The sequence below is a fragment of the Triticum urartu genome, chromosome 3A, assembly GCF_056163025.1.
Source record: "Triticum urartu cultivar PI428250 chromosome 3A, HENAU_Tu73, whole genome shotgun sequence".
In the NCBI taxonomy this organism is placed as follows: domain Eukaryota; kingdom Viridiplantae; phylum Streptophyta; class Magnoliopsida; order Poales; family Poaceae; genus Triticum; species Triticum urartu.
The window spans coordinates 695,187,194-695,258,981 of NC_141875.1; the positions used below are offsets into that span (position 1 = coordinate 695,187,194).

Sequence of the window (71,788 nt, forward strand, 5' to 3'; positions counted from 1 at the left end):
ACTGCCCGGGGCTCAACTAAACTGCGAGGAGATAAGTCATTATGTTTCATGGCTTGAGGATCTTAATACTATCAAGACAAATTTTTTTCCTAAACTTAGAAATGTTAGTACTCAAAACGTGCGACCAATGGTGATCGTATTGAACTACGGTCACATCTATAATCAAAAGATGGTAAGATTTTAAATATTTGTCCTTAATTAGTGCATCTTTTGCATACATTATTTTTGAAGCTAAACTTTCATTGCTTAGTATATTAATTACTATACGATGTTGTTCAACAGGGACTTCCGATGACAGTTGTGCCTCAGTGGATCGAGACAAAAGGTCGCATGTCAATGGTTAGCTTACGACCAAGATTTCCTACATTGCACATGAGTGCATTCAGGATTTCTAAAAGTGAAGAATGCTTAATAGTGAAAGATTGGAGCAAAATTGTTAACGATCGCAGAGAAGTACTAGGGGGCAGTAAGGAGAAGCGCAACCCAAGATTAGGAGACAGATTCATCTGCATGCTCCAGTATGATGAATCAGGAGAGCTATACATGTTCTATGCTATTCTACCTGAGAGGGAGCAGCAGGATCAGTAGCTACTACTTCATGCTCTTAATTAGTACTTGTCTCATGGATCCGTGTCCTGAACTTCGATGTTGGTGATGATTATGTTGAACTTGATGATATCTCTTTGCTTCTGTTACAAAGTGAATGTTTCCTCTTTAAGCTAGCCAACGTTGATGATGATTATATAGCTAGCGGTAATGACTATGATGATTAAATAGTGGTAATTAGACGACTACGATGATTTTTAGCTAGCTAGAGTTTATTTATTTATTAATATGCGATGATGATGATGATGATGATGACGACTACAACTCATTATAACGTAAAACAATCCTAAATTAAATTGATAACACAAATTTAATTGAAAAATACAAAATAAAACAAAAATCCACAACCATTTAGTACCGGTTGGTTTTACCAACCGGTACTAAAGGGCTCCCGGCCCCCGGAGCTGGCTCGTGCCACGTGGTACCCCTTTAGCACCGGTTCGTGCTGAACCGGTACTAAAGGGGGGGGGGGCTTTAGTGCCGAAATAATAGTGCCAGTTCCTAAACCGGCACTAAAGGGCCTTACGAACCGGTGCTATTGCCCGGTTCTGCACTAGTGTCGATTCTTGAGTATGTTCCTGTAGTTTGTAAGATTTAGGATCCTTGTGTTGCATCACCATGTTTTAGGAGGTGGTTGAGTTCACATATGCGCTCATTGCTACCTACACTACAGTTAGGCATGACTAGACACATTAAATAAAATGTTGTAAATATGCATAAGATTCAATCACTCACTAGCGGCCTTTTATTATATCGGCTCACGTTGTTGTTGTGGCCTTCATTTACTTCCAGTTAAACTTTTCCTTTATATAGGCACCGGATCCCTTCTGAAGAGGCATCGAATGTAAATGGGTTGTAAACCCGAGGCACCACTGCAGATCCCTATGAATTCGAGGCTAGTTTCCTCTAAATTCTATGTGTTTGTTGTTCTTAAGTTGGTGAGAGCCTATCAATTGGTATTAGTAGGCAACTGTCCTTGGTGGCGTGTTGGATTGTGGCAAGGTGCAATTCGGATCCCTTCCGGAGAGGCATCGAATGTAAATGGGTTGTAAACCTGAGCCACCACTGCAGACCCCTCTGAATTCGAGGCTAGTTTCCTCTGAATTCTATGTGTTTGTTGTTCTTAAGTTGGTGAGAGCCTATCAATTGGTATTAGTAGCCAACCGTCCTCGGTGGCGTGTTGGATTGTGGCAAGGTGCAATTCGGCTAGCTGGTACAATCCTTGCACCTTGACCCACGATTTCGGGGCGGTGATACAATTGGTGGCGCGTGCGGCGGTGGAATGTTTGAGTGTTAAACCAACAAAGCTCAACATACCTCAATTTGCTGGAGAAGATACTCAACACTGGATACAAACATTTGAACAATACTTTGACACTGCCAAAACACCTCTTGAGCAAAGAAGTGAATTTGATGCCTCTTATCTGAAAGGAACTATAGTCCAGTGGTGCAGAGGCACAACCTTTAATGCTCAAACCCTTCCTTGGCACAGATTCTACAGATATCTACGAGATAGATTTGCAGAAAGTTCTATTTGTAACAGTGTGAAGAATTTTCATGCCATGCAAATTGGAACAGTGAGCGAGTAGATTGGAAATTTGAAAGAGCTCTGAAACTAATGAGAAGGGACAACCCCAACTTACTGGATCATTATTATAAGAACTACCACATTCTGTACTAAAATGTGGTGCCAAGTGCATAGCAAAGAGCATGCCACCAGAGTCCAATCCAAAGACCAGACCTTTGAGGGGCACCGTCTTCTTGATTGTTCCATCTCAAGGACTGGGCATCAACCATGAGTGATTACCAACACACGTAAAGTTGTGCGTCAATTTGTGATGTGGGTGGGGTGATACTATAGGAGCTGTGAGGGCACCAAAGGAAACCTATATGTATTGTTGCATGGTATTCGTGTAGGTCACAGGAGAGTTGGACAATTTGATCCACTCATATGCCATTTGTGTGGTGAAATCTAGGGCAATGTCGTCTTGGCTGAATCGCATGGAGTTGAAAACATAGAGCCTTAATGGTCCACTCATCAAGAGTAGCTCTTTGTTCAGTGGTCGCTAGTTTCATTGCTCTAATCTTCTTTATGTTCCTATGAATTGAATTTCTAATACATCCCATTCCCCCACTAGATTACGCTCTGTGAAAGTTAGTGTCAATCACCCTACTCGAACTTGGTGCTCACTTCATGCACCTCGCTATCCTATTTCAGCTCCTCAACCAACTAAACACTACAGGAATCAGACACTTTGTCATCTGTCATGCGTAATAAGCTAGTTATTTATAGGGGGTCAGCTTACTGTGACCAACGATGCATGTGGCCATCACATCATCATTGCTTCACCAAACATCACATGCCAACGTTGTGATCATTTAATTCTACTGAGTGTGGTGTAGTTGTTGAAATTTAGCATCATTACTTCACCCAACCCAAACTGTTGTGGTCGTTTAGTTCTACTGTGAGTGGTGTAGTTGTCCACATTTGTAACACTCAAGGCATATCCAAATATGAGCAACCCTAAGCGGATTGTTGTTAATAAAATTATTGCATAAGGAATAATTAAGGACCCCTTAAGTTCAATTATATGTTGTTAGATGTTATCTAAACTATTCGATCACTTGTATTTACGGATGCTTGCATTGAGGGTATAATCACAAGGATCACATCACTTATCAAAAGCAACGAAACTTAATGTCAATGGAACTAGGTGAACACAACTAGGCGAAATTCTTGCTATCTGCGAAAACGATTTGATCCACATAAGTAATTTCACCGGTTTGTTCTTATAGTTGTGGCCTTCTTTTACTTTCAGTTAAACTTTCCTTTTATATAGGCCACAAATCCTTTTTTTTTAGGGGTCTCACCAAGTTTTATTGCTCAAACTCCATCTGGAGTGGGATTACAAAAGGATCATGGGGTTGGATCAACCACACATGTCTCCCCTGCTCAAGAGAATTGGAAAACTTGGCTAACCTATCGGCATCTCTATTGGCCGCTCTACCTTCAAACGTTATGTTACAATTAAAAATAGCAGCCCTGTTTCTAAAAAGATCCTTCTGGAGAGCATCGAATGTAAACGTGTTGTAAACCCTACGAGAGTATTCTTGCTGTTGGGCCGTGGCTCTAAAAAGAACTACTTTGGGTCATTGGGAGTTGGACTGTCATCTCATTTTTTTTCCTTGTCTCAAAAAAAAATCACATTTTTTTCCTTTCTCGAAATAAAATCAGTGTTTCGCCTCCATGTTCGTTCCCCTTCTTCCTCTTTTCGCCTCCCTGCATTGTCCCCTAAACCCTACCAGATCAGTAACACTTCCGGAGACGGCAGAGGAGAGTCGCAGCTCCCCCATCCCTCGGAGCAGGTCTACCATGTCGGCCGCCGCCGGCAAGCCGTCCCGGTCTGCCTCCGCCATCATTGCCTCCACAACGAGCGGGTGCCACCTCCTCAAGATCGATGGCTACTCCCGCACCAAGGGCGTCCCCACCGGAGAAAGGATAAAGTCCCGCTCTTTCACCCTTGGAGGACATCGATGGTACATCGCTTACCATCCCAACGGCTCCGGACAACAGTACGCAGACTGCATATCCCTCTTCCTCGTCCTCGATGAAAATGTCACCACGGCAGTGAAGGCACAACACAAATTCAGTGTCGCGGATGAGTTGACGGACCAAGCTCCTTCATTGGCATCACAAGCAGTACACAACCACAATTCTCAGCAGCGCTGGGGGAATGCGATGTTCATGAAAAGGGCAGACTTGGAGAAGTCGGCACATCTCAAGGACGATTCTTTCACCATCAGGTGTGATATCCTTGTCATCATGGATTACCGTGCAGAGGACTTGCCCGAAGACACCCCTCCAACATTTGTCTCTGTGGCCCCATCTGACCTGCACCAGCACCTCGGCGATCTCCTCAAGACCGAGAAGGGCGCCGATGTGGTCTTCCAGGTCGGTGGTCATACGTTTGCAGCACACAGGTGTGTGCTTGCTGCCCGATCGCCAGTCTTTAGTGCGGAGCTCTTTGGTGGCATGAAGGAGGGTGACACCGCAGGTGTGGTGCGCATAGATGAAAGGAGGCAGAGGTGTTTGAGGCATTGCTCTGTTTTGCGTATACCGACTCCTTACCGTTGACAGAAGAGGAAGAGGAAGATGCCATGTGCCAACATCTGCTTGTTGCGGCGGACAGGTATGACATGGAGAGGCTGAAGAGTATTTGTGAGGAAAGGCTATGCAAATACATCAACGCAGGCACAATAACGACCATCCTGACGTTAGCGGAGCAGCACCACTGTGAGGGCCTAAAGAAGGCATGCTTAAATTTTCTTCGCTTCCCGGCAAATCTTAGGGCTTTGTTGGACAGCGACGGCTTCGATCATCTGAGCAGGAGCTGCCCTTCAGTTATTAAGAATCTGATTGTCATGTCGGCCCTCGTTTAGTGGTTATTGTTTCTTTAGCAACTATATAGTTCCAGGGATTGAAATGGTTTTCTTGTACTAGCAATGGTGCTTAGCTCCCTGGTTTGGTTTGAAGACTTGTTAGGCCTCTCCCAATGCTCCACCTTATACGGGTGCTAAGCATGCCATGTAGACGAAAAATCTGATGTGGCAAGGCAATTAAGAGGACAGAGATGGGTTTGGTGACCCCAGGAAAAACCAATGTCAAGTGCGTGAACCTAGGTAAAACATTTAAATAAAGCAAACTCACCAATGCATGAGAGAGTTTAATAGCTATATCATTAAATGAAGGCAGCTTAGCTACAAGAAGCTAAGCAACTATGCATTGGGGATTTTGGTTGTTAAGCTATTTAATATGCTTAGCACTCCATCTAAGCACCGGTCCATTGGGAGCAGCCTTATCCGCAGTTATCTTAGATTCCTAGTACTATCAGACTACCTATCCTATCAGACTTTTGAAGAAGAGGAAAAGTAGTACTACCGCACTATCACTTTGTTTTTGTTTTGGTGTTTCCTTGCATGTCTGCATCCCTATCAGTGTATCAGGAAGTACTTGGCTATCAGGAAAGCATCTTTCCAAAGAACATGGAGCAGTGCATCTCTTATTATTAGGAGTTGGCCTCGATGGGCTTATATAGGAGGAGTACAGGGAGAGAGGGAGAGAGGGTACAACGGCACCCCTGTCATGCAAGGCGTGCGGGCGCATGAAGAGCGTGGGCAGTTTGGCCTAGCGAGAGACCTGGCGAGGTCCCCCCCCCCCCCCCCCCCGCCCCCCACACGCGCCGATGTTGAGGCTGGATTGAAAGTCGTTGAAGACGCGTGTTGGCAGCCCCTTGATGAAGATGTCCGCAAACTAACTGGGAGCTCGTAGGGACGTGAAGCACGCGCAGCTCGCCCAACATGACGCGTTCACGAACAAAATGGAGATCGGTCTCAATGTGCTTCGTTCATTGGTGTTGCACTGGGTTGCTGGACATGTAGACGGCGCTGACGTTGTCACAGTAGACCACCGTAGCTCGCGTGGGAGGCTGATGAAGTTCGCCGAGTAGTTGACGTAGCCACACAGCCTCGGCGCCCGCGGTCTTCTGTTCCGCCCGTCGCGACTCCACTTCGCCTCGCCGGGAGTGTTCCAGTCCCGCGCCTCGACAACGCCATGCTCCATCACCTCGCCCCGCCGAACGTCGGCTCGTCCTCCTCCGTCGGCCTCCCCTCATCCATCGCGCATCTCTTTCAATCCCGGCTGGAGTTGGAATCTGGTAACTACACCAAGTGGCGCCAACTCTTTTACCGCATCTGTCGTCGCTATAACATGCAGACCCACCTCGACAAGCCCACAACGTCGCTTCACAGAGCGCGGTTTGGCGCAATGACAACCTCACGGTCGTTCTGTGGTTCCATGGGATCGTCGCCGACGAGCTCATGGAGGTTGTCGCCTCCCCGAAGAGCACCGCGTTCGACATCTGGTCCGAGCTGCACCTGCTATTCCGTGACAACCAAGCGGGGCGCGCCGTCATCCTCGGCGTGGAGTTTCGCAACCTGGTCCAGGGGGACCTGTCCATCGCCGAGTATTGTCGGCGACTCAAGTCCCTCGCCAACGAGCTCGGGGACGTCGGCAACCACATCACCGATCGGGCCCTGACTCTCCAGCTCATCCGCGAGCTCTCCCGCAAATTTCAGATCATGGCGACGCTTCTTCCAGTGCAGACGCCGTTTTCTTCATTTGTGCAGGCGCGCTCGCGGCTCTTCATGGAGGAAATCGCGGCTAACGAGCGCGCTCGCCTCGACGGCCGCCCCGAGGTCACTTCCACCGCCCTCACCATTGCCGGCGGCGCGAACTCCTCCATCGACCGGGCTCCCTCGGGCTCCTCTATAGACCGGGGCTCATCTGCAGACAAGGGCAAAGGGGGCGCTGCCTCCCCGACCAGCGACCCAGGCTCCCACGGCCGTGGGCATGGCCGTGGGCGCGGCTCGTCCTCCTCTGCTGGTTCCTCGACCGGGCGCGGCGCCTCTACCCCAACCCCAGGCCCGCCAAGCAGAGATGAAGAAGAGGGATCGAAGGTGTCTGATTTCAAGTTGAGTTGTATATCTCTCACACACAGTTTACATTGGCCTTGATGGGCTTATATAGGAGGAGTACAGGGAGAGAGTGTACAACGGCACCTCTGCCATGTAGGGCGTGCGGACGTAGGCGCATGAAGAGCGTGGGCAGTTTGGCCTAGCGAGAGACCTGGCGAGGTGGGTTAGCCACCTGGGAGCTGCTGTACGTAGACGTGCAATCGAACAGTCCCACTATCATGAGGGATTGTTTGCCACCCCTATATTATTGCCATGTTTGCAATTATTTTGAATTCACGGTGCTCATTCTGCTAGTAATGGTATTTTACATCTTTTTCATTTTCTTATTAGGAATTTTGTCTTGGCATACTACTAAATTTATCCTAATGGCATGCAGAACTATACTTTTTTTTTGGTCTCTGTTATGTTAGTTCATTGACATGTGCTTATTTCCCTATTATCTAGTGATGATAGCTTTATTGTGGGTGATGCACTCTTCTTGATGACGTCATCGTGGTTCTTCTCTCCGTGTCAGGGCTCCGGGTGAATAACTTTCTCCGTTGTTGACTCAGGCCATGTTTTTGGATGTTGTCGAGTTCCGATATGCAATGTTGCTTCCTGCACTATAGTTAGGCACGACTCAACACCTTAAAATATTGTAAATGTGCAAAAGAAATCAGTCCTTTCTTGATGTTTCAGCTCCAAGTTCAGTTTGAATTCGAACCGATGCGCATCGGATGCCTGTTGAACTGCTTTTAAAATGCACTATATGCTCAGAGTCCGTAGGCATTTCCTGTTCACATGGTTTGTTAGTTCATAACAACTTACCATGTAGTTATGCTGACTGAACTGGAGGTCCAATTGTTCTCTGGTCATCCTCATTTCCTGGCGCGCCGCTGCTAACCAACTTGTACCCCTACTTTGTGTATTGCGGCATTCCGGCCGGGCAACACGGTGAGGGACGCTGTCAACAGGCTGGTGTACACGTGCCTCTTCGACGCCATTGTCATGGTCAGGCGATAACTGACGGAAGGAGCAGGTGTTCAGTAGCTTGGAGGTTCAGACATACACGGAAAGGAACTTGGGGCTGTACTCCTACGGTTCTACCCTCACATTCTCCCAATTTAACAACCCCCAAGTGCCAAGGCTGGACGAAGGTCAATGCAGATGCAGCCAGTGCACCCGGTAGGTCTTCAGTCTTCTTTTGTTTTCTTATTAATTCATGCGACTTTGGGTAGAAATGTTTTGTTTTCATGCTTTGTCCGTTTGAGTCTAAGATCTCTATCTAAAGCCTCCTTTGATTCACGGGATATGAATATCATTGGAATAAGAAAACCGTAGGGAGTGAGATTAGATGTATCTCATTTCCTACAAGTAAAAAAAATATCATTTGATTCATAAGATAAGAATTTTTTCATTGAGTCCAGACTAATGTTTTTTTCTTTAGAATGTGAATGATCGGTTTCTATCCTGCATATGAATAAAAATCCATTTCTACAAACCGAAGGGCGTCAAAGAAATTTTTCCTACATAATTTCTATCATTTAAAATTCTTACGAAATTTATATAAACCAAAGGAGGCCTAATTTTGAAAAACTTCCAAAAACTTAGGTTCCAAAGAGGGACTATGGTTGGTTTGTCATGTCGGTCATCAATCTTTGCTCATCTTTTCACACCCTATTTGAGATCTGCGTCTACATAATATTTCAAAAGCCACAAATAAGCGTGTGTATGTTTGTCGACTCGTGTTTGAAAATGATGCACTACTTTCTGAGTAAAGATCATGCTACATTGCTACTCCTCCTAGTAGACGAGTGTGACCTGTGACATTTCAAACCTTCAATTCAAGAAAGGTTGTAAGTTTGTTGGGTAGCGAGATCGGCTGAGTCCTCTCAGATTATATCCAACTTGCGCTCAAGATTCTATCGAGGTTTATTGATTGTGCGATGAGCTTAGAATCATCAAATTTCTTTGTCCAAATGCATCAAGTTTGTGTTCCTTTAGAATGATCTCTTCCAAAATGAATTTCCAATAAAAATATCTCCTTGGACCTTTTTTTTAAATTCCCTTGGAGCTTTTCAAATGCGTTTCTTATGTCATGAAAAGAGGGACTCCGCGGCTTCTGCATCAGAACGATGCATACGGCCAACTTTATAAATAAGCAAATAGGTTCAACAAGATCTTAAAGTCTCCAACGAAAGTAAAGAAAAGTTCACAAAGAGCCAAAAGGCTAATAACAAAACTAGCCAAAAAAAAGCCACAACCGGCTGGCATAAAAGAGATAGGTAAACTAATTGCCTCTCCTAATACATGCCCGCCATCCAAACCGGTTGAAAATATTTTGTGCTACCATCTCCCACCGGATAGATCCAGTAACCAAACGCTCCCTGGCCTCCGTCGGAGTGAGTAGCGACCACATACGGATCAACGCAGTGACTCGGAAGATAACCTGCAAAAAATGAATATTTGTTGCTCTGTTAAAAACCAAATCATTTCTACAGTTCCATACTGCCCATAATAAAGCACATGCTCCTACGTGAATGTGTCTTGTTGTTTCGGACTCTATCCCGTTAAGCCACGTTCCACATAACGTGTTGACAGAACTCGGAGGAGTAATATTAAAGGCAATGTGGACCGTCCGCCATAAAACTTTTGCCAACGGGCACTCAAGAAAAAGGTGTTTGATGGTTTCATCCCGATCACAGAAGCTACACCTAGTAGGTCCTGTCCAGTTACGCTTTGCCAAATTGTCCTTGGTTAAGATGACTTGTTTGTGTACAAACCACATAAACACTTTAATTTTCAAAGAAACTTTGACAGCCCAAACATATTTGGAACTAGGAATGGAGCTTGAATTGATAACATCAAGATACATTGATTTAACTGTAAACTCTTCAGACCTAGTAAGCTTCTAGCGTAACTTGTCGGGTTGTTGAGATAGCTGAACCTCCATCAGTCTACTCACTAGATGAAGCCACTCTTCCCAACGATTACCGGCTAGCGTCCTCCTGAACTGAATATTAAGGGGAGTGGATTGAAGTACCGTTGCAACAAAAGCATCACGTCGTTGAACAATACGATATAGAGACGGATATTGAAGTGCCGGGGGAGTCTCTCCGAGCCAAGTATCCTCTCAGAATCGTGTGGTAGCACCATTACCGATAATAAACTTTGTCCTATTAAAAAAGACCAATTTGACTCTCATAAGCCCTTTCTAAAAGGGTGAGTCAGTCGGCCTCGCTGTCACCTGGGACAAAGTTTTGGAGTGAAGATACTTGCTACGAAGGATTTGAGCCCAAGTGGCATCAGTCTCGACAGATAGCTTCGACAGCCACTTGCTGAGAAGACATCTATTCTTGACCTCGAGGTTCTCAATGCCAAGACCCCCTTGGTCTTTCGGTCTACAGATAATATCCCACTTGGCGAGTCTGTACTTTCTTTTTAGTTCATCGCTTTGCCAGAAGAATCGGGATCGATAGAAGTCCAGTCTTTTCCTCACTCCAACTGGGACCTCGAAAAACGACAAGAGAAACATAGGCATACTCGTGATAACCGAATTAATCAGAATTAATCAGCCTTCGTAAGACATGAGCTTGCCCTTCCAGCAACTCAGTTTCTTTTCAAAACGATCCTCGATACACTTCCATTCCTTATTTGTCAGCTTACGATGATGAATTGGTATACCTAAATACGTAAAAGGTAAAATCCCCAATTCGCACCCGAACAATTGCCTATAAGCCTCTTGTTCCTCACTGGCTCTTCCAAAATAGAACAATTCGCTTTTGTGAAAGTTAATCTTTAACCCGGTCAATTGTTCAAATAAGCATAACACCAGCTTCATATTTCTTATTTTTGCCAAGTCATGCTCCATAAAGATGATCGTATCATCGGCGTACTATAGGATAGACACATCTCCATCGACTAGATGAGGCACCAATCCACCCACTTGACTTGCCTCCTTAGCTCTTCCTATCAGAATTGCCAACATATCAACTACAATGTTAAACAAAATAGAAGACATCGGATTCCATTGTCTCAGGCCCTTATGTGCCTGGAAATAGCTTTTCAAATGCGTGATGTGTACGTATTATGTATGTGAATTCGTAACCCATGTGAGAATTCGCTAGCCTGGACAGAACTGGCCCGATATCATCTAACTGGGATCCAATGACTTGCTCTAGCTCACCACGTAACATAGCCGTTGGATCGGAAATGGACATCCTGGTACTATAGCCAAAACTTGCCTCAAGCAAGTCAACACACTTTGAAATGGATAACAATTGAGAGTTAATCCTTAAACGAGGGCTACACACATCTTAGGGCATATCCAACTGTGTACCTTAAATCGGACACACCAAACTCCCGGTCGCGTCGCCCCGACCAACATCAATGCCACGTAGTCACATCCGCTTTGGAGCAACACTGGCGGACATGAATGTGTGGCAACGCTTAGTGCGGAGAGGGTTTTTGAGCGGGAGGGTCTTTGGGTGGGACCAGGGTGTCGGACATGACAGCGATCCAGACTCCTGCAAACCCACCCTGGTTTGCCTTCAGATTGCGTTAAAACAGTCCGGACCGGTCCACGGGTCGATGGAGTATTGCGTGAATGGCAAAATGTGTTTGGACTGCTCGGACCAGACAAATGCAGGAGGTTTGAGGGTCCATGTTGAAGATGCTCTTAGCATACAAAGAGAGACAACATAGCTTCTAATGCATGAACAATATGTTTGTAAAAATGCCCACATAAACAAAAGGAATTCAAAAAAATATACACAAAAGTTGTCACGTTTCTTATGCGATTCTGTTTTTTTTTTGAAACATATCACATTTGATGCTTTTTGGCAATGGAGGATTACCCCGGTCTTTACATCAACATGATGCACACAACCATTTTCATTAATTATTCATCAAAGTCTGACAAAATGAATATAAGGATCAACCCGAGGCCCATTTCTAGGCGAACAAACTCGCTACACCTATAAGCACACAGATGTGACATGTCCGCATAACGGACACAATCTAATTCAGTGCCTGAAGACCATCCGGTCTAGGTGCATTGCATGCGCGCGCTTTAGCATTCGTCGTCGTCATCTTCCGCCATCCCGTCTTCAGGAGGAATAATTGCATAGATCTTGCAGTCTCATTTGCCGTCGATGTCATCACGGCATCACACAACGCCACCAGCCTGCGCGTGTCGATCAAACCGCGTCCAACTTTAAGACTCCACTGTTCCACGCCGCTGAGACCCACCATCATCAATGCGGTCAATGAAACAACGCTCCACCTGTTGGCCTCTCCACTAAACCAGTGCTCCAACACTAGTAGAAAAAGGACCTAATGTGAGACACATTAGTGTCGGTTTGATTTTAGCCCGGTACTAATGGTACTATTAGTGCCGGTTCGAACGACTATGCATTAATGCCGGTTCGTGTTGAACCTTTAGTACCGGTTCATGTCACGAACCGGTACTAAAGGGGTGATGGCAGGCTGGCGTCAGGCCGGGGCCCCACGATCACCTTTAGTACCGGTTCGTGTCATAAACCGGTACTAAAGGGCTAACCTTTAATACCAGTTTGTGCCACGAACCGGTACTAAAGGGGTCTGACCTATAGTACCGGTTTGTGGCACAAACCGGCACTATAGGGCAATTTTCAAACTCTACCCCCCCCCCCTCGTGTGTCGCCATTTCAGTTCTGAAAAAATCAAAAGGAAATGATAAAAACTTTAAAAAATAAAATCCTTCAAGAGGTAGTTATATTACTACATCTACTAGTTAGGAAAATTTGAAAACTTAAATTTGGACATGTTTTGCAAAAAGTGTAGGGAAAATATAAAACGGCTATAACTTTTGCATACGATGTCGGAAAAAAATGTATAATATATCAAAAAATTCAGCACGAAAATCCGCATCCGATGGAGACCGCCTACGGCCTGTTTGCAATTCTTTAGAATCCTCAAATTCCAAAACAAAAAAAAGACATGGTCAAATTTTAGTTTTTTTAAAAAAATTGGTTAAATCTGGTCAAACTACTTATTCAAGAAGTATTAATAGGATTTTTTAGAATAATAGTTTCAAACTCAAACGGTGAAACGTGTGACCTAATGTTCAAGCTAAACTGCTAAGGGTTAATAGGATTGACAGCTTACATTTGTTAGGAAAACAACAAATGCAGATTTGGATTTTTTCATAATGTTTAAATTTAAATTTCGGTCACAAGGCACACGGTGACATGCAAACGTGCAATGTCACCTGATCTCTGTCCCTCCCAAACCACAAAGCTCACCCCCAATCCCCACGCCCCCACGCCTCGGCGGAGATGGGGCCGTCGGTGCCGAGGAAGCGCAGGGTGAACCGCCCGGAGAACGAGGAGGTCGCGGCCTGGCTCTTCTTGAAGCACCGCTCCATGGCGGAGCAGCAGCCGGGCGGCCTCCCGGAGCACCAGGCCCGCGCGCTCTCCGCCGCCTACCGCTGCGTCTGCGCCACCAACGTGCCCATCCGGACCTTCGGCGACCTGGCCAGTCTCAGGTGCGCATTTCCCTGCCTCTTTCAAATCAAACTGTTTCCGTTTACGACGCTGTTAGGATGAGGCGAGGTTTTGGTCGGTTTCGGGGCTGGATCTGAGCAATGCACTCGGTCTGCATAACCATTTGGAATCACATGTTTCAGCTCGGCTCCATCGTGTGTCCATTTGCTCTGCTGCAACCGTTGATTTGCTGCAGGTGTATGGTGAAATCAATTCAGGCCATTACTTAGCATTTTTGTCTGGCGAACTGTACTTATATCACCTCTAAGTTGCCATTCAAATTAGGATTTGCCTGCATGTAGATAACCAGAGAACTGCTATTCCACTATACCAGTATGTCATTCGTTTTGACCCATATGTATCTTTTGTTTCTCTTGTGTGTGTGTCAAATTGAGTCATGGAAATCACATACTAGACTAATGTGTGGAATGTATCCAGTACCAAATGTTACTTTCTACCATTGAGTTGCGTCAATTTTTCAGAAACTTTACATTTTTCTGAATCAGTTTGATGAACACTGTTGTTGCTTCTGCGGTTCTATTATTCTTCTCAGGGGCGTTCACCTCCTGAAAGATTCCTTGCCAGGGTCCACCCTTGATTTGCCCCAAGAAAGCCCTCCAACATTTGTCTCTGTGGCCCCATCTAACCTGCACCAGCACCTCGGTGATCTCCTCAAGACCGAGAAGGGCGCCGACCTAGTTTTCGAGGTTGATGGTCACACTTTCGCAGCACACCGCTGTGTGCTCGCTGCCCGATCACCGGTCTTCAGTGCGGAGCTCTTTGGCGGTATGAAGGAGGGCAACACCGCAGGTGCCGTGCGCATAGATGAAATGGAGGCAGAGGTGTTCAAGGCGTTGCTCTGGTTTGTGTATACCGATTCCTTGCCGGTGACAGAAGAGGAAGATGAGGATGTCATATGCCAGCTTCTGCTTGTTGCGGCCGACAGGTATGGCATGGAGAGGCTGAAGAGTATTTGCGAGGAAAAGCTATGCAAGTTCATCAATGCAGCCACAATAGCGACCATCCTGACGCTAGCTGAGCAGCACCACTGTGATGGCCTAAAGAAGGCATGCTCAAGGTTTCTTGGCTTCCCGGCAAATCTTAGGGCTTTGTTGGACAGTGATGGCTTCGATCATCTCAGCAGGAGCTGCCCTTCCGTTGCTCAAAATCTGGTTTATTCGGCCCTTGTTTGGTGGGATTGATGCTTTAGCAATTATAGTTCCTGGCTTTGAAATGGTTTTCTTGTACCAGCAATGGTGCTTAGCTCCTTAGTTTGGTTTCAAGACTTATTATCTGCTGTTTATCGTGGATTCTTATTGTATGACTATCAGACTACCTATCCTAACATTTGAAGAAACTGGAAATTAGTACTGTCACTTTATTTTTGTTTTGTTTTTCCTTGCATGTCTTCATCCTTCTAAATTCATCCTAATGGCATTTGATATCTTTTACATTTTCTTACTGAACTCTTTTACATTTTCTTATTAGGAATTTTGTCCTGGCATATTAGTAAATTTATCCTAATGGCTTGCAGAATTATGCTTATTTTGGTCTCTGTTATGTTAGTTCGTTGACAGGTGCTTCTTTTCCTATTGTCTAGTAATAGCTTTGTTATTAAGTAGCCATGTTGACTGATATTCACCAGGCTTGCAATTTCTCAGGCTACTGTTTTTCTTTTCATTGAATGCTTTGGATGCCTACTGCAAATCAGGAAAAGAGCTGCAGGTTGCATATAAATCTCAGACCTTGACTCAAATGCATCTGGAACTGGGGGTACAGATCTAAACTTTCTTTCTTGCATCCTATAGAGCAGAAATTCATGCATTTGCTGTTGAAATGTAAAAAAGTAGTACAGCCTTCCATTCCTTGCAACGATGATTTGGTATTTTTCTTTTCTTTTTTGCCAGGAATATTAAGTATTCAATATTTTTCTTTTCTCTTTTGACGGGAAGATTGAGTATTCAGTATTTTTCTTATGGTTTAAGTTAATTTATTGAATTTTACCACCATGTTTTAAAACGTGGTTGAGTTCAGATATGCACTATTTGCTACCTACACTTCAGTTAGGCACGACTAGACACCTTAAAATGTTGCAAATATGCAAAAGAAATCAGCTGTTCCTGGCCTCGTGTTTGAGAATGATGCTACTTTCAGAGAAAGGATCAGGCTTTGAATAAAACACTTCATGGTAGGTGAGTGTGACTTGCACCCTCGACATTTCAAACCTTCGATTCAAGAAAGGTTATAAGTTTATTGGGTAGCGAGACCAACTGACTCCTCTCAGATGATGATGAGAGAAGTGCATATTACACCCCTCAACTCTAGCCCTAGTCTAATATACAACCTCCAACTCCAAAACCGTCTAATCTGCAACCTCCAACTCTTAAAAGCGCCAAAATTCAACCCTCCTCTCCCCTTGACCGGTTTTGATCGGGTCTGACCCATTGACTGATGAACAGTAAATTTGAAAACAAATGGAAAATTCAGAAAAATAAAAAAAATTGTAAATTCAAAAAATAGTTGGGAACAAAATTTAAAAATAATTTCGACTTTTCCACCGTGCGAACAGTAATTCAAAAAAAGTTCGAACTTTTGGAACGAAAATTTTCCCTCGGTCACTGTTCACGCAGTGAAAAAATTGATTTCCCTGATTTTTTTACTTTTTTGAATACTGTTCACGCTGTTTACAGTAATTCAAAAAACAAATCCCGGCGAATTTTGTTTCCAATTTATTACCTCCGGGTACATGTAAAAAAACTGAATTTTTAATACTGTTCACCGGTGAAAAGTCGAATTTATTTTTTAAAAATTTTGTTCCCAATTTTTTTTAAATACTGTTCATCCAGAGGCAAAAAATGCTTTCTAAAATTTTATTTTTCTGAATTTTCATCTTTTTCCGAACTTACTGTTCATCAGTCAATGGGTCAAAAACGGTCAAGGGGAGGGGAGGGTTGAATTTTGGCCGGTTTTAAGAGTTGGAGGTTGCAGATTAGACGGTTTTGGAGTTGGGGGTTATATATTAGATTAGGGCTAGAGTTGAGGGGTGTAATATGCACTTCTCTCGATTATGATCTAACATGTGCTCGAGATTCTATCCAGGTTCAGTGTTTGTGTGATGAGCCTAGAGTCGTCAAATTTCTTTGTCCAAAACTTTGTGTTCCTTTAGAATGATCTCTTCCAAAATGAATTACCAATAACATACTCCCTCTGTCCCTTAATCTAAGATGTTTTTGCGGTTGCAAAACCTTCTTATATGAAGGGACAGAGGTAGTATCTCTTTGGAGCTTTTCAAATGTGTCATGTGAGGACGCACCTTGCATGTGAATTCGACGGACAGGGATCAGGTGACTTGCATCCAGATTGTCCCAAGGGAGATTTCATTTCACAGTAGATTGTCCCAAACGCTACAGCTGCTATAGCGACCAATACAGGGCAATTTTAGCAGGAAAACTTGGGATTTTCAGCAAGAAAACAGAATATATATTCAACATCCCTAGTTATAGGTTAGAACTTACAAACAAGCATCACCAGTTCGGCAGTTGAAAAACAAGGGAAATCAAACAAGCACCACCAGTTCGGCAGTTGAAAAACAAGGGAAATCAAACAAGCATCACCAATTACAACAAAACAAGCATTCACCATTCACTTGAATTCAAAGTCTCAAGTTCATAACTTCCCGTGCATCATGAATAATAGAGGTTTGCACCAGGGCCGGTAAGCAAAAAGACCACGTCCATTACATGCATCATGAAATGTTCACAAATCACAGAGTTTTTAAAAGCACAGAGGGTAGAATAAGGAACGACATAAAGAAATCCATAGACAAACTGACAGTCTAACATTTTAGAACCAGAACTCATGTCAGTGTCGTTGCTGCCGTCGTCACTTTCTGAAGCAGAGGAAGCGGAAAGTATATCTTCATGAGTAACAGACTAACAGGAATCATAATCTTCTTCTTTTTTAAGTATTGGATTAAATGCCGAAGTTGATGGTCCAGCTTGCACACTTGCATTTGCAGATGGTAGTTCTTGTTCTTGATCTTTCTGCTTTGGCTTGTTCTTTGTCAACATTTCATAGGGAGTAAGGCCTTACATGTCTCTCCCAAATGCTCCAATCACTGCAAGCATCATTTCAAAGCTTGGAAGTAGGACTGTGTTGAGGGTAATGTCTGTTTCATGGAAGAACTAACAAATATACTCACAGGCACAAATCCTGATCTCTCCCCTTCTTTGAGTGGATAGCTTGGTTTGTAACTTAATAGAAAAGCCTTTCCCCTTCCTTGCAGCTACAATCTTTCTAGTGTTTTGACGCAAAACTTATCCATAGCACTATATGTGGAGCCCTTACTATGGCCTTTCCATGATAATAGAAGAATGCCACCACCACTCGCAAAAAAAGAAGAATACCACCGCCACCGTCACCTTTTGATGCAAAACTTACCCATAGCACCATATGTGGAGCCCTTATTATGGCCTTTCCATGAGAATAGAAGAATACTATCACCACCCGCAAAAAAAAGAGAAGAATACCACCACCCAACATGTCATCTTCATCAGCAATCCCAACATCATTGCCATCCAAAGTTACATCACTTTTATGTATTGTTGTGCCATTGGCCTTCTTTTCCTTTGAATCATCTTTGTTTGAGATCAACTCCCTAATCCTTTACTTTACATCAGTAGGAACATGTCTGCACAAAAAGTCAGTTTCTTTCTTGATGTTTGCAAGGTGGTACTTCATTCAGTAATACCACTAGCGTAAACACCATGGCAGAAGTTGCATTCCACAAGGACTTCTAGTTAATGTCTGGAATAGTGCAATGCATCCATGTCGGGTCATCTGAGTTCACTGGAAGTACATGAGGTGGTTGTACTATCAGGGCTTCTTTGATTTGCATGATTTTCAAAACGCGGGAATAGGAAAAACATAGGAATAGAGTGTCATCTCCTCTTGTATCCTACGTGATTGGGAGAAGTGTTTGATAACACATGAAAAACAAAGAAATTCTACAAAGAGGTTTAAGTGGATGGAAAGTTTCCTCCAAAATGTAGTACAAATGAATCCTATGGAAAAGATCCTAAGGATTCCAATCCTACAAATCAAACGGCCATCATAGGAAAAAATCTTAAGGATCGAAAACCTTCAATAATCCTATGAAATTCCTTTGTATCAAAGGAGCCCTACGTGAAGTGCTTGATCAACCAAGCCTATAAAAATCAAATAGACATAAACAATTCAATTATCTATGTGCTCTGTCAAGAATTTAAGGTCTCCTCTGGTTCATAGGATAGGAATATCATAGGAATAAGAAACTTGTAGGAACTGAGATGACATATATCCCAAATCCTATGAGTAGAAATTGAAAAAGAGATGTCATTTGGTTCACATCATAGAAATTTTTCCATTGAGTCTAGGCTAATTAATGTTGATTTTCCTTTGAAATGTAGAGGACAGAAACCAATCCTACATAGGGATAGGAATCCATTCGTATGAACCAAAGGACTCTAAAGGAAAAATTCTTATAAGAATCATATCCTATAGAATTCATATAAAATTCCTCCAAACCAAAGGAGACCTAAGAATTAATCCATCATCTTCCTACTGTTCTAGTAAACATAAACCAACACAAATATGCAGTTAATCAAACCTATGCAATTAATGAATAAACAAACCAATGTGTGACCAACAAAAATCTACAATTAATCAGTGACACCAATCAAACTATCAAAAAGCTAATGTGCGGCCATAAATTCCATGTTTTGCCAAAAAAAAGCTTTAGCACTAGGCTAGTAGCATAGTCGACAATAAAAGAAATTAAGCCTCAAGAGTTGCGTTGGTGTATCAACAAGCATGGCGTGGTGCAAGATTTGTTGCTGGTGCTACCGAAGATTCACATGGTATGGTGCAAGCATGGCATGGTGAGGAACGAAGATTGATAATGGCAATGTACACTTGATAGTCAAGCAGGTAGAAATAAGGCTTGTCCGTACCAGCCGGCAATGGCAATGCACTGGGAGTTGGAACCATGTGAGACTGAGATGACATTGTGGACTCGTCGTGTAGAGGCGGAGAGGCCCCCCTCTTCGCCGATCGCAGCCTGGCGGCTACTGCTAGGAGGCCTGGTCGTAGCATTGCCTCCTCGTCTGTCACACCCGACAGCTTACAGCAAAGCAACCACTAACCCACCGAGCGCAGCTATGAAGAACCGCTTAGCCGCAACTGCAATCTTTCCAGACGGGAGGGAATGAAGGTAATGGGACAGAACGACTATGTTTCCTTAATGAGTTGCTCTCTATCAGGAAAGTTTTGGGCCTCTCTATTTGGCATCTCTGTGTTCACTCTGCTTAAATGTAATCCGAGCCTATCAGCAACCACAACATCTTTCGGACCATTTCGTGCAACAATTGCGAGTATATATGCCCAGCGTCCTGAACATCGATTCCACCATCATAGCTGCACTTTTGCTGGTGATTTTAACTTTTGTTTGCGCACACCCACCATGGCCTTCATATCCTCCATGCGGTGGACGATGTTCGCAGATATAACGAATCTACTAGAGTTGCTCTTAGCATATAAAGTGAGTTTACATAGCTTTCAAAATGCGTGAACAACATGTTTGTAAAAATCTGCCCACACAAACAAAAGGATTTAGAGAAGTATACATAAAAACTTCAACACCTCCTATGTGATTGTATTTTTTCCAAGCATTTAAAAAAAAGGGTTTTATCATTTATGCTACTGGTTGTGTCCCACTACTCAATTTTGCCATTAGAAATTACAACTGCTCAAAAATGCCATTAGATATCTAAAAAATGCCATCGTTCTGTTAGATGTTTGCTCAAAAATGCCATTAGACATTGTTATTTTTACGTCAAACCCGTTGACCATGTTCTATGACAAAAATAAGCCTAGACCCACATGTCAGTTCTCTTTATCTCACAATGATATGTGTGGCCCCACTTGTCAGGAGTAACCAAGCGAATAATTTTATAGGAAAATAAAAACGCTATTGGGATCAAGTGGGCCCCATACTTTACTGTAGTGAGATAGAGGGAGAGCTGGCATGTTGGTCCATAGGTATTTATGTTATTATAACATGACAAAAGAGATTTGAGATCACAATAATGGTGTTTAGTGGTATTTTTGAGCATGTGTCTAATGAAGCGACGGCATTTTTGAGCGGTTGAAATTTCTAATGGCAAAACTGAATAGTGGGACACAATCGGTGGCATAACTGATAAAAACCCAAAAAAGAGTCACATTTGATGATCGGAAGGAGAAATAAAAGTAAGCACTAAATTTATTTTCCACAAAGGATGCAAAACTCAAAGTTTTTACTGTGTTTACAGAACAAACATATTACTCAGAGATTTAATACTCAGTCCCTGTTTGGTTCAGCTTTTATCGACAGATTCCGCTACCGTGCAGCAGAATCTGAATCAAAGGGCGAACCTAGCAGAATCCGATTTCAGAAATCCGCTGCCAAAATCTGAACCAAAAGCGGAAGCAGCCCAGGACGTGCTTTCTAAAATCTGATTCCGCTGCAGGCCAAAATCTGAAAAAATTGTATTAGCTGGTTTGCCAAATGACCTACATCTTTTTCACATCAGATTTTCCACAACTATTTTTTCATAGCAGATTTTTCATATATTCTTTTAGAAATTCACGGCCAAACCAAACGGGGCCTCAAAACTAGCTCAATACTTTTGGCATTTCGACTTGTCATTTCAAACATGCCTAGTAGGAGTAGGACACGGTCTCTGTGTAGCGTGCACCTCTACGTACGGTCTCGTTCCCATCATGACTGCCGCGGCACTTATTTATCTGTTTTTATTTACCTGTTCAGAGTTAACTCTCGACTGTAAAAAACATTATCGACTGTAAAAACCAGTGAACCACAAAGCCAAAACTTCCGCACCAGTAATGGCGGGCTCCTCCTCCCCACTCCCAAACCCCAAACCCTAACCCCCCCTCCCAACTCCCCACCCCCACAGCCTCAATCCCCTCCCAATCCCACATTCCCACGCCCCCACCCTCGGCGCAGATGGCCCCGTCGGCGCCGAAGAAGAAGCGCAAGGTGAACCTCCGGGAGAACGAGGAGGTCGCGGCCAGGATCTTCGAGAAGCACCGCTCCATGGCGGCGCAGCAGCCGGGCGGCCTCCCGGACCACCAGGCGCGCGCGCTCTCCGCCGCCTACACCGGCGTCTGCGCCGCCAAGGAGCCCGTCCGGACCCCCGGCGACCTGGCCCGTCTCAAGTGCGCATTTCCCCATCCCTCTCAAACTGTTTCATCTTACACTGTTGCGACGAGGCTAGGTTTCGGTCGATTTCGGGGTCGCGCGCTTGGGATTATGTATTGGGTCACATCGCTGCTCTAAGACAAATGGGTCGGTTTATGATTTGGGCGCCTTAGCTCTATTCGGTGGATGTAACGGTTTAGTCCTTAGGGGATTTTAGTTATGCCCATTTGGTCTGAGCATGAATTTTCGGTTTGGATGGCTATTGGTCTGTGGAATCATAAGTTTCAGTTCAGTTCCCCTTATGTTTGCTCATCTGCTGCGGCCGTTGATTTGCTGCAGGTATATGCTGAAATCGATTCAGGCCATTGCCATTTTTATATGGGGAGGTGTATTTATATCCATCCCTTTAGGGTTGTCATTCTACTTGGGATTCGCCTGCAAGTAGATAACCAGAGAAATGGTTCATATAGAACTCTTTCCCTTTGATTTTTCTTTTGTGTGTTCAATTTAGAGGTGGAAATCACACATCAATCGTTGCTTTCTACATTGAGTTGCATCGATTTTTGAAAAAAATTACATTTTCTGAATTAGTTTAATCATTGTTGTTGCTTCCTCGGTTCTATTATTTTTGTCAGGGGAGTTGGAGGTTGGTTTGTTGATGTTATGGAAGACTCCTTTCCAGGGTCCAGCCTTGATTTGTCTCCTCCGACAAGTAATACACCAGGAGAAATGGGTAATAGTTTTCATGACTGCTCACGTGTCCTCTGGAATCTGTTATTCCTTTTTCATCATCAGGATGGCAACAAGTCTTCTTCCCCTTCAGTTTTATCAATACTCAGTTCAATGGAAACAGGACTATTATCATATCTTACAGGGTACTGTCCTTTTAACAGGGAAGAAGAACACACGAAACAAACCTTATGTGCCACGGTTGAAATCAGCTGCTTATGCAATAATGATCACACTCTACAGGTATGATTTTTTTGGGGGTGGGGGTGGGGGGCTATCTTACCTACATTTTTGTTGTTCACGCTGCAAAATTAATGCAACCTTAGTACAAAGGGCAACATTTAATCAGAGGAAAAGGGAAAAGACACTTGAATATGCAACAACGGATATTGACAGTTGTTTCCCCCCCTAGGGAAATGGAAAGAGGGAAGGAATTTATGATGAGGCAAGAGCTTATTGATGCTGCTGAGGCCAGTGGTCTGTCAGAACATGCAATAGGGTACAGTTTCAGTGATTCAGTATATGCCACGGTTGCTGATTTCAGCTGATATTTTAGTGCATCGCTAACTGTCTCTGTTGTATTATGAGCAGCCCAAACAACAGTAGGAATTCTCGGAATGAAGGTTACAGTTATACTGGATGGAATAGCATGAAGACGTTAACAAATAAGGATCTGGTTAAGAAAAAGAGTAATCCTGCAAAGTAATGTACCAGGCTCATCCTCATATTAATGTTATGTTTTTCCGTCATTTATTAAAAAAATAATTGGATCTTTTAGGGGAATAAACCCAATACGTTTTATACTCACGTATTAGAGCACAAGTTTTATTACCTTCACATCACTGGCTATTGCTGTATAATGTACTATTGTCGCTCTGCTAGCTATTGGTTGTGAACTTTTTTACTTTGCCTGATCTTTCTTAAATGATAAATGATATTTTAATGGACTCAAACTCAAGGAGATACCAGAGCTATAAAATACATCACTTGTATGCATGAACTTGACTCTCATTAGAGGGTTCATAGGGTTCTCACGTATTTAAGTATGATTGTGTCTGCACTAGTTTATCTGATTCATGCTCTTGCGACACTCACCGGATAGAAAAGCCTCTCACATGTTTTGGTCTGAGTGTGGATCGGCAGGATCCAAAAATGTGGCTAACATCTGGTGTGCTTTTGCTGTTTGGTAAATGTGTTCTCTAGTAATTTAACTTGTATCAAGAAACAATCCTACTTCAGTTTTTTCTCTTGGTCGGAGAAGTTTGATATAGTGCAGCAGTGAAGTCATATATATGCTAGCAGAGTATCAACATCTGATAGTTTGCTAGTTGATGCTTGTGGGCACCTTAGGTAATATAATGCTCTCTAATCTTTTGAGCTAATTAAGAAAATATATCTTTTAAACATACAGCTCTGCGGTGGCATATCATCAATTTTCTATCGATGGAATAGAAGCAGGCATGTCCAATTCCATAGCTCCTTTGTACTTATCTGGTCCACAATATGAACCTCAAACATGTTTATAAAAATCTTGCACATGTGGCCATTTGGGAATGTTCCAGATATATGCCAGATTGCTACATGAACCAGATCTTGCTCATTATTTTGGTCCTACACTCATCTCCCGTCTTTATTTCCACCCTGAATACAAGCAGAAGCTCACCCTGTTCAGTTTGCAATTCCTTTTCTCTCTCTGGGGCTTTATTTGCCAATCACACACATTCTGTTGAGATACCAAGCATAGACTTGGGACTTACCGTATGAGTTTGCTGTAGGTATTACCTAACAGAAAAAGGCAAAGAGACAGCTCGCGATTGTCTCGCACGATCTGGATTGGATGGTCCTGCAGGACCTTTAACGGCAGCCGGTCATTCTGCAGTTGTGCTCAGCGATTCAGATTCTGATGAACATGACGGCAGCAGTCCCCTGATAGGTATTAATAAAGTTTTCTGCTCATGCACTATGAATTTCCAGATAACCGATTATGGTACCCCAGCAGCACTATAATAAATTCCTTTTACTCAATTGCAGGTTCTGAAAGAAGTGGACTTCCAAACTCAAAAGCAGGCAGTTCCAGTTCCTTTGGTATTAGCATGCTTTCTTTGCATATATATGATGATATATTCCATAAGACTAGTCACAGTGGGGAGTAACTTAGAGTAGTAACATGCATATGTTACTAGTCTATGTTACTACCTTCGCAGTGGGTAGTAACATATGTGTTGTGTCATGCATCACTTCATGTATTACGTTGTAGACTCATCTTTTCTTAATATGTGTGATGTTACAGTAACTAGCTATGTTACCACATGCCTCTCTTTCTTCATTAATTACATGCCACATCATCTATTTTGCCTAGATAAATGTGATGTTACCACCTATATTACTCCCACTGTGGGTAGTCTAAGCAAAATATTACAACCCGCTGATCTTTGTAGTTAATGCCATTTTTTTTCAGACAACGGCCGTGCTACTAATTCTCCTCTTTCATCTCGAGGAATGTTCAGACAGCAATCGTTTAGTGCAATGGTACACTTGACTTTCCCTTTCCGTACCCTTCTTTTTCAAATGGAACATAATGCAACATTTTCTTTTCTAACGTCAGGGTTCTGCTGAGAAGTCTTTACTAGCTATGCCACCTCATCAATATAATGAAAGTTTTCTGAAAGTTTATGACGTGGTGCTGATATTGGATGATCGAGATACTTTCGGGTCTGTATGATCGTATCTTACTCAGGAGTTGTATTTTTTAGTTGTGTCTGATATTTAAGTAGGATCATAATAAGTCTTAGCAAATAAACAATATATTTAGGCCCCCCCCCCCCCCCCCCCTAAAAAACATCTTTTGAGGAGGGTAAAGTAACTGAGGATTGGGAGTATGCGTACCTAGTCTCTTTTTCGCATGACCTGCAAGGGCATTCTATTCTTCATGTTAATATTATTTCTGTTAAAATAAGATAGGCAAGGGATTTCACATATTTATCCACTTAGTGCTGGAATTGTGAATTTTACACTTTGATTCGTTATCTCGTGTTACTTAAACTGTTTAACCTTCTGCTTCTGTATATAAAATTTAGATTCTGCATGTTATTTAATTAAATTATTTTCCAAGGAAACAAATTGATTATTGTTGCATCCATTAGTTTTTTATGTTTTATTTAATCATCCATCTATGTATCAGAATTCAGTTCTCTTATGATTGCTCCCTTTTTGTGCAGGCCCCGTTCCAGAAGAAAAGTTGTTGATAATATACGCTCGCATTTTAATATTCCCGTAGAGGTTAGTTGGATTGAGAGTTATGTGAACTCTTCTTTGTTTAACACTGCTTGCCTTTTCCTTTCTTCTTGTATCTAATTCATCAGTACTCCTCTGGGTGTTATCCTTGTTCATTTCTTCAGACAACCAAAATACACTGCTAAAAGTCATTATATCCATCAACATGGCTCTAAATTAAATGCCCTGTACTGCTGGATTAATTATCTGATATGTTTGGTCGCTGCCCCACCGTGTTGATGATTGCTGACTGCATATTTTTCTTGCTTGTGCGCAAGGAGACAGCATAATAATATTACCAAAGTTGCTTTGCATAGATTGAACTGTTCATATAATGTGCCAAAGAAAATGGTGCTGATCCTTCTGTTTGAACCATGTCATCCAGATTAAACACTTGCCTGTTGGAGACGCTCTTTGGATTGCTCGCCATAAAGAACTTGACACGGAGTATGTTCTTGATTTCATTGTTGAAAGGAAAAATGTGGATGATTTACTTGGGTCGATTAAAGACAACAGATACAAAGATCAAAAACTAAGACTGAAGGTACCATCTGAAAATAGATTTGATTTTTGTCATTAATATTATAAACCTTCCATCTTAACTTTCCCAGTTCTTCATGCTTTCAATTTCTCACTGATAGTAAAAAGGGGCAGCCCACATGCTATCCCCTGTGATTTGTTGTTGCTTGAGTCTAATCTTAGCCGAGGAGATTTTTTTCCTTATTCTTTGTTATCATTAATTGAAAAGCATAGCCCATATTTGGGTATGAGATGATGAAGGACAATGTTATTAGCAGACATAAGCTTGAGCCTGTAGATTGTGCATCTCTTCCCAAAGAAACTGTATTTCTTGTCCATATATATGGGTTTGCTGTGGTTATTTTAGCAACAATACGACGTGATACCTCCATTTGTTGTATCCTTTGCAGAAATGTGGGCTAACGAAGTTAATATATCTAGTTGAAGGGGATGTAAACACTGTAGATGGATCAGAGAGTGTTAAAACAGCGTATGTACTCTTCTCATGAAGCCTGGACGATCATGTTGACCCCTGAATGCCAGTACTTTTTTCTCGTTGTTTAACATTATTAAATATTGTTCCCAATGCTTTGACTGTCAGCCTTATGCCCTATTAACTCTCCTCCACATGCCTTTTATTTCAGCTGCTTCACTACTGAGGTTCTTGAAGGATTTGATGTCCAGAGAACCACTGGGTATGCTGACACTGAAAAGAAATACGGCCACCTCACGGGCTCTATAATTGATTACTACAGCAGAAACTTCTCTGCTGGTGCTGATACCTCTCGACTTTGCCTGACCTACGACGAGTTTGTGAAGAGGTGTTCTGACCTTGAGAAGGTCACTATGGGCGATATATTCGCCCTTCAGCTTATGCAGGTAACTGGGCGAATATGGCCACCTCCACCAAAGTTTGCCGGGTAGTCCATTTCATGCAGTAGTTTTCTCATTTATTGTGCATGCAAATCAGGTGCCACAAGTGACAGAAGAAGCTGCTCTTGCTGTCACGAGTCTCTACCCCACTCTTCTCTCGCTTGCTAAGGCGTACACCTTGCTTGTGAGTCCTCTTTTCCTTTCAACTTATACAATGTTCTTTACATATCGTTAGCTGCTCCTCACGCAATTGATGTACAGAACAATTCAACATGTCTGTAGAACTAAAAGTTTATCCTTGTAACAACTTTGAAGGATGGCGATAGGCGTGCCCAGGAGGAGATGCTGAAGAACAAGAGCGACATGGTCAACACGGGGGCTAGCAAGAACATCTTCAAGCTCATCTGGGCGGAAGGATGAACACCCCGTACTTAGCCGGTCTTTTGGTCACCATCGCGGTGATTTCAGATCTTCTACGCAAGTTCCCAAGGTGAAGACAGGAGGGACCCTTTTTGTGCTGTGCCTGGTGCCTTGGAGAACTGAAAGTCACTGAACTTGTAACCACCACCTAACAGAACGCCTTAGCGTGGCCTCGCTCCCCGTTTAAATTACTACTAGAATTGCATGCTCCAAATTATGGAGTCGTCTTATTAAGGTAGTGCATTAGCGCTTCATGTGTGTATATATACTAATATTAGTTCTCGACTCAGTTGCTTGGATTATGTGATGTCTTGTGTTAACTCGACCTTGCTTGCATGGAAGCAGACAAGGCAGGTATTAGAATTTAGCCTGCTGGCAAAGTGACGTAGACTCGCTAGACCCCATGGTTTTTATCCATGTGCTTGATGGAACCTGAAAGCGTTCTTTGGTCGGCAGGTCCATGTTCTGCAAGAACAACATGTTGAGCAGATTCTATTTTGTGAAGATTGTGGTGTTGAGTTCTGTGAAGATTGTGGTGTTGAGGAGACGATTGAACGTCGTTGCTTCCTTCCGGTCAGGATCCCTTCTCTTCATAGAAATTGTTGATGGCAAGTTTCAGAATCGCATGCTGCTACCACTTTGTGTGGGTGCTGGACGATTTGGACTGAAAGAAACAATAGGAGATATGAAGAACTTCAAATGGGCCATTGATACCATCCACGATCTAGCTGCGCTAGTGGGCTTGAAGACAGCACGAGAACTGAGGGAGAAATCGGTCTGGATACCCCCTGAGATCACTTACAACAAGGTCAATGTTGACCCGAGCTATTACGAGCAAGATGGCTATGGTAGTACGGGAGTTGTTATCTGGGACCATATCGAAGCACTGGTTCAGAGCACAAGCAATTTTGGTATCAATTTTGCACAAAATGCAAGCACTATGGAAGCCTTGGCGCTTGGTGATGGCATTCGTCTTGCTCTTGGACACCTCAAGGTGATCATCGAAAGTGATGCTCAAGATGTACGAATGCTAAATGAGGCAAAATTTTCAAGAGCAGACCTGGTTTCATTGTCCATATCAAACAAAAAAGCAAATGCATATGCGAGATCCAGTTTTCAATCTTGCTCCATTGTCCATATCAACCGAGAAGCAAATGAAGCGGCACACATATGTGCCAAATAGGCTAGTGAGGATTGTAGAAGACGTATCTTGGTGAATTACACCCTTGCTTTTCTTCTAGGATGTATTCACACACACTGTAATCCATCTGAGTAATTCAATATAGCCTGTTGTTGCAAAAAGAAATTGTTCGACCTATTTGTTGTCATTCGGATGGTGGTCTTATGGAGATGTGCCCTTGAAGTGCAGGGCATGAGACATGAAAGAACCATAAAGAAAGAAGAAAACAAAGAATCGTTGGCCATACCGCTTTGTCGCATGGCGCCAATCGGGAGCAGACCGCCGCCCCTTGGGTCCGGTAGGAGCTTCAATAGGGCGCCTTGTTGAGCTTCTTGGCGCCCATGCGCCCCCCTCATGGGCCGGCCCAAGAAGAAAATAGCGGTTGATTGGTTTCCTAATTCCCTTGATCACGTTAGACCGGTCGCGGTCAACCAGTTGACTTTTGAAAGAAATAAGTTTTTTTAATAGTGAACTAAAAAATGCCCATGGTTTTTGAAAGACAAGTTCACAAACTTAAAAAACAATCACGAATTTGAAAAAAAGTTTATTAAATTTGAAAAAAATCACATATTTTAAAAAAAATTAATTGATTTTGAAAGCTCATCGAATTGGAAAAAATCATTGAATTTGAAAAAAGTTCATCAATTTTGAGAAAAACTTCACAAAAATTGAAAAAAGTTCACAGATTTTGAAAATAAGTTTATTGAATTTTAAAAAGGTTTATTAAATTTGAAAAACACTTCACTAAATCTGAAAAAATCATCGAATTTGAAAGAAAGTTCATTGAGCGCCCCGAGCACCCACCTTCGGAATTCGCACAGCCGCCGCAGCCCTGCCATCCGCCCACGCCATCAGCGCGCCCGTCTGACTCGCTGCTGCCGCGCCCCTGGCACGACGCGGCATCCCGCGTTGCGCACACCATCAGGAGGGGAGAAACGCCCTCCCCCCCCCCCCCCCCCCCCCTGCCTACACCAACAGCGGGAGGGGAGGAGAGGCGAGAAAGTGGATGAAAGCAACAGAAGCTAGAGCGGGCGAGACGAGGTTTCGATCAACTCAGATACGTATCCTAAGCTATTATATCCGGGCCAATTTTTTTTACACTTAATAAGTTGGTGCTAGATAAAAAAACGTGGCGTCTTTATTTTTTTTGGCAGTGCTAGGTGTTTCTAACCCATTTGTTTTCACCACGCAACCAATCTGATCCGAAACAAAAAAAAGGAAAGAGGCACGACAACGGTATTCAGGGGCATCGGCTGCCTGGAAAACTCTCGTTCCGCCGCCGCCTCCGCTCCGGATCCAGCCCCGCTCCACTTGCCTTTCGTATCCGCACCCACGCCACACGCACCTCGGCAAGGACAAGCCTCCGCCCGCCGCCACCGCCTCCGCCCCGCCTATAAAGCTCCGCCCTTTGCCCGGCCCGCTCCTCCTCTCCCCGTCCGGGCCGCGCCTCTCGCATCCTTCCTTCGTCCTCGGTCCGCCCTGGCCGCGTGGTGGTCTCCGTTTCGGCCGCCGATTCCAAGTCCGTCCGCCAGCTCGTGCCCTGCTCCCTCTCCTCTCTGCATGCGGGGCCGCGCCGCTCCCCGAGGACGCGGGCGGGGGCTCGGCCAAGTGGCGGGCGACCGGCGGCGGGGGCACCGGCGTCGTGCGCCAGCCGCGCGCGCTCGTCCTCGACTCGTCCCTCTCCTCCTCTCGCGTCCGGTGAGGCGACTCGTCCTCGGTTCTTGCCTCTCCTCGTCTCGCGTCCGGTGAGGCAGTTCGTCCTCGGTTCCTACCTCTCCTCCTCTCGCGTCTGGTTCCATGTTGCTCGTTCTCGCTCGAATTCGTCCGTCGTTTAGAGTAGATAGAAGAATCGCTTCTGATTTGTTCGATTCTGCTCGTCCTCAGTTCCTCTGTTCTGAACCGCGTCTGATTCAGTTGATTTCGCTCGTCCTCGATTCGACCGTTTAGATAGAAATGCGCGTCCGGTTTGACTTGCTCGTCCTCGCCGTCGTCGTCAGTTCAGAGTCGCGTGTGATTTGATTCTTGCCCGTCCTCGCCTTCGCCCTGATGCTCTCGCGTGTTCTTGGGGATGTCTCGTCGGGGGTCCGCGACTCTGGGAGGAAGCGAGCGGTCCGTCGGTCGGTTTGGGTCATCGTCTTGTTTGCGAGCTAACCAGTCTGTTCGAGAAACTTGTTCGTGCGCTGCTGTTATCTGACGATCCTGCGTTTCATTTTCGTGGTCGAGCGATGGTTCCTGCGCTTCTGTTTGAGAACCTTGCGCGTGCGCGTCTGTTACCTGACGACCCTGCGTTTCGTGTTAGCTGTGGAGCGATGCTTCTTGCGTTTCTGTTTGAGAGACTTGTGCGTGCGCTTCTAGTATCTTACGATCCTGCCTGCGTTGTTCGTCGGTTATTTTCATATCTCAAACGCATGCGCCCTTGTGATACTCTGGTTTCCCTCTGTCCATTCTTGTTCTACCGGCAGGCGTGTGTGCTCCCGTCCTAGATGCAGAGAATCTTCTTCTTGTCTCTTACGCTTGTTCTTGCTATCACGCTTTGCTTATGTTCCAATATATGATGATCGATGATGCGTGTTCAACTTGTTTCTTGTTATCATGCTTTGCTTATGTTTCAATATATGATGATTCGTGTTCAGGGGCGCAAACCATGTAGGCCGTGGGTACTGTGATGTGAGGCTTATTTCCTGCTGATAAATTAGGATGATAGGCTGAGAAGAAAAGCCTGACTCTTGTAACAATCACTTGCTTGGTTTCCACTTCTTTGTGTGGCCGATTTGGCATCCAATGCATCATAATCACGTTTTCCCTGCTTGTTTTCATATCCAATGCATCCACTCATCAGAGCACCCTTTTCCCTATTTGTTTTCACTTCTTTTCCTAATAATTAATCATGTTTACCAATACTGCATTTCTACTGCTCTTTGTTCCCTTTTGAAGTTCACCGATTCAAATCTGATGTGACTTCTGTGTTAGTATACTAGCCATGATGTGTTTTATTCAAGTTATTAACCTACAAATTTGGCTTGAGATGCTACATGTTTATATGGCACGATTGATTGTTGTTTGCGTATGGTTATTAAGATTGATTGATTGATTGATTGCTGTTTGTTGATTGATTGATTGGTGTTTGCTGTTTGTTGATTGATTGCTTGATTGCTTGTTGTTTGTTGATTGGTATCAAACTTTGGTATTCGTAGTTCTTGATCTTAGGTAACAGACCTTGCACTATTCTTTTTTCTGAACTTTTTTGTGATTATGCAATGCTTTTCTAAGTATTTAAGGTACAAATATCTTGATCTGGACACATCACATCTGCTCTTTATTGTGTTGCTAAGGACACTGATGGGTTGAGTTGCATATAGTGCAGGTATATTTACATTCTTTACATTTTGTGATGCTGATGCCTCTAGTCCCAAAGTGTTTATTTACCCAAATTTTGCTACTGGAACTTTTGGTTTTAGATATTGGCACCTGATATTTGAATGGATGTTTTCATGATGCCTAATTTGATTCATTATCATTGTTCTGATGGTGTGCTACTGGTGTTTTAACTGAAGCTGTGGATCGCTCATCAACCTGGTATGTGTTTCGATGATAACCCATCTTGAATTTTACTCGTTCCTATATTTTACACAAATGTTTATCTCATGGCTGGTAATGGTAACCTTATGAATGCATAGCCCACATTTTAGCTAGTTATATAGTAATGCCATACTTGCTTGGATGATGTTCTGTATATGCAAGTGTGGTGAGCTCACATATTCTGTCGGCATCTATCTATGCAGCTGAGCTCTTTCTGGATAGGACAGAGGTACAATATTTACATCCATGGCAGAAGGTTCTTAACCCTGAACTCATCAAAGGTCCTTGGACTCAAGAGGTTTGGCACTGCACTCCTGACTTTGCTCGAAAAACAAACCTTTTGCACATTTTATAGTTATATTTATGATTATGATATTTTTTCTACAGGAAGATGATAAAATTATTGATCTTGTAAGAAAGTATGGACCAAGAAAATGGTCTCATTGCAAGGACCTGCAGAAGGACCCTCCGACCTTAGCGCAGGTGATTTCCCCTCTGCCCCTTTTGATTCCGTCTAGATCTTGCCCCGAATTGATGAGCGCGCCGTTGGCGTGGCCTGTTTGTTAACTGTTGTTACTGGTCATGGGGATTAGGTTGTCGATTATTTAGCTGTGCTCTTGCAGTGCTTTTAGGTTTGCTGGATTGATTGGTGGAGAATACTGCTTATGAACTGTACATGGACTACTAATATGATTGACTCATGTCAAGTGTGTGATGTATCTTCTGAGCAGGCCATTTAAAAAAGCCCTTGGATTTTGTTCTGTTAGGTTATAAAGTATGCCAACCTTATTACAATTTATAGTCAGTACCAGTACCACATGGGCAGAACATGCACCACCCTGTAGCACTATATGCTATCTTAACTGCCATAACCAAAAGAAATTAAAATTGCCAAGCACTTCACATTTTATATGGACAGTTAGGCATGACTAGCACTATATAAGAAACATAAACAGTTCCAATCTAATCTGTTAGGCATGGACTAGACTATTTAATAAACTTAAGCAGTACCAACCAAATCAATAGGGAGAATTTTCGAGAGTGAACTATGTTTTAGGAGGTGAGGTGGCAATGGTCACCTGTCTTCCTTAGTCTATTAACGCATACTGGAATAAATATAATTAGTGAAACAACTTCAGCATTCATAATGTGTGTAAACCTGATGTTCTGTGTTTTTGTGGAGAATAAGTGGCTTCAGTGGATGTCCTGGCCTCCTGGGTGACTTGATGTTTTTTAATACAACAGTTGGTTCCACTAACCTCTTGAAATTAAGAATAATGAACTTTGAATTATTCTAATCATTGTACTGGATGGGTATATGATGATTGTTCACACATATAATTTCATGCCTAATTCTGAACTTGTTCACACATAACTAAAGCTGGCCGCTGTTTGATCTCGCAGCAAATATGACTTGTTTCTTACTCATACTTGACTGGCTTCATACGAATGCTTGTCTGACTGTTGTGTAATATGTATTACTTTCCTTTTATTCAGGAAGGTCCTGTAGGTGAGGACATGTTCCACTGGCAGGCCAGTATCATGGGACCCTTGGACAGCCCGTTTACTGGTGGCCTATTTTTGGTGAACATCCATTTCCCACTGGATTATCCCTTCAAGCCCCCAAAGGTAATTTCCGGTGTACCGAGCTAACCTTTGTAAAAAGGAGTTCATATTGATTCTATGATATTGGAATTGCTATTACACAGATGTCTTGGGGTCCTCAAACAATTAGTTTGCTGCTGCTTGCTATCTTAACATTCAGACATGAACATATTTCAGGTCTCTTTCCGCACCAAGGTGTTCCACTTCCACTTTCACCCAAACATTAACAGCAACGGCAACATTTGCCTTGACATTCTCAAGGAACAGTGGAGCCCGACTTTGACCATATCAAAGGTAATGATCTGCATTCCTAGCTTGGTTGTTCCATTTTTGCTTAAAGCTTATTGCTGATATAAGCTTGGTTACTTCAACAACTTAATCTCACAAAAATTCTTCATGTATGTTTCTCTAACATTTACCCGTCTCTGTTAACAGGCCCTCCTGTCAATCTATTTGTTGCTGACGGACCCCAACCCCAATGATCCTCTGGTGCCTGAGATTGCTCACATGTACAAGACTGATTGGGCCAAGTATGAGTCCACGACATGCTCCTCGACACAGAAGTACGCCATGGGTGGATGTATAGGCAAGCAATGTGGAGAGAGGTATTCTTTTGATTGTTCTATTTTTATGGTTTGCTGAAATACATTCCCCCCCGGGTGGGATTGTTTGCTAATTTTGAAACACACTAGTTACTTCCATTTGTGTACTTCTGTTTGTTCTTAGTTCTTCTCAGCTATAGCTAAAGTCAAAGACGACAAACCAGGTGACTTATTGGAGTTGCAGGACTATAAATCATCGGTAAGTTTTTATGCTTTCAAATGGTCAGAGTTTGAATTTTGATCAGTTTGTCTGACTTGTTTTATACTGAATCCTTGATTCCTTGATAACTTAGATATACACACATGAATAATTACTTATGTTATGATCATAAACTGATTTCTAAGTATCTTTGACTCATATGATGCTTTTTACATAACAGGTCATATGAATCTTCATTTGTAAATATGACTGCTGGTGCTGCCGATGATGTAAGCTACTTTTCTTGCTTCAAGAATAATATAAATATCATTTACATCACACTCACATTTTAAGTTGCTCATGTCATTTCAGGCTAGCCATCGGCTTGGAACTAATGAGAGACAACCGCTGTTGCCAACTTGAAACATATACTTTTTAGGTATGAATGGTTTACCTCTCCTCCTCTCGCGTCTGGTGAGGCAATTCATCCTCGGTTCGTGCCTCTCCTCCTCTCGCGTCTGGTGAGGGCAATTCGTCCCCGATTCCCTCTCCTCTCGCCTCTGATTCGTCCATTTAGATTAGAAGAATCGCATATGATTTGTCATTTTGCTCGTTCTCGATTCATCTGCCTTGAAGTGCGTCTAATTCGACTGATTTTGCTCGTCCTAGATTCACTCGTTTATATAGAAAATCACGTTTGGTTTGATTTACTCGTCCTCCTCGTCACTTTAGAGTCGCTTGTGATATGATTTTGCTTGTCCTCGCTGTCGCCCTGATGCTCTCGCGTGTTCTTGGGGCCGTCTCATCTGGGGTCTCTGTCCCTGCGACTCTGGGAGGAAGCGGGCGAGCAAGCGAGCGGTCGGTCGGTCTGGTTTGCGAACTAAAGTCTGTTTGAGAAACTTCTGTTCCTGCGTTTCGTGTTCACGGTGGAGCGATATTTCCTGTGTTTACTTGTGCGTGCGCTTCTGTTATCTAACGATCCTGCGTTTCGTGTTCACGGTGGAGCGATATTTCCTGTGTTTACTTGTGCGTGCGCTTCTGTTATCTGTCGATCCTGTGTTTCGTGTTCGTGTCGGGGCGACGGCTGCAGGAACGATGGGTTCTTGGTTCGGAAATTGGAGCAGTGTCAAATCGTTCCCTCTATATCACCACATGCGTTGTTCGTCGGTTATTTTCATATCTCAAACGCATGCGCTTGATACTCTGGTTGCCCTCTGTCGATCCATGTTCTACCGACAGGCGTGTGTGCTCCCATCCTAGATGTAGAGAATCCTGTTCTTGCCTGTTACAGTTGTTCTGATGCTGTTCTTTTCAATTGTTTATTGTTATCATGGTTTGCTTATGTTCCCATATGGCATGATTGATTGATTGTTGTTTGTTGTTTGATTGATTGGCTTGAGATGGATTGTTGTTTGTTGTTTGATTGATTGGCTTGAGATGGATTGTTGTTTGTTGTTTGATTGATTGGCTTGAGATGGATTGTTGTTTGTTGTTTGATTGATTGGCTTGAGATGGATTGTTGTTTGTTGTTTGATTGATTGCCTTGAGATGGATTGTTGTTTGCTGTTTGATTGATTGCCTTGAGAAGGTACAAACCATGTATGCCGGTTGATTGTTGTTTGTTGCCTTGAGATATTACATGTTTATATGACACGATTGGTTGCTGTTTGTTCATGGTTATTACAATTGATTGATTGTTGTTTGTTGATTGGTATCTAATTTTGGTATTGGTAGTAGGTAACAGACCTGGCGCTATTATTTTTCTGAACTTTTTTGTGATTATTATGCCTTCACATTGCACCGCTCCCAGATTCATATCGACATGCCCACACTGTCTGACGAGGATAAAGATGTAAGGAACTCCTCCCAAGAATCTCTCTTGCTCCTTGTATTAACTTGGCGCTAGACTTTACATGCCATTTTTTTTCATGAAACTGGAGCTCCTTGCTGTAACCCATTATATGACTTTATGAGCATGCGCCACTTTCAGGTTATGAAAAAATGGGATGCTCCAAACAAGATTGACTTCCTATCTTTCTTATACAAGGCATGCAAAAGATGTGTGGCAAGTAAGTAACTCTATGTCGATATTTAGAGTGTACTACTTCACAGTGCCATCTTTCCCAACAGATTGAAATTTTTTATATTGATATTTTGTTGAATATCACATGTTTGTTTGCACTTCATACTTTGGAAAATATTCCTAACGTTGATAGTAATTAACATGTATTTTTCTCTATTGAGTACTACTTTGTCGTTTTTTAAGTGTTCTTATTTCAGAAGTTTGCTCTGCACAAGTGCAACATGGCTGGAAAACCTGCTGCTATTACTTGTGTTGTGGACAGTATGACGGACAACCTAAGGCCTACTCGTGCAGATGCAACTGATGTGGCAAATGCGGTGCTGGATGGTTAGTTTTTGCCTCTTGTAGATATCTTATACTTTGGTGATCCTGTACAGCTGCTCATTACTGCACCCAAACAAACTATAACTACACAAGCTGTAACATGAATCACAATTGTTTTGTTCGTAGTGATGCCATTCTCCTTGGTGCCGAGACTCTCCGTGGGTTGTATCTAGTTGGGACTATTTCAACGGTAGGCAGAATTTGTGCTGAGGTGAACTTTCTTTTGGAGGTATATGTTCTCTTGAGGCCTGTTTGGGAGGGCATTTGTTGATAGGTTCCCTTTTGTAGTTCAAATCAGATTTCAATACTAAAATGTTACAAATAAATACTATTCTTCCCAACAGCCCCTAAATGTGTTCTCAACAAGTATATCTTTGACACTCTAATGGAATCTAATGGAAACTCACTCCTTCCTGCCTTTTCTCTCTTCATATTTGGTGATATATTTTCATGAATTGTTTCACAGGCTGAGAATGTCTTCAACCAGGATTTGTACTTCAAGCGAACCATGAAATGCGTGGGAGAACCCATGACCCACATGGAGTCTATTGCTTCCTCTGAAGTGCGTATTTTGTTTCTTTTCATTCTCCAACCTTTTGTTAGTGTTTACAGGGAACAATTTCTGTCTCCCATTGATTGAATATCAGTCTATGACACTTGGGTTTATAAGTCTGAAATAGTTCACTACCTATTATCTGGGTGCAGGCTGCTATCAAAGTTAAGGCTTCGGTCATCATTTGCTTCACCTCATCTGGACAGGAGAAAAAGAGTATTTCTTCTTATAGGCGCTTCACCTCATCTTTGTAGTTTAATGGAAATTGATTGATATATTATGCCGTATCGAGTATCTGCAGGCTAATTGCCAAGTACAGGCCCACCGTGCCATTCCTCGTCTAAAAACAAATCAATTGAAGTGGAGATTCACAGGGGCATTTGAAGTATGTGAACAACCTTTTTCCTCGTAACCTTTTTAGTACTTCCTGTGTGTGCTATATCTAGGTAATAATGATTCAGAACTAGCATGCTGATCTTCAAACTTTTAAAGATAACCTCAGGCTATAGTTTTTGTTAATGACGAATCTAACACTGAACCTTGCACAATTGTGCAACTCAATACAGAGGAACAATATATAAGTATTTGCCATGTAATGCTAGAATATTCATTTAGCATTTAACCTTCATGGTTTTGCCTTGATACAACATCCTTCTTTTCTCTCAGCAAAAGATTGATGATATGTATTTCTCCTTTATTTTTACTTGGTGCATAATTCCTACTACCTCCGTTTCAGTTTATAAGGGACGCCTATATTTCTAGATCATCAGTTTGACCAACGAAATATGTATTATATGTTGAAGCATACCATTGAAATTAGTATTTGAAATAGGTTTGCCATGGTGTACCTTTTGTAGCATAACTCATATTTCATTGGCCAAACCGTTGATCTGAAAATACGCATGTGCCTAACAAACCGAAAGATTGGGAGTATGTTGTTCAACTGGACTTGCTAATGTACTACAGAATTTACCCTGATGAGAAACAGTGTGGTGTTCAACAAGATTCGCTAATTAATATGTATTACCACGTGTCTAATACATCCCTATCTAGACAAATCCAAGACAAGTAATTGGGGACGGAGGGAGTACTATAGAATTTTGCCCGATAAGAAACAATACTGCTTATGTTGGACCAAGACTTGTCTCTGGTGTTTGGCAGTGTGCCACTGTTATAACTCATCTTTGTTGCATTGTCTTCCTGCAGGCAAGACAATCACTCATAGTTAGAGGCCTCTTTCCCATGCTTGCTGATCCACGTCACCCGGTGAGTTAACCTGCCTTTGATCGGTTGGCTGCATTAACCATTCTTTGTTGGTTCTTTTCAATTTTAGAATACATGACCTAGTATGTATAATATGAAAAATAGGAACTACCTATAAATATCAACGTCTTTGTTCTGAACCTAAAGGGAATAATGGCAGTTGGCCTTATTGCATATTCCCAATATGTGAAAAGTGGACGCTTTACATACACCAGGCCAGTGAATTAATTCTGCTTTTAGGGTTTTTGCTTGCATCATCTTCTACTTACAAATGGGAATAAACACTACACTAGACTGCAGTTCACTTTCGAATAATTGGCAAGTCATCATAAGCTCGGTTAATCAGTACATTATCTTGACTGGTGGTAGGCTGGTGTGTTTATTCTGTATAATATAAACGCAATACTTGAGCTTATAAGCTGGTGTGCACCAGTGAGGCTGATGTTTGGAGGTTTCATCTTGCATCCACCTTGAATTATTTGGTAGCTAGAATTCCTTGATTTGGACCCAACAAGTAAGAAGCTTGGTTTGCCTGGTGATTTGTACTGACATTGTTTCTCTGCCCTGCAGGCTGAATCTACTAGCACTGGAAATGAATCAGTGTTGAAGGTTGCTCTTGACCACGGCAAAGCATCTGGTGTGATCAAGTCACATGGCTTACCTTAGCCAGAATTTCTATAAGAATGTCGCTCATGTTACATGCCTTGCTTTCTCTAGTAAGTAGAACAAGAATACTGTGCCTACAAACTTGTGGGTATTGATGAAGATAATCACTTAATCAACCTCTAACTAACTTCCTATTTTCAGGAACGAAGATCTGGATCACCCTCGCCCCTCTAGAGAAATCAGTTTACTCATTCAAGTTCTGAAAATTCTTTATAGCCTTTTGAGTTTACTTCGGTCTTGCATGTATTAGCTTTCTGTTTGTGCCCCTATTTATGTATGTTTCTTGTGTGCAAGTGCTCCATTCTGTGTGTGTATGACTTGTGTGTGGCTTGACTCTGTGTGTGTGTGGCTTGACTGTGTGTGTGACTCTGTGTGGCTTGACCATGTGTGTGTGACTCTGTGTGGCTTGACTATGTGTGTGTGATTCTGTGTGGCTTGACTATGTGTGTGTGATTCTGTGTGTGCTTGACTCTCTGCTTGTGTGACTCTGTGTGAATGTTGCATTTGTTTGATGGTGTGGCCTGTTTGCTTGCTTGATGATTGGTGTGGTTTAACACTGCCTTTGCCGGTCCCAAGCCCGGATGTGAAAATGTGGAGGGAGCTGCATTTACCTCCTTTGTATTATATATATATTCACCTTCTAAAATTTGTGGCTGATGGCATTCTAGTTTACTTAGACGGTTAGCTTGTTAATTAGTTTTGTGCATGCAAGACTTGAAATCTAGCTGATGTTACTTTCTGTGCATGATAAATGGTTTTGTTGTGCACCTTTTTGAAGATGTGGCCCGTCTTCCCCTCTATTTTCCTCTTTTGGATGTTAAATAGCATTTGCTATGTTTCTGAATTGATTATTTGTTGTAAGATATGGTTATCATATATAGTTCAGAGATAAATGTCTTTGTTTGCAGCAGTACATTTTATTCATTCCAATGGTGATTTTACTACTGTTTTTTGTGTGTTGGAACTCTTGCGGAAGTTCTCTGTACCCCAGTACCAATGTATATCTATTTCAGTGTCATTTTGTACTATAACATCACTGAAACCAGTGGCATAGTTGAGATGAGTGATGTGATTAGATTGTACCAGACATGCGACTGCAGGAGCTCAGTGTATGAGTATGCGCCCCGTGACCGCAATTATCTAGTTACTTTAACAGGACTAGCTAGTCACTTTTGAACAATCAGGTAGTTTACAATATGCAGTTTTACTTGTATTCAAGAATGGAGCTTCTTCACTTCCTAGATGCAGCAGGTTGTCCATGTTGTGTGTTCAATTTCTTTGATTCACCTTTATTTTCATTTCAGCAGGTTGTCCATGTTGTGTGTTCTGTATGGATTAGACGCCGTCTGACTACTTTGTCTTCGATGCCGCAGCCCCTCGTTGGGTCTTTAGTACTTCTTTTGTGTGTTCAATTTTTAATCCCCATTACGTGTGATGCTCTTTGTTTCTGTGTAATTTGAACCTCTGGTTGTGCTCTTGTGAGTTGTGAGCGGTGTCTCTGCTCGTGTGGGCACACATGATTTGAACCGCGATTCTGCTAGTGAGGCAAGCATGATTTCAGCGGTGTTTCCATGTGATTTTGAACTATGTCTGTGTTACGATCTTGTGAAAACGTTGCGTGAATATTTATTGCCAATTGTGTGTCGTGCTAATACTGCCTTTGGTTGATTGTGTGGCTTGTTGCTTAGCTGAATGATTGGTTGTGGTGTTTGCTAATTTTTTTTGTGTTTTGTAGTTTAACACTGCCTTTGCCGGTCCCAAGCCGGATGAGAAAATGTGGAGGGGACTGCAGTTAGCTCCTCTGTTTAGAACTTTCATGGTCTCCAAATATTTTTCAATGAATAGTAGTGAATGAAGTGAGTAGAAGTCACACAATGTGGTGTCAAGCTATTGAATGCATCCTTTTTTGATAAAAAGGATTAAAAAACAATAAAAAAACTCAAAATTAAAATATTCTAAAAAATAAAAGTCTAAAAAATATGAAAGATTTTTAAAAAATAGAATACTAAAATAATAACAGACTCAAAATTATAGAAGATTCAAAATAATAGAAAGACTTAAAACAATAAACAGACTTGAAATAATAAATGACTCAAAATTATGAAAAGACTCAAAAACAAGAAAAGACTCAAAAGTATAAAAGATTCAGAATAATAAAATACTTAAAAAAGAGGAAAAAACTCAAAAAGCAATAAATAAACTCAAAATAATGGAAAGACTCAAAATTATAAAAGTTTCAGAAAAATAAAAGACTCAAAAACATTAAAAAAGAGTCAAAATTATATAAATACTTAAAAACAATAAACAAACTTAAGTTAAAAAAACACTCAGAAAACAATAAAAATACTCTAGATTATAAAAGATTCAAAATTATTTATGGTGCACTAGGAATTACCATGCCAACACTAAATTAATTACCTATGACGTTGATAGAAATACATCACAAGCATTAGATTGTGCCCGGTCAATACAAATGGGCCAATTTGTGGTGTGTTAGAAAAAAGGCAACACCAATACTAACTAAATGGGTCGGGCCAGTTTGTGGTGACGTGCCAAATATGCAAAATGCAACCACTATTTGAAAAAACAATATTGTGGTGGTGTTGGTTGGAAATGGTGTGCCGCCAACTAAAGTTGGGGCTGCCCATTTCTCTACTAGTGAGTACATGTTCCTGTGGTACCTCTGGATAGCAAAATTTTCATTGATAGTTTGTAATGAATTTGCCGGATCAACATGTTCGCCCTCATGGGTCCATCTATTTCGGGAATGCCAAATATACCACATGATCAACACTATCTCTGCTCTACCACCATTGGAGAACATTGGGGCGCTGACAATGTCGCGTGACCAAGTAAGCGGGTGAAGTCGTGGTAGGCAAACCACTTCTGAGCTTCATCCCAAAAGCGTTTGGCGTGTGAACATTGAATCAGTGCATATATGCTTCAGATGCTCGTTCATTGCCAAACAAAGCTTGCGTTGATATCTATCACGAATATGTCATCTATGCAATGAGCATTCATTTGGTAGAATTCCTTTAGTCACTCTCCACTAGAAACACTCTGGTTTTGGCACCACCTTTAGTTTCCACTCGACTTACATAACTGTTCATCTATCATCGAGGTACCCGTAGTTGTCCCTTCCTCCATAGCATTCACTCCTTTTGAGTCATTAGAGACAGGTATGGTGACTTTATAGTGTAGACACCCGACTTCTCAAAAGCCCACACCCCCACCTTGCCGTATTGGAATATTGTAAATTACTATCACATCTAGTGGCAGGCATAGGAAAGAAGTGAAAGGATCGAGAAGAGGTGTCTAGAGGGGGGGGGGGGTGAATAGACTCTTAGTAAGAAAAGTTACAAATTTTAATTTCTTTAAGTTGAAGTGGAGTTTCAGCACAAGTTTAAACATTCACAATACATACCAAGCAATCATGACAAGAGTATATGAGCAGCGGAAAGTAAATCATGCAAGTTGCAAGAATGTAAATGGATGGGATTTGAGTGTGCAAACACAATTGGAGACATGGAGATTTTTGCCGTGGTTCTGATAGGTGGTGCTATCGTACATCCACGTTGATGGAGACTTCAACCCACGAAGGGTAACGGTTGCGCGAGTCCATGGAGGGCTCCACCCACGAAGGGTCCACGAGGAAGCAACCTTGTCTATCCCACCATGGCCATCGCCCACGAAGGACTTGCCTCACTAGGGTAGATCTTCATGAAGTAGGCGATCTCCTTGCCCGTAGAAACTCCTTGGTTCAACTCCACAATCTTGACGGAGGCTCCCAAGTGACACCTAACCAATCTAGGAGACACCACTCTCCAAAAGGTAATGGACGATGTGTTGATGATGAACTCCTTGCTCTTGTGCTTCAAATGATAGTCTCCCCAACACTCAACTCTCTCTCATAGGATTGGATTTGGTGGAAAGATGATTTGAGTGGAAAGCAACTTGGGGAAGGCTAGAGAGTAGAGATCAAGATTTATGTGGTTGGAATGGAATACCTTGACCTCAGCACAAGTGTAGGTGGTTCTCTCTCAGAAAATGTATGTTGGAAGTGTAGGCATGTTCTGATGGCTCTCTTCATGAATGAAGAGTGGGTGGAGGGGTATATATAGCCTCCACACAAAATCTAGCCGTTACACACAAATCACCAAACTCGGTGGGACCGAATCAGAAAACTCGATCAGAACGATTTAGTTCAAAATATGAACGTTAGGATTTTCGGTGGGACCGATATGATCAACTCGGTAGGACCGATGTGATAGGGTTAGGGTAAAGCCTTATCTCGGTTGGACCAATTACACAAACTCGGTGGGACCGATTTGGGTAATAAGCAAAACAGAGAGTTGTCCAAGCAAACTCGGTGAGACCGATTGCATATTTCGGTGAGACCTCAATTACTGCAATAGGCAATAGAGAGTTGGCAAGCCCATCTCGGTGAGACCGAGATCCCATCGGTGAGACTGAATTGACTAGGGTTTCTAGCAGTGGCTATGTCAAGTGAACTCGGTGGCGCCGGATAGGAAATTTCGGTGGGGCCGAGTTTGACTTTTGGTTTGGGACATATGTGGATGTGAGAAAGTGGTTGAGGGCTTTGGAGCATATCACTAAGCACTTTGAGCAAGCAAGCCATTAAGCAACACCTCATCCCCTTTTAATAGTATTGGCTTTCCTATGGACTCAATGTGATCTTGGATCACTAAAATAGAAAATGTAGAGCCCTGAGCTTTGAGCTCGAGCCAATCCTTTGTCCTTATCATCTTGAAGGGGTTCCACATCCTCTAGTCCACGCCACTCCATTGTTGAACTTATCTGAAACATACTAGATGAAAACATTAGTCCAACAAGAGATATGTTGACATTAATTACCAAAATCACCCAGGGAGCACTTGTGCTTTCAATCTCCCCCTTTTTGGTAATTGATGACAACATACATCAAAGCTTTAGATAAAGATATAGAGAATAACCAGTAAAGCTTTGGAAATACATGTAACATGCATAGGCTCCCCCTATATGTATGCAATCATGAAAATATGGAATATAGGAGCATGTGAATGCATGAGCATGACAGAGTAAGCAATGTGTTACATGTATCTTGGCTATATGCATCAGAGCAAAATATGTGAATATAGGAAATGTACCTTCATGCTCATGAGTCCTTCTTGCAAACAATATGTACATCAACAAGAAATCCTCATGCACATGAGTGTGATGCATATACTTAACTTGTGATCTTGAGTTAGCTTAGGAAGGAATGAACCTGAGTAAACAAGGTTAGATAACACAGATACATCTACAAGCCAGAGCAAACAAAAGAAACCACAAGAGTACCAAGACTGGGATGGCATGTAGAGAGTGAGTACTGAGTACTCTTTGGATGTAGACATGTTCCCAAAGGTAAAAGATATGCAATGAATTCAAAGATTCCCTTCCCTTAGATGTCTTGCTCCCCCCTGAATCTTGTATGAGAGATGCTGGGAGAAGATAGGGAACCGAAAAAAATCAGAGCAAAGAAAATGACAGACCGGTGTGACCGAGTTCAACATAGAGAGGACACTTGTCACCTCAGCTCACTAGGCAAATAAGATCTCACAGAGATTTGCAAGGAATTAACTGAAAGATTTACAATGAATTGGATGAAAAAAAAGGAGAAAAGAAAATCTAGATGAAGTTTTTTTTGATAAAGGAAAGGGAATAAATATGCAAAGGACAAATGCAAAAACTCAAGGAAACACTAGAGAACTTCATCTAGAATTGGGTGGTGGCAAAGTCACCTATGTTAGAGTATATTGACTAAGGAGTCAAGTGAGAACACTTGATCATAAGTCATACTCATCGTTTAAGCTCAAAATGGGGTTACCATTTTTTGTTTAAGCATTTGATGTATTAACATCTTGTTGAGTTGCCTTGACCTATGACTTGAGGTAAAGCTTCTCTAAGATGGAATGACATACCGTGGGTGGTGGTGTTGATCTTAGTCATGTAGTTGAACTTGTGTGGGTTGCTCGAGGTTGATGTAGCTCATCAAGAGTTGGGAGAACCACTCGAAAGTGAGTTTATCTACCTACATTGTTTAGTTTTGCAAGGAAGAGTACTTGTGTATCCAAAATGACAATCATGAAATTTGATACCAAATGAAATCTGATATATGGAATTTGTCAAAGGATATGTTGAAGGATTCCAAGCTTCCTTGTCTTCAACCACCATTGTGTAGAGACTTGGTGATGTAGAGATTGCTCAAGTTGTAAGTGAGTTGCAATCTCATAGATTTAGATTCATCCAAGTACCTACAAGGGTTAGATAGCATGCAAGGGTGCAAGAATATCCAAGACATATGATCATCATCATAAGAGAAGTATCAAGGATTGGTCATAGGCTCATGCCTTGCATGTATCCAAATGGAGTTCCTACTCCAAGTTTGAAGCATCAATGATGTTCAATTCACCTCTCAAACGGCAAAAGACTTTCTCATCAAGTGGTTTGGTGAATATATCCACCAATTGCTTATCGGTACGAACATGCTTAAGATCAATGTCCCCTTTAGCAACATGATCTAGAATGAAATGATGACGAACTTCAATATGCTTAGTTCGATAATGTTGCACGAGATTGTGAGCAATCTTAATAGCACTCTCATTGTCACAAAGCAATGGAACATGTTTCACATTGATCCCATAATCTTTAAGAGTTTGGGTCATCCAAAGTAATTGAGCACAACATGAATCGGCGGCAATGTATTTCGCTTCGGCGGTGGATAAGGATACCGAGTTTTGTTTCTTGGAAGACCAAGACACAAGAGATCTACCAAGAAATTGACAAGTACCTGAGGTGGACTTTCTATCAACCTTGTCTCCGGCATAGTCCGAGTTGGAATAGCCAACAAGATCAAAAGAGGACCTCTTAGGATACCAAATGCCAAAATTTGGTGCATGCATTAAGTATCTCACTATCCTTTTTACAGCCTTAAGATGACATTCTTTGGGGGCCGCTTGATATCATGCACACATGCACACACTTAGCATAATATCGGGACGGGAGGCACATAAATATAACAATGGTCCAATCACAAAGCGGTAAACCTTTTGGTCAACTGATTTGCCGTCCTTGGTCAAATCAAGATGTCCACTAGTTGGCATGGGAGTTTTCATACCTTTGCTTTCTTGCATGTTGAACTTCTTGAATAAGTCCTTGGTGTACTTTGTTTGAGAAACAAATGTGCCTTCCTTAGTTTGCTTGATTTGCAAACCAAGAAAGAACTTGAGTTCACTCATCATAGATATCTCAAACTTCTTTGACATTAGCTTTCCAAACTTCTCACTAAAATGAGGGTTAGTCAAACCAAATATGATATCATCAACATAAATTTGGCATACAAATAATTCACCATTGACCCTTTTAGTGAAAATAGTAGAATCTATCTTTCCAATCTCAAAGCCTTTCTCAATAAGGAACTTGTTCAAGCATTTATACCACGCTCTAGGAGCTTGTTTAAGACCATAAAGAGCTTTGTGAAGTTTGTAAACATGATCGGGTTTCTTAGGATTGACAAAGCTGGGAGGTTGTTTAACATAACCTTCCTCCTCAATTTCACCATTTAGAAAAGCACTTTTAATGTCCATTTGGTATAAGGTGATATCATGGTGACTAGCATAGGCAAGTAAGATGCGGATGGACTCAAGTGATGTAGGGTGGAACCCTATATGGACGATCTTTCACGAAAGGAGTGGATCCCGTGAAGAACACGAAGAACACGAGGGGAAACACGAGGGGAAACACGAGAGAATCACTCAAACCAACAAGAACGATCACACATGTGCTAGATCCATGAACACAAAGAGAGATGCATGATCCAAAGTCAACAAGGGATGATACACGGTATCCGGTTCTTCTCCGTAAGGAGGTCTTGAATCCACAAGGGGATCTTCTCGTGAGGGGTCTTGAATCCAAGGTGGATCTTCTCCGTAGAGGGGCCGCGGTCTCTCTCGTGGAGTAGATCCGATATGGATGAGCGATGCTCTATCTCTAATATGAGCTTACACAACGCTGACCCTAGAAAGGATGAGGGGAAGGTCTATTTATAGTCTAAGCCACGAAGGGGTAAGTGGGAGAGAGATACAAGGCCAAAGGCCTGGCTGCGCACAACAGGGTCGGACGTCCGGCCGCTCGCGGGGGTCCGGTCGTCCGGAGGGCGTCGGACATCCGTCGTTTTGCTTCGGGATGGGTGGCACCGGATTTCCGGTGAGCGTTGGACGTCCGGTGCCTGGGACTTGTCGGACGTCCGGTCTTCGTCGGTCATCCGGCGGCTGTAGAGGGTCGGACGTCTGGCGGCTTCCGGTTGTCCGGTCGCTGTCTTTGCAGCTCCTTCTTCTTCCGTCTTCTCTTCCATGCTTCCCTCGCGGATGGTGTAGGTGTTCCTTGGCGCTTGCACTCCTCCTCGTCATCCGTGAAGTTCTAACAATACCTATGCATGCACACGAGAGGGGTGTCAAGTAGTATACCATCCTCGAAGGGTGTTGGGGAACGTAGTAATTTCAAAAAAATTCCTACGCACACGCAAGATCATGGTGATGCATAGCAACGAGAGGGGAGAGTGTTGTCTACGTACCCTCGTAGACCAAAAGCGGAAGCGTTAGCACAACGCGGTTGATGTAGTCGTACGTCTTCACGATCCGACCTATCAAGTACCGAACGCACGACACCTCCGAGTTCAGCACACGTTTAGCCCGATGACGTCCCTCGAACTCCGATCCAGCCGAGTGTTGAGGGAGAGTTTCGTCAGCACGACGGTGTGGTGACGATAATGATGTTCTACCGACACAGGGCTTCGCCTAAGCACCGCTACAGTATTATCGAGGTGGACTATGGTGGAGGGGGGCACCGCACACGGCTAAAAGATCAAATCAATTGTTGTGTCTTTGGGGTGCCCCCTGCCCCCGTATATAAAGGAGCAAAGGGGGGAGGTGCAGCCGACCAGGAGGAGGCGCGCCAGGAGGAGTCCTACTCCCATCGGGAGTAGGACTCCCTTCCTTCCTTGTTGGATTAGGAGAAGGGGGAAAGAGGAGGGAGAGAGGAAGGAAAGGGGGGGCGCCGCCCCTCTCCTTGTCCTATTCGGACTAGAGGGGGAGGGGCGCGCGGCCCTGCCCTAGCCGCCTCTCCTCTTCTCCACTAAGGCCCACTATGGCCCATTGAGCCCCCGGGGGGTTTCGGTAACCCCTCGGTACTCCGATAAAATCTCGATTTCACCCGGAACACTTTCGATATCCAAATACAGGCTTCCAATATATCAATCTTCATGTCTCGACCATTTCGAGATTCCTCGTCATGTCCGTGATCACATCCGGGACTCCGAACAACCTTCGGTACATCAAAACTCATAAACTCATAATATAACCGTCATCGAAACTTTAAGCGTGCGGACCCTACGGGTTCGAGAACTATGTAGACATGACCAAGACACGTCTCCGGTCAATAACCAATAGCGGAACCTGGATGCTCATATTGGCTCCCAGATATTCTACGAAGATCTTTATCGGTCAGACCGCATAACAACATACGTTGTTCCCTTTGTCATCGGTATGTTACTTGCCCGAGATTCGATCATCAGTATCTCAATACCTAGTTTAATCTCGTTACTGGCAAGTCTCTTTACTCGTTCCGTAATACATCATCCCGCAACTAACTCATTAGTTGCAATGCTTGCAAGGCTTAAGTGATGTGCATTACCAAGTGGGCCCAGAGATAGCTCTCCGACGATCGGAGTGATAAATCCTAATCTCGAAATACGCCAACCCAAAAAGTACCTTCGGAGACACCTATAGAGCACCTTTATAATCACCCAGTTACGTTGTGATGTTTGGTAGCACACAAAGTGTTCCTCTGGTAAACGGGAGTTGCATAATCTCATAGTCATAGGAACATGTATAAGTCATGAAGAAAGCAATAGAAACATACTAAATGATCAAGTGCTAAGCTAACAGAATGGTTCAAGTCAATCACATCATCCTCCTAATGATGTGACCCCGTTAATCAAATGACAACTCATGTCAATGGCTAGGAAACATAACCATCTTCGATCAACGGGCTAGTCAAGTAGAGGCATACTAGTGACACTCTGTTTGTCTATGTATTCACACAAGTATTATGTTTCCGGTTAATACAATTCTAGCATGAATAATAAACATTTATCATGATATAAGGAAATAAATAATAAATTTATTATTTCCTCTAGGGCATATTTCCTTCAGTATCCCACTTGCACTAGAGTCAATAATCTAGATTACACAGTAATGATTCTAACACCCATGGAGTCTTGGTGCTGATCATGTTTTGCTCATGGAAGAGGCTTAGTCAACGGGTCTGCAACATTCAGATCCGTATGTATCTTGCAAATTTCTATGTCTCCCACCTGGACTAGATCCCGGATGGAGTTGAAGCGTCTCTTGATGTGCTTGGTTCTCTTGTGAAATCTGGATTCCTTTGCCAAGGCAATTGCACCAGTATTGTCATAAAAGATTTTCATTGGACCCGATGCAGTAGGTATGACACCTAGATCGGATATGAACTCCTTCATCCAGACTCCTTCATTTGCTGCTTCCGAAGCAGCTATGTACTCCGCTTCACATGTAGATCCTGCCACGACGCTTTGTTTAGAACTGCACCAACTGAAAGCTCCACCGTTCAATGTAAACACATATCCCGTTTGCAATTTAGAATCGTCTGGATCAGTGTCAAAGCTTGCATCAACGTAACCATTTACAATGAGCTCTTTGTCACCTCCATAAACAAGAAACATATCCTTAGTCCTTTTCAGGTATTTCAGGATGTTCTTGACCGCTGTCCAGTGATCCACTCCTAGATTACTTTGGTACCTCCCTGCTAGACTTATAGCAAGGCACACATCAGGTCTGGTACACAGCATTGCATACATGATAGAGCATATGGCTGAAGCATAGGGAACATATTTCATCTTCTCTCTATCTTCTGCAGTGGTCGGGCATTGATTCTTACTCAACTTCACACCTTGTAACACAGGCAAGAACCCTTTCTTTGCTTGATCCATTTTGAACTTTTTCAAAACTTTTCAAGGTATGTGCTTTGTGAAAGTATAATTAAGCGTCTTGATCTATCTCTATAGATCTTGATGCCCAATATATAAGCATCTTCACCGAGGTCTTTCATTGAAAAACTCTTATTCAAGTATCCCTTTATGCTATCCAAAAATTCTATATCATTTCCAATCAACAATATGTCATCCACATATAATATCAGAAATGCTACAGAGCTCCCACTCACTTTCTTGTAAATACAGGCTTCTCCAAAAGTCTGTATAAAACCAAATGCTTTGATCACACTATCAAAGCGTTTATTCAAACTCCGAGAGGCTTGCACCAGTCCATAAATGGATCGCTGGAGCTTGCACACTTTGTTAGCTCCTTTTGGATCGACAAAACCTTCCGGTTGCATCATATACAACTCTTCTTCCAGAAATCCATTTAGGAATGCAGTCTTGACATCCATTTGCCAAATTTCATAATCATGAAATGCGGCAATTGCTAACATGATTCGGACAGACTTAAGCATCACTACGGGTGAGAAAGTCTCATCGTAGTCAATCCCTTGAACTTGTCGAAAACCTTTCGCAACAAGTCGAGCTTTATCGATAGTAACATTACCGTCAGCGTTAGTCTTCTTATTAAAGATCCATTTATTCTCAATGGATTGCCGATCATCGGGCAAGTCAAGCAAAGTCCATACTTTGTTCTCATACATGGATCCCATCTCAGATTTCATGGCCTCAAGCCATTTTGCGGAATCTGGGCTCACCATCGCTTCTTCATAGTTTGTAGGTTCGTCACGGTCTAGTAACATAACCTCCAGAATAGGATTACCGTACCACTCTAGTGCGGATCTTACTCTGGTTGACCTACGAGGTTCAGTAACAACTTGATCTGAAGTTTCATGATCATCATCATTAACTTCCTCACTAATTGGTATAGACATCACAGGAACCGGTTTCTGTGATGAACTACTTTCCAATAAGGGACCAGGTACGGTTACCTCATCAAGTTCTACTTTCCTCCCACTCACTTCTTTCGAGAGAAACTCCTTCTCTAGAAAGGATCCATTCTTAGCAACGAATGTCTTGCCTTCAGATCTGTGATAGAAGGTGTACCCAACAGTCTCCTTTGGGTATCCTATGAAGACACATTTCTCCGATTTGGGTTCGAGCTTATCAGGTTGAAGTTTTTTCACATAAGCATCGCAGCCCCAAACTTTAAGAAACGACAACTTTGGTTTCTTGCCAAACCACAGTTAATAAGGCGTCGTCTCAACGGATTTCGATGGTGCCCTATTTAACGTGAATGCAGCCGTCTCTAAAGCATAACCCCAAAATGATAGCGGTAAATCAGTAAGAGACATCATAGATCGCACCATATCTAGTAAAGTACGATTACGATGTTCGGACACACCATTATGCTGTGGTGTTCTGGGTGGCGTGAGTTGCGAAACTATTCCGCATTGTTTCAAATGTAGAACAAACTCGTAACTCAAATATTATCCTCCACAATCAGATCGTAGAAACTTTATTTTCTTGTTACGATGATTTTCAACTTCACCCTGAAATTCTTTGAACTTTTCAAATGTTTCAGACTTATGTTTCATTAAGTAGATATACCAATATCTGCTTAAATCATCTGTGAAGGTGAGAAAATAATGATATCCGCCGCGAGCCTCAAGATTCATCGGACCACATACATCTGTATGTATGATTTCCGACAAATTTGTTGCTCGCTCCATAGTTCCGGCGAACGGCGTTTTAGTTATCTTGCCCATGAGGCATGGTTAGCAAGTACCAAGTGATTCATAATCAAGTGATTCCAAAAGTACATCAGTATGGAGTTTCTTCATGCGCTTTACACCAATATGACCCAAACGGCTGTGCCACAAATAAGTTGCACTATCATTATCAACTCTGCATCTTTTGTCTTCAACATTATGATTATGTGTATCACTACTATCGAGATTCATCAAAAATAGATCACTCTTCAAGGGTGCATGACCATAAAAGATATTACTCATATAAATAGAACAACCATTATTCTCTGATTTAAATGAATAACCGCCTCGCATCAAACAAGATCCAGATATAATGTTCATGCTCAACGCTAGCACCAAATAACAATTATTTAGGTCTAATACTAATCCCGAAGGTAGATGTAGAGGTAGCGTGCCGACGTCGATCACATCGTCTTTGGAACCGTTTCCCACGCACATCGTCACCTCGTCCTTGGCCAGTGTTCGCTTAATCTGTAGTCCTTGTTTTGAGTTGCAAATATTAGCAACAGAACCAATATCAAATACCCAGGTGCTACTGCGAGCTCTGGTAAGGTACACATCAATAACATGTATATCACATATACCTTTGTTCACCTTGCCATCCTTCTTATCCACCAAATACTTGGGGCAGTTCCGCTTCCAGTGACCAGTCTGCTTGCAGTAGAAGCACTCAGTCTCAGGCTTAGGTCCAGACTTGGGTTTCTTCTCTTGAGCAGCAACTTGCTTGCTGTTCTCCTTGAAGTTCCCCTTCTTCTTCCCTTTGCACTTTTTCTTGAAACTGGTCGTCTTATTGACCATCAACACTTGATGCTCCTTCTTGATTTCTACCTCCGTAGCCTTGCATTGCGAAGAGCTCGGGAATTGTTTTATTTATCCCTTGCATATTATAGTTCATTACGAAGCTTTTGTAGCTTGGTGGAAGTGATTGAAGAACTCTGTCAATGATACTATCAACATGAAGATTAACCCCCAGTTGAGTCAAGTGATTATGATACCCAGACATTTTGAGTATATGTTCACTGACAGAACTATTCTCCTCCATCTTGCAGCTATAGAACTTATTGGAGACTTCATATCTCTCAATCCGGGCATTTGCTTGAAATATTAACTTCAACTCCTGGAACATCTCATATGCTCCATGACGTTCAAAACATCGTTGAAGTCCCGGTTCTAAGCCGTAAAGCATGGCACACAGAAATATCGAGTAGTCATCAGCTTTACTCTGCCAAACGTTCTTAACGTTGTCAGCAGCATCTGCAGCAGGCCTGGCACCCAGCGGTGCTTCCAGGACGTAATTTTTCTGTGAAGCAATGAGGATAATCCTCAAGTTACGGACCGAGTCCATGTAATTGCTACCATCATCTTTCAACTTTGCTTTCTCAAGGAACGCATTAAAATTCAACGGAACAACAACACGGGCCATCTATCTACAAACAACATAGACAAGCAAGATACTATCAGGTACTAAGTTCATGATAATTTTTAGTTCAATTAATCATATTTCTTAAGAACTCCCACTTAGATAGACATCTCTCTAATCCTCTAAGTGATCACGTGATCCATATCAACTAAACCATAACCGATCAACACGTGAAATGGAGTAGCTTTCAATGGTGAACATCACTATGTTGATCATATCTACTATATGATTCACACTCGACCTTTTGGTCTCAGTGTTCCGAGGCCATATCTGCATATGCTAGGCTCGTCAAGTTTAACCTGAGTATTCTGCGTGTGCAAAACTGGCTTGCACCCGTTGTAGATGGACATAGAGCTTATCATACCCGATCATCACGTGGTGTCTGGGCACGACGAACTTTGGCAACGCTGCATACTCAGGGAGAACACTTCTATCTTGAAATTTAGTGAGAGATCATCTTATAGTGCTACCGTCAAACAAAGCAAGATAAGATGCATAAAAGATATACTTCACATGCAATCAATATAAGTGATATGATATGGCCATCATCATCTTGTGCTTGTGATCTCCATCTCCGAAGCACCATCATGATCACCATCGTCACCGGCGCGACACTTTGATCTCCATCGTAGCATCGTTGTCGTCTCGCCAATCTTATGCTTCTACGACTATCGCTACCGCTTAGTGATAAAGTAAAGCATTACAGGGCGATTGCATTGCATACAATAAAGAGACAACCATATGGCTCCTGCCAATTGCCGATAACTCAGTTACAAAACATGATCATCTCATACAATAAAATTTAGCATCATGCTTTGACCATATCACATCACAACATGCCCTGCAAAAACAAGTTAGACGTCCTCTACTTTGTTGTTGCAAGTTTTACGTGGCTGCTACGGGCTGAGCAAGAACCGTTCTTACCTACGCATCAAAACCACAACGATAGTTTGTCAAGTTGGTGCTGTTTTAACCTTCGCAAGGACCGGGCGTAGCCACACTTGGTTCAACTAAAGTTGGAGAAACTGACACCCGCCAGCCACCTATGTGCAAAGCACGTCGGTAGAACCAGTCTCGCGTAAGCGTACGCGTAATGTGGGTCCGGGCCGCTTCATCCAACAATACCATCGAACCAAAGTATGAAACGCTGGTTAGTATGACTTATATCGCCCACAACTCAGTTGTGTTCTACTCGTGCATATGACATCTACGCATAAAACCTGGCTCGGATGCCACTGTTGGGGAGCGTAGTAATTTCAAAAAAATTCCTACGCACACGCAAGATCATGGTGATGCATATCAACGAGAGGGGAGAGTGTTGTCTACGTACCCTCGTAGACCGAAAGCGGAAGCGTTAGCACAACGCGGTTGATGTAGTCGTATGTCTTCATGATTCGACCGATCAAGTACCGAACGCACGGCACCTCTGAGTTCAGCACACGTTCAGCCCGATGACGTCCCTCGAACTCCGATCCAGCCGAGTGTTGAGGGAGAGTTTCACCAGCACGACGGCGTGGTGACGATAATGATGTTCTACCGACACAGGGCTTCGCCTAAGCACCGCTACAGTATTATCGAGGTGGACTATGGTGGAGGGGGGCACCGCACACGGCTAAAAGATCAAATCAATTGTTGTGTCTTTGGGGTGCCCCCTGCCCCCGTATATAAAGGAGCAAAGGGGGGAGGTGCAGCCGACCAGGAGGAGGCGCGCCAGGAGGAGTCCTACTCCCATCGGGAGTAGGACTCCCTTCCTTCCTTGTTGGATTAGGAGAAGGGGGAAAGAGGAGGGAGAGAGAAAGGAAAGGAGGGGGGGGGCGCCGCCCCCCTCTCCTTGTCCTATTCGGACTAGAGGGGGAGGGGCACGCGGCCCTGCCCTAGCCGCCTCTCCTCTTCTCCACTAAGGCCCACTATGGCCCATTAAGACCCCGGGGGGTTCCGGTAACCCCTCGGTACTCCGGTAAAATCCAGATTTCACCCGGAACACTTCCGATATCCAAATATAGGCTTCCAATATATCAATCTTCATGTCTCGACCATTTCGAGACTCCTCATCATGTCCGTGATCACATCCGGGAATGTGAACAACCTTCGGTACATCAAAACTCATAATATAACCGTCATCGAAACTTTAAGCATGCGGACCCTACGGGTTCGAGAACTATGTAGACATGACCGAGACACGTCTCCGGTCAATAACCAATAGCGGAACCTGGATGCTCATATTGGCTCCCACATATTCTACGAAGATCTTTATTGGTCAGACTGCATAACAACATACGTTGTTCCCTTTGTCATTGGTATGTTACTTGCCCGGGATTCGATCGTCGGTATCTCAATACCTAGTTCAATCTCATTACCGGCAAGTCTCTTTACTCGTTCCGTAATACATCATCCTGCAACTAACTCATTAGTTGCAATGCTTGCAAGGCTTAAGTGATGTGCATTACTGAGTGGGCCTAGAGATACCTCTCCGACGATCGGAGTGACAAATCCTAATCTCGAAATACGCCAACCCAACAAGTGCCTTCGTAGACACCTGTAGAGCACCTTTATAATCACCCAGTTACATTGTGACGTTTGGTAGCACACATAGTGTTCCTCCAGTAAACGGGAGTTGCATAATCTCATAGTCATAGGAACATGTATAAGTCATGAAGAAAGCAATAACAACATACTAAACGATCGAGTGCTTAGCTAACGGAATGGGTCAAGTCAATCACATCATTCTCCTAATGATGTGATCCCGTTAATCAAATGACAACTCATGTCAATGGCTAGGAAACATAACCATCTTCGATCAACGAGCTAGTCAAGTAGAGGCATACTAGTGACACTTTGTTTGTCTATGTATTCACACAAGTATTATATTTCCGGTTAATACAATTCTAGCATGAATAATAAACATTTATCATGATATAAGGAAATAAATAATAACTTTATTATTGCCTCAGGGCATATTTCCTTCAAAGGGGTCAAGTGAACACGTGTAAAGGAGAAGTTTCACCTTTAGGTATGAGAAGTAGATGTCACACGTGTCACTTGCCAAATGGGCTCTTGACATGGTGATGTCCGTAGGATGCTCCGCATCATCCCCTCCCCCTTGGGAAAGATCCGACCTCGGATCGAAATCCAAATCACCATGGGAAAGAGATGGCGTCGCCATGTAGGGGTGGTCGATCACCAAGTTCTCGTCATCTTGAATCTCGAAATGGGCACTCTCCAATGTTGCACCGTCTTGGAATTACTTCAAAAGGAGCATGGACAACAAACACTTGGAAAAACAAATGCAGTTAGCATTAGTGCAAAACCAAGCATTCAAGCGGTGATTCACCCAACAAGTGTCTTCGTCATGCAAGGCAAATGGTTTAACAAAGGATTGTGACATGGCATGTAAGCACATAAATGGAGCATAATCAAGGATATCATGGGGACAAGCATGTAGATGGTTGTCATCAACCGCATGAAGAGAGCAAGTATGAATCATCGGTGATGAAACAAGGCAAGTAATCATAGTAATGAAGTCGTGCAAGCTAGTAGTGCGAAGATGCAACATACTAGAGTAAATCATGGCAATCATGTCATGAGAGCAAATAATAGGCATAGACAATGCACATGACATATCACAAGCATGAAAGGAGGATATGAGCAAAATAGCATCAATAGCATGAGGCACATGATAAACATGGCAATAGCAACAAGGATCTCCACCAAGCAAGCATGAGTAGTAAAATGGTGAATCATGGGTAGATGCAAGCAAGGGTCACAAGTGCATGGCAAAGGCATAGAAGCAAGCATAGCATGCAAAGTGAACACGAGAAAATGGGCATAACGTAACAAGTGATATATAGCCCAAAGCCGTGTGAGAGACAAGTAGAATAGATGCGCATAGTCATTGCACGAAGAAAATGGTGGGAAGGACAATCCACGGGATCCCAAGTCATCGTTGCTCACAAGAGCTCGTTTCGTCAACTCTTGGGATTGAGAGGTTGACGAGTATACATGAGTACCTACACAAAACAAAGACAAAGGGAAAATTGTGTGTGCGTGGTAGATGTACACATCATCCATCATGATGCACACGTGCAAGTGTTGGTTAGCACAAAATAGCCAATGCTCAAATAAATGAGATGCGTGATATAGAAACATGTCATCCATGATGATAGGTTTGTTTTTATGTATAGCATAATGGAGACTCAAAGTGTGTAATGCATCACAAGAAATATGTAGAGCATTGTTATTCATGGAATGCATACGATGCAAACAATTATGACAACATCCAAAATAAAGCATATTTGGTACAATGTGATCATGGCATGGCATAGTAGATGAATTGCGCAAATCATGTAAAGGAAGCATGGCAATATCATCACATGAAAAAAGCCAATGACCAACATCTCGTCATCTATGCCATAAGTGCAAATGGGATTTATGTTAATGGGGCATGCGTAGCTACTATGTTGAGATTGAAATGATGCAATATGGGAGATCTCACTCATAGCATATGACAAGTTCAATGGATTGTCAAACATGATGTGACCAATAGAATTTTCACATGATATCCTATGGAGCATAGCATCACAACTAGGCAATTCAACATGCTCATCATCATATTCATCATAAATGGGTGGCATATCGAAACATGACATAGTATGCGATGAATCCATAAGGTGATCATCATCATGCAAGCAATCATTTGCAAGATAGTCCACTAGTGGGACAAGAGAAGCACCATCACCTATGTTACCTTTGGAGCATCGCTCATGTGTTGTAGGTGAGGTGTCGAAGATCCACTCGTTGTCATCTTCATCTTGATGGAACCATGTGGGGGGTGCATCTTCTTCCACCATGGCCATCGTTGTCTCCATTGGAGGTATGGACTCGTCGAGGATATGCGTGTCATCATGTAGGAGACCTAGCACCAAAGAAGAAAACACACTCGGAGTAGAGGTTAGGTCGTTAGAAATCATAGTGGCCTCACATGTCGTGTCAACTACCTCGCTCACTAAGTGTTGTGGCTCACTCACTCCCTCTTGGATGCTCTCACTCATATGGTTGGTGGAGTCACTCAAATGGATCTCAACCTCACATAGGATGTGTGGCATGCTCTCATGTATGGGGCTAGTGGTGGTCACACTCATCCTCTCATAGGAAATGCTCTCGATGTCACGTATGGTGGAGTCACTCATGTCACTCATGTGGTGGTGGCTCTCCTCACATGGCAATTGGGGCATCTCGTCATATGTGGGTGTCGGAGAGATGTAGGTGCAAATGTCTCCATGCTCAATCATGTCGTAGTCGTTGCTGTGGATGAAGGTCGAAGATGGCACATCATCACTCTCCTCTAAGACCAAAGATAAGGTCTCATGTGCGGTCTCGTAGCTTGACTCGGAGTATGAGTCCAATATGGGTGCCGTATTCATGTGGTTGAAGAGGTTCATGCTCGTCGCCGTTGTCGAAGGGGATAGCCCTAGCTCGACCTTCTTGTCGCCGTCTTGTTGTTGTAGGAGGTCCATATGATGTGGCACCTCATAGCTCGTCTCCATGACCGAAGGGAATTTCCCATGCTCGGTTATCTTCCTTGGGGGTCTTTAGAAGATGGAAGTGTCACCCTCGCTCGTAGGTGGTCGCCTCGTTGGTGAAGATGTCGATGTAGGCGAACTCATGGGGAGTAGGCGAAGATGCCGTACGTCCAAAGGCGAAGATGCCTTGATAGCACCCGGCGAAGATGCCGAAGTGGTTGTTGTAGCCGTATCTCCGTCTTGGTGGTGCTCGTCTCGCGGTCTTCTCTTGAACTCATGAGGTTTGTACTTGGCGTGAAGTAGGGCTTGTTGGGACTTGCATTTGCGCTTGTGGAGCATCATCATGATGATGGCGTCGTTGTCGTGCTTGAGCTCGTAGTAGATGTCGTTCGTCGTCGTCGTGCACATGTTGCTTGGAGGTGACTTGCCCTTCATGACGATGTGTATCACGAACGTGATGGTGGTCGCCATGGAGATGTGGACATGGACGGCTTGCGCTTGCATCATTTTTGCGCTCCGAAGACTCGTGACTTGAACGTCGCCGCCTTGAGGATGATGAAGGGGAAGTAGACTTGATCAAGGCTCGAATCTCCTCCATCCTTGCATCTTGCTCCTTCTTTTGTGCGAAAAGCTTGTTGTCGATGTAGTCCCTTTTCCTTGCTTCGGAGTGACGAATGTCGATGGAGAGGTTCTTGATGCGCTCTCGCAATCTTGATTGTGCGCCTTGCATTTGTCGTTGTAGATCGAAGATTGACGCTTTGGTGATGTAGTTGTTCACACCGTCGTTGTTGTGGAAGACCGGAGATGAAATGCCTTGCCTATCCATCACAAGACTCGAGCCAATATGAGTGGGAGAAAGAGAAGAACGAATACCAAATGTACCTTGACCGAAGTTGAAGGTGGATCAATGATCACTCCAATGTTGAACAAGGAAATAGCACAATTGGTACCAAATCTTGTCGGTTTCTCACACCTACACAAATAAGGCTTATGGTGGAGCTCGGTGAGGATAGTGGCACAAAAAATTGATGTAAAATGTTAGCAAGAGTCAATAATGTTGAAAGAGATTCACAAATTAGCAAGTGAAACAAGTAGACCAATAGCAATATGTGGCACACGGAAACACACACACACACAGATAGAAAAATGGGGTCGTGCAACCAAGGATGAGCACAAAATGTGGAATCCACGGAAAACGCTCGTGTTGCACAACTCAAGAGAGACGCTAGCACGATTGCTCTATAGGCGGATACGACACTTGTGCACAACCTAGAAGATGCAAAATAGATAAACTTTCTATCCCAAGTATGCTATGTGTATGATGTTCCGATGGTATGATCCAAGATGATCGGATATGACAATCTTATATGCAATGTGGTATGGTGCTATGACACTTGCTTACAAGCTTCTTTGCTCTTTCTCTTTTGCTTAAAAGCTCATTCTTTTTTTTCTTTTTTTCTATGGCCACTTTGCGAAATGCACAAACCAAGGTAGCAATTGTATATATGCGGGAACAAACTTGAGGCACACAAGATGATATGATACCAATATGATATGGTATGTATGCAATGTATGGTGTAGATCACTAATGTGCACAAGTAACGTTGCCGGCAATACTCAAAGTCTAGTCTCGATAGGCAAGTAACGCAAAATGGACTAGAGGTTATCAATGCAATTGCAAGGGGAATGTACAATGGAGGGATACCATGATACCAAGATGATATGGAGGTTACCGTCCGTGTCGATGATGAGTGGCGGCGATCTTGATGGAGATACCAAGATGATGGAGACTCGTGCCTAAGTAGTCGAAACACCTTAGGAAACGGAAACCGCGAACTCAAAATCTCAAACGTCAAATGGTGGTAGCGGGAATGCGGTGGTGGTTGCGGAAGCTCAATGGGATTGCGGAAATGAAATGATGGGTTTTGAGACGCAATGCGGAAATGGAGTGTAAGGTGGTGGACTATACACGGTGTTGGAGTTGGAAGCACGGTCCCTAAGTAGCCGAAACACCTTAGGAGACACAACTCACAATACAAACAAAATTGGGTTAAGTCGGGGTGGGAGAAGTGTATGGTGGGTAAGCCTATGCGGTAGTGGTGGTGGTTGATGAAGAAGCAACCGTTCCTAAGTAGCCGTAACACCTTAGGAGACTCGAATCACTACTTAAGCAACCACATATGCAATGGGGAACAAAATTGGTTAGGTTGCGGAAGTCGGTGGTGGTGTAGCGGATGATGTGGTGTAAGACCTAGGCAAAGATGCCAAAATTCACAAAATTTGATAGAGTCAAAAGATTTGGGTGGTATTTTTGTGGGAAGGGGGATGTCAAGAGCTTCAAAACGAGCTAAAGAACGTCAAAATCGGACTTTGGATGAATTAGTTATGGCTGAAACAAAAATCAGCCGAAAGTGATATCTACAGGTTACGGACGTCCGAAAAAGGTCGGATGTCCGGGGGCCGGACGTCCGGGCGGGCTCGGAAGTCCGTAAATTCGGCTCAGATTAGGGGTTCCGGTCGTTTGGAAAAGGTCGGACGTCTGTAAAGGGCCGGTCGTCCGGGGGTCGGGGTCAACGCGAGATGCAAGATCCGGGGCGTGATTTTGGGCGGAAAATGATGATTTTGGGCTCAAAATTGAGAAGATTTCGTGGATGAAAGATGGAGAAACTTGGGGAGATGCTAGATCCACTTGAAAACAAGCAAATCCATGGATCAAAATCAACAAAAAATCATCAAACCAACAAATCACAAAAAAATTAAGGCTATTTTTGGTGGGGGTTTTCGAATTTAGGACGAAAAACAACAAAACAAGGCTAGAAACACAACTGGGAGGCTCTGAAATCGTGATCAACGTGGCTCTAGATACCAAGATGATGTAGGGTGGAACCCTAATCGGCCGATCTTTCATGAAAGGAGCGGATCCCGCGAAGAACACGATGAATACGAGGGAACACACGAGGGGAAATCACAAAGGGGAACACAAAGAATCACTCAAACCAACAAGTATGATCACGCATGTGCTAGATCCTCGAGTACATAAGGAAAGATACACGATACACGGACAACTAAGGACGATACAAAGGTAGCCGGTCTTCTCCGTGAGGAGGTCTTGATGGGGCCACGCAAGAGGGGGTCTTGAATCCAAGTGGATCTTCTCCGAAGAGGGGCCGCGATCACTCTCGAGGAGATGATCCGTATGGATGAGCAAAAGCTATCCTCACATATGAGCTAAACCAATGCTAACCCTAGCTAGATGGAATAGGAGGTCTATATATAGTCTTAGTGAAAAGAGGGGGGCGAAGGGGTACATGGACTGCGGCCCAACACGAAACAACACACAGGCGTCGGACGTCTGGGAGTCACCGGTCGTCCGGAAGCTCGCGTGGGTCCGGACGTCTGGTGCTTGTCGGGCGTCCGTAGATTCGGCTCAGGTGGTCTTCGGTCGGACGTCCGGGCGTCGGTCGTCCGTGGGGCGTCGGAAGTCCGTAGTTTTGGCTCGGGTGTGGAAATGTCGGATGTCCGGCCTGGGTCGGACGTGCGGTCCTGGCCGGTCATCCAGAGCCTGTAGCTTCCTCTTCATCACTTCTTCTTCTCCGTCTTCACGTCCATCTTCCTCTCCTTCTTATCCATGCTCCTTAGCTTCCCCATGATACCTGAGTATTGCTACCTCTTGAGCACTGCGTTGGTTTTCCCTTGAAGAGGAAAGGGTGATGCAACAAAGTAGCGTAAGTATTTCCCTCAGTTTTTGAGAACCAAGGTATCAATCCAGTAGGAGGCCACGCACGAGTCCCTCGTACCTACACAAACAAATAAATCCTCGCAACCAACGCAATAAAGGGGTTGTCAATCCCTTCACGGTCACTTATGAGAGTGAGATCTGATAGATATGATAAGATACTATTTTTGGTATTTTTATGACAAAGATGCAAAGTAAAGAAAGCAAAATAAAGACGATGCTAGAAATAACTTGTTGACGGGAGAATGATATGATAGGAAATAGACCCGGGGGCCATAGGTTTCGCTAGTGGCTTCTCTCAAGAGCATAAGTATTACGGTGGGTGAACAAATTACTGTTGAGCAATTGACAGAATTGAGCATAGTTATGAGAATATCTAGGTATGATCATGTATATAGGCATCACGTCCGAGACAAGTAGACCGACTCCTGCCTGCATCTACTACTATTACTCCACACATCAACCACTATCCAGCATGCATCTAGAGTATTAAGTTCAAAAGAACAGAGTAACACTTTAAGTAAGATGACATGATGTAGAGGGATAAACTCATGCAATATGATATAAACCCCATCTTGTTATCCTCGATGGCAACAATACAATACGTGCCTTGCTGCCCCTACTGTCACTGGGAAAGGACACTGCAAGATTGAACCCAAAGCTAAGCACTTCTCCCATTGCAAGAAAGATCAATCTAGTAGGCCAAACCAAACTGATAATTCAAAGAGACTTGCAAAGATAACCAATCATACATAAAAGAATTCAGAGAAGATTCAAATATTGTTCATAGATAAACTTGATCATAAACCCACAATTCATTGGTCTCAACAAACACACCGCAAAAGAAGATTACATCGAATAGATCTCCACAAGAGAGGGGGAGAACATTGTATTGAGATCCAAAAAGAGAGAAGAAGCCATCTAGCTAATAACTATGGACCCGAAGGTCTGAGGTAAACTACTCACACATCATCGGAGATGCTATGGTGCTAATGTAGAAGCCCTCCGTGATCGATGCCCCCTCTGGCGGAGCTCTAGAAAAGGCCCCAAGATGGGATCTCACGGGTACAGAAGGTTGCGGCGGTGGAATTAGGTTTTTGGCTCCGTCTCTGGTAGTTTGGGGGTATGTAGGTATATATAGGAGGAAGAAGTACGTCAGTGGAGCAACATGGGCCCCACGAGGGTGGAGGGCGCGCCCAGGGGGGTAGGCGCGCCCCCCTACCTCGTGCCCTCCTGGTTGATGTCTTGACGTAGGGTCCAAGTCCTTTGAATCACGTTCGTTCTGAAAATCACGTTCCCGAAGGTTTCATTCCGTTTGGACTCCGTTTAATATTCTTTTTCTGCGAAACTCTAAAATAGGCAAAAAGCAGCAATTCTGGGCTGGGCCTCCGGTTAATAGGTTAGTCCCAAAAATAATATAAAAGTGTATTATAAAGCCCATTAATGTCCAAAACAGAATATAATATAGCATGGAACAATAAAAAATTATAGATACGTTGGAGACGTATCAAGCATCCCCAAGCTTAATTCCTGCTCGTCCTCGAGTAGGTAAATGATAAAAACATATTTTTTGATGTGGAATGCTACTTAGCATAATTTCAATGTAATTATATTAATTGTGGTATGAATATTCAGATCCAAAAGATTCAAGATAAAAGTTTAATATTGACATAAAAGTAATAATACTTCAAGCATACTAACTAAGCAATTATGTCCTCTCAAAATAACATGGCCAAAGAAAGTTCATCCCTAAAAAATCATATTGTTTAGTCATGCTTCATTTTCGTCACACAAGAATGTTCTCATCATGCACAACCCCGATGACAAGCCAAGCAATTGTTTCATACTTTAGTAATGTCAAACTTTTTCAACCTTCACGCAATACGTGAGCGTGAGCCATGGATATAGCACTATGGGTGGAATAGAATATAATGATGGGGGTTATGTGGAGAAGACAAAAAAGGAGGAAGTCTCACATCAACGCGGCTAATCAATGAGCTATGGAGATGCCCATCGATTGATGTTAATGCAAGGAGTAGGGATTGCCATGCAACGGATGCACTAGAGATATAAATTCATGAAAGCTCAACAAAAGAAACTAAGTGGGTGTGCATCCAACTTGCTTGCTCACGAAGACCTAGGGCATTTGAGGAAGCCCATTGTTGGAATATACAAGCCAAGTTCTATAATGAAAAATTCCCACTAGTATATGAAAGTGACAAAACAAGAGACTCTCTATCATGAAGATCACGATGCTACTTTGAAGCACAAGTATGGTAAAGGGATAGTAACATTGTCCCTTCTCTCTTTTTCTCTCATTTTTTAGTCCGGGGTCTCATCCCGACTTGTGGGGGAATCATAGTTTCCATCATCCTTTCCTCACTTGGGACAATGCTCTAATAATGATGATCATCACACTTTTTTTACTTACAACTCATGAATTACAACTCAATACTTAGAACAAAATATGACTCTATGTGAATGCCTCCGGCGGTGTACCGGGATATGCAATGAATCAAGAGCGACATGTATGAAAGAATTATGAATGGTGGCTTTGCCACAAATACAATGTCAACTACATGATCATGCAAGGCAATATGACAATGATGAACGTGTCATGATAAACGGAACGTTGAAAGTTGCATGGCAATATATCTCGGAATGGCTATGGAAATGCCATAATAGGTAGGTATGGTGGCTGTTTTGAGGAGGATATAAGGAGGTTTATGTGTGAAAGAGCGTACCATATCACGGGGTTTGGATGCACCAACGAAGTTTGCACCAACTCTCAATATGAGAAAGGGCAATACACGGTACCGAAGAGGCTAGCAATGATGGAAGGGTAAGAGTGCGTATAATCCATGGACTCAACATTAGTCATAAAGAACTCACATACTTATTGCAAAAATCTACAAGTCATCAAAAACCAAGCACTACGCGCATGCTCCTAGGGGGGGGGGATAGATTGGTAGGAAAAGACCATCGCTCGTCCCCGACCGCCACTCATAAGGAGGACAATCAAAGAACACCTCATGTTTCAAATTTGTTACATAACGTTTACCATACGTGCATGCTACGGGACTTGCAAACTTCAACACAAGTATTTCTCAAATTCACAAATACTCAACTAGCACAACTTCAATATCACTACCTCCATATCTCAAAACAATCATCAAGCATCAAACTTCTCTTAGCATTCAACACACTGATAAGAAAGTTTTTTTACTAGTCTTGAATACTTAGCATATTAGGATTAAATTCCCAATTTAAGCAAATTACCATGCTGTTTAAGACTCTCAAAATAATATAAGTGAAGCATGAGAGAATAATAGTTTCTATAAAACAAAACCACCACCGTGCTCTAAAAGATATAAGTGAAGCACTAGAGCAAAAACTATATAGCTCAAAAGATATAAGTGAAGCGCATAGAGTATTCTAATAAATTCCGAATCATGTGTGTCTCTCTCAAAAGATGTGTACAGCAAAGATGATTTTGGCAAACTAACAAATAAATACTCAAATCATACAAGACCCTCCAAGCAAAACACATATCATGTGGTGAATAAAAATATAGCTCCAAGTAAAGTTACCGATGGAAGTAGACGAAAGAGGGGATGCCTTCCGGGGCATCCCCAAGCTTTGGATTTTTGGTGTCCTTAGATTATCTTGGGGTGCCATGGGCATCCCCAAGCTTATGCTCTTGCCACTCCTTCTTCCATAATCCATCAAATCTTTACCCAAAACTTGAAAACTTCACAACGCAAAACTTAACAGAAAATCTCGTGAGCTCCGTTAGCGAAAGAAAACAAAACACCACTTCAAGGTACTGTAATGAACTCATTATTTATTTATATTGGTGTTAAACATACTGTATTCCAACTTCTCTATGGTTTATAAACTATTTTACTAGCCATGGATTCATTAAACATACTGTATTCCAACTTCTCTATGGTTTATAAACTAATTTCCCAAAAGCGGCCCTTGTGCTCACCAGCCCCAGGATTACTGTTAGCTGATGAGACACCAACTTGTTATAGAAACTCCAAGCAAAATACAAAATATGTAGTACAAGACCATTCTGGCCTATGGGTACAACAATTGGTTTCTAGTGGTTGATGGCGGAAGCGGTTTGCAGATCATCAGCGTCTATGGGACTCCATTTCCCACAGGAATAGCTGACCAGGATAACTCCTATCTTTGCGAGGCTGCTATCATCATTGTGTAGGTTCCGGGGCTGTCATCACAACGCTCCTCTCCATGCAAGAAATCTGGCCAAGACAATAGCCAGGGACAAGCCAGTGAGTACTTTGAATGTACTCGCAAACATTAAGAACATAGGTATAATATAGCCATTGATAATCATGCTTTGAAATATTCTATGATTACTTCGTCAGTCATAAATGAAGCTCATGATGCATGCAAGCAGGTTAATCATGTCATATATGAATATGCAATCAACGAGTAGAAATAGAATGCACCGATCGGGTGTCTGAAGCGACGCCTCGAAAGGATAACAATATGAAGTATGCCTCAGTCGGGCGTCTAAGCGACACCACATAAAGGGCTTATAAGTAGATGAAATGACAAACATGCCACAGTCGGGCGTTTGAGCGACACCACATAAAGGGCTTATAAGTAAATGAAATGACAAACATGCCATCGTCGGGCGTCTGAGCGACATTGCATAAAGGGCTTATAAGCAAATGAAATGAAAAGCATGCCACAGTCGAGCGTCTGAGCGACACCACATAAAGGGCTTATATAAGAATAATCACAGTGAATATCCAGGAGGTAGAACCGTCCCAGGGATACTCATAAATTTCAAATAATAAAAATGATTAGTCCACAATAATAATAATCATAATCATCATATGTCACAGATCATAACTAATGTTCTGGTTCAGTAGTTTTTCCTCCGAAGACCGACACTAAGACCGACACTTGACCCATCCCAGACTGTAGTCCTTAACCATGGACACGGCTATTCGAATAGGTATAATATCTCTGCAGAGGGTGTACTCTTTACCCACGCATAACGGATTTCTTTAGTCCATCGGAACTAATTCCGTCTACGGTCTTTTAGTCAAAAACACGCCTTACTTGCACACACCAGCTTAACTTTACTCGTGTCTGGAATCACCCGCGACACCTGTTAAGCAAAACTCTAAGTGGGGAGGCTACAACCTCGCGTAGCATGGGATCAAATTTCTATCGCGCGCTCTAAGGGGTGCCCCCTCTCGGTCCCAACCGGAAACACCCATGCCCCTAGACCAGGTGGCATGCCTACCGGATGCAGCTGGTATCTTCCACCATGGCCTCTCTGTACAGTGTGTGCTAAGACAGGGGTTGACAACTTACTGAACAGTACCCCACCTACGGCAGGGACAAGTGGCATCACGAAACAAGTATGGGGGTTACTGGAACAAGACTCGATCTACGGTCGACTCAAGAGGTTTAAGTATTTCCTGCATGGTTAGCTCAAGAATTATATTTCACATCCATCAGACACCACCACCACTCATCATACCTCCCCCTACCCCACCGGTCATAACCGTCTCAACGAGGGACAAGCTCGTGTCTACCCAAGACAGAGACTTTCCCGGATCCTTCCCGGTAGGCATGAGAGGCATATGAGGGTGATTGCTATCACAAGCATATCCATTTCCAACAGCAAGAATTTTCATTATGCACTCAAAGCGTATGATCACATCATCGCATAAAAAATAACTAATGCTTCATGTCGAGGTGGTGTTATAACCGTATCAAACAACCCACGAAATATTATGCCAGGGTTCAGAATGCTTGCCTTCAAGTTGTGGAGAGGCAGGGTGCATTCCAAAACTTTTGAAAGTTTTCTCCTTCTTCAAACTCCTATTTTTGAAAATATTCAAATAACACATACTTTAAAAACAGTACAAAAAAGTTGTTTGGAAAATTTTGAAATAAATATGAAAATAAACTAGACAATATTTGGGAAACAACAGAAAAAGAATCAAGTCATTTGGATTTATATTTAAAAAGTTATAGCCAGTCAAAGTTTAGTCAAATTCTGTTTTTAAAATAAAACAGAAAGAGGAAAACGTTTCAATACAGAATACGCTTTCTTAGCAGGGGAGACGTACTCTGGGGCGTTGCGCTTTCACTTAAAGAACGTGGTGGCGGGGCTGGTCACTGACAGTGGGTCCAGGGGGCCCACTGGTCAGGTTTGACCAGTCGCCCCCGCCTCCTTCTTCCTCTGGCCGAACAGAGGCGAGGCTCCGGCGATCAACGCCGGCGAACGGTGGCTTCCCGCGGGCTCCGGAGGGTCGGGATGGATCCGCCACCCCGGGGCGGTCCTCCCGGTAGTCTCTAGGGTGGTGGGGGCGAAGGGAGTCGCCGGCGGTGAGCCCCGCGGCGGAGGAAGCTTCGGGTGGGTTTGGGGCTTTGGGATGCCGTGGCTCCCGACCGTGTTTGAGATGCTGGGCAGCTCCGCAGGGTCAAGTGGAGTCGAGCGGTGGTGTTGGAAGGGTGGGGAAGGCTCTGCTGGCGATGCACGGCACCGGAGCGCAATGGCGGCCGAGCTGGCCGGAGACGAGGAAGATGGCCTCCCGCCGTCGATTGTGGGCTGTAGGAGTACCAGTGGGATGGTCTGAGGCTGCCTGCAGGCTTGGATGAGCTCGGGGGCCCCCTTATATAGCGTAGCCATGGCGGTTCCGCGGCCGTGGATAAGGTCGCCGGCGAACCGCCGCTCTGTAGTGGTCAGGGCGACGTGGTGGAGGCTAGCGGGGTCGGGAGGGCGAGCAGATGAGGATGGACTGCTCACGAGGGCAGCTGGCAAGCTGAGGAGGCTCGGGCGGCACTGTCCACGGCAGAGGTTGCTGTGGCCGCCCGCTAGCCGCCGTGGCCGACCTGACGGCGGAGCTGTGGAGCTCTAGGGGCAGCTCTGCGACGCGGGAGGGGTCGGGGCATCGACTGGGAGAGGGGAAGGGCCAGAACGAACGCGGGGCGGGCGGCAGCGAGACGCGGCGGCTCGGTGCACGCGCGTGCAAAACGTGCGCTCTGGGCGCGCCCAGAGCACGCACGCTAGCTGCTCGACGAAATGCCAATGCATGCCACAGAGCTTGGGTGAGGCTGGAAATTAGCAGACCTAGGCTAGTGTCTGCAAGGAGAACAATGGACAAGCTTGTTGGGTCGGAGGATCAAGCTCACAATGCAAACCAAAAATTCATGCCAAATTTGTCCGTGCACTCAAGGTGTTTGCTAGAATGCCAATGGCATCTAGGCAACTTTTGGGGTGGCCCAAATTTCCATATTGGGGTCTCTTTAGATGATACAGAGGGTGGTGAGGTTAGTTTGCCAAAAGCTCAAACTTGTTATTGTAAGTTTTGCAAAACTTCAGTTCTGGGCAGAAGGTAAATGGCATTGTTTCATGCACCAAAAATGCTCCAATGAGTCCAACCTCCTGGACTTAAGGGTTTGGTATGGTGTACTACAAGCAGGAGAAAGCTCATGGACACTAGGGCAAAATTAATTAGGGATGCAGTAGAAAACACCCAGCTGGGCCAGAATGAAAAAGAGGTTGTTTTACTCAAATTTTTCAAAGAACATCACTGTTTTTTTGCATAAAATTGAATAATATACTCCCATTAATATCCCATAATTTTGGTGGAGGCTAGAAAGAAATATTTAAATGGGCTGTAGTGCAAAATTGCCCACTGGAATAGATTTGAAAACTTGGTGTAGAGCTCAAAATATCCCATGAATGAAATATATTTTGCATAAAAGTGATTTAAAAACATCACATGACATCCCCAAATTTTGGTTGGAATTTTAAATAAATTTATCGAATGGTTGCAGTTCAAAAAGAGCTCCAAAACTAATGAAAAATCACTTTAAGGGTTAAAGCTCAGAGCAAAATAATTATGCAAATAAATTCCATTGATAAATAGAAATGTTTTTCTTGAAAGGGCAAACAAGTCCAATAATATATTTGGAAAGTTTTTCACTTGAGGTAAAAACTCCATAATAATAAGGTAAAGAAAGGCCCTGAAACCAAAAGAAAATCCAGAAAATAAAATTTTAAATTTCCTGGCAAAATTTTAATTAATAAAACAAGGTTAAAATTTTGGGGTGTCACAAAGTTGGTAATGATACCCTCAAGTTTATCGATTCTAGTGGAATCCTGATTTATTCTTTCATTAACTATGGGTTCCTTCTCCTTAATATTTTTCAAAGTGACTCCTTCTTTAGATCCATATTGGGTAATTTGGTTGTGGATATTTTTATCCAAATTTTCAATTAACTCTATGGTAGCAACTTTATTTTCAATAATTTCAAGTCTTTGCATTACATGCTCCAAAGTTAACATAGTTCCATTAACCAAAATAGGTGGTGAGCCAAACAAATCTATCATATCATTATAAGAATCAAAAGTATGGCTACCCAAGAAATTCCCTCCGGTAATGGTATCAAGGATATATCTGTACCAAGGAGTAGCGCCTACATAAAAATTACGGAGAAGAACAGAAGTAGATTGCTTCCTGGTAGATTTATTTGAGCATTGCAAATTCTATACCAAGCGTCTTTTAGATTTTCTCCCTC

The 71,788-nt window shown here is 43.1% G+C and overlaps 3 protein-coding genes and 1 pseudogene across 19 annotated transcripts; all 4 read left to right on the forward strand.

The window, feature by feature from the left end:
* The first annotated feature begins 3,946 nt into the window (after positions 1–3,946).
* On the forward strand, positions 3,947–5,046 carry LOC125522856 (BTB/POZ and MATH domain-containing protein 1 pseudogene; annotated as a pseudogene).
* An 8,351-nt stretch (positions 5,047–13,397) lies between these two features.
* LOC125522857 (BTB/POZ and MATH domain-containing protein 1-like) lies at positions 13,398–15,000 on the forward strand. The gene is made up of 2 exons (XM_048687896.2): positions 13,398–13,645; positions 14,197–15,000. The coding sequence occupies exons 1-2, from the start codon at positions 13,437–13,439 to the stop codon at positions 14,843–14,845; spliced, it is 858 nt and encodes a 285-aa protein (XP_048543853.2). The 5' UTR covers positions 13,398–13,436; the 3' UTR covers positions 14,846–15,000.
* Positions 15,001–21,599: 6,599 nt separating this feature from the next.
* On the forward strand, positions 21,600–28,061 carry LOC125520863 (crossover junction endonuclease MUS81). Its single transcript, XM_048685902.2, has 15 exons — positions 21,600–21,899; positions 22,518–22,615; positions 22,776–22,854; positions 23,024–23,110; positions 23,203–23,313; positions 24,387–24,544; positions 24,643–24,696; positions 25,070–25,140; positions 25,217–25,323; positions 25,830–25,890; positions 26,270–26,428; positions 26,814–26,893; positions 27,048–27,282; positions 27,374–27,460; positions 27,592–28,061. Exons 1-15 carry the CDS (start codon positions 21,688–21,690, stop codon positions 27,694–27,696), a joined length of 1,704 nt encoding a protein of 567 aa, XP_048541859.2. The 5' UTR covers positions 21,600–21,687; the 3' UTR covers positions 27,697–28,061.
* A 2,070-nt stretch (positions 28,062–30,131) lies between these two features.
* Positions 30,132–40,243, forward strand: LOC125521414 (ubiquitin-conjugating enzyme E2 28-like). 17 transcript variants are annotated; one of them, XM_087514087.1, is made up of 19 exons: positions 30,132–30,574; positions 32,431–32,452; positions 32,659–32,753; positions 32,843–32,938; positions 33,953–34,084; positions 34,238–34,354; positions 34,496–34,665; positions 34,787–34,861; positions 35,043–35,091; positions 35,174–36,653; positions 36,792–36,870; positions 37,082–37,211; positions 37,335–37,437; positions 37,675–37,770; positions 37,914–37,977; positions 38,063–38,146; positions 38,968–39,027; positions 39,595–39,740; positions 39,832–40,243. In XM_087514087.1, the coding sequence occupies exons 1-8, from the start codon at positions 30,437–30,439 to the stop codon at positions 34,800–34,802; spliced, it is 786 nt and encodes a 261-aa protein (XP_087370213.1). In that variant the 5' UTR covers positions 30,132–30,436; the 3' UTR covers positions 34,803–34,861; positions 35,043–35,091; positions 35,174–36,653; positions 36,792–36,870; positions 37,082–37,211; positions 37,335–37,437; positions 37,675–37,770; positions 37,914–37,977; positions 38,063–38,146; positions 38,968–39,027; positions 39,595–39,740; positions 39,832–40,243. The 17 variants fall into 17 exon arrangements, with proteins under 17 accessions (XP_087370213.1, XP_087370210.1, XP_087370216.1 ...); XM_087514084.1 differs by having other exon boundaries at positions 35,174–35,322; positions 36,612–36,653; positions 37,914–38,146; XM_087514090.1 differs by having other exon boundaries at positions 35,174–35,322; positions 36,612–36,653; positions 37,100–37,211; positions 37,914–38,146.
* Positions 40,244–71,788: the final 31,545 nt, after the last annotated feature.

Coding starts and splice junctions, on each gene's coding strand:
- LOC125522857 (XM_048687896.2), top strand. CDS start 13,437: ATGGGGCCGTCGGTGCCGAGGAAGCGCAGGGTGAACCGCCCGGAGAAC. Junction 13,646..14,196: donor GGCGACCTGGCCAGTCTCAG/GTGCGCATTTCC, acceptor TATTCTTCTCAG/GGGCGTTCACCTCCTGAAAG.
- LOC125521414 (XM_087514081.1), top strand. CDS start 30,437: ATGCGGGGCCGCGCCGCTCCCCGAGGACGCGGGCGGGGGCTCGGCCAA. Junction 32,754..32,842: donor AAGGTCCTTGGACTCAAGAG/GTTTGGCACTGC, acceptor TTTTTTCTACAG/GAAGATGATAAAATTATTGA. Junction 32,939..33,952: donor ACCCTCCGACCTTAGCGCAG/GTGATTTCCCCT, acceptor CCTTTTATTCAG/GAAGGTCCTGTAGGTGAGGA.
- LOC125520863 (XM_048685902.2), top strand. CDS start 21,688: ATGGCCCCGTCGGCGCCGAAGAAGAAGCGCAAGGTGAACCTCCGGGAG. Junction 23,111..23,202: donor CTGTCAGAACATGCAATAGG/GTACAGTTTCAG, acceptor TATTATGAGCAG/CCCAAACAACAGTAGGAATT. Junction 25,324..25,829: donor GATGATCGAGATACTTTCGG/GTCTGTATGATC, acceptor CTTTTTGTGCAG/GCCCCGTTCCAGAAGAAAAG.